Source organism: Sciurus carolinensis, chromosome 15 (assembly GCF_902686445.1).
Source record: "Sciurus carolinensis chromosome 15, mSciCar1.2, whole genome shotgun sequence".
Classification (NCBI taxonomy): Eukaryota; Metazoa; Chordata; class Mammalia; order Rodentia; family Sciuridae; genus Sciurus; species Sciurus carolinensis.
Window position 1 is genome coordinate 17,321,135 of NC_062227.1, and position 72,089 is coordinate 17,393,223.

Sequence of the window (72,089 nt, forward strand, 5' to 3'; positions counted from 1 at the left end):
TACACTGTCACACACTGGCCCAGGAGGTCCCCAAGACTAACTCGCCAGCCACACAGTCACCTACGGACTTAGGATAAGCCAGGACTGTTAGGCAGCCGATGGACCCTAGGCCAGGGCTGGGCCCACAGGGAGAAAAACACTGATAAAAATTATCCCAAAATAAACAGATAAATAAACATGGCCCAACCACATGGCACTCAGTCATTGGGTCAAGAAAGTTTAGCAGAACCAGATCTGGAGCCTGAAAGTCCCCAATCTGCCTGCTGTTATCACCCAGGAGATGAGAACAAAGACCCGAGCCAGGCCTATGTCCCCAGAGCCCGTCAGGTGGCCCTGGAGAGGGGCCAGGCACGGCTGTTCTGTGAGTCTCCCTGGTGATTTTCTCAGAGTCCCAGCATCCTCAGTGCCCACTGGAATCTGGAGGTGCAGAGGGGGTGCCAGGTTTGAAGACCACTGAGGGCCGCCTTTCAGACCCTCAGTGATGTCAGCTGGTTCTGGCCACAGGGCCTTTACACAAGCTGCTCCCTTGGCCTTTGTGTTTTGCAACTTCTGGTGCTCCCTGGGGTCTCCTTGGAAACGCTGCCTTCCTCCCCTCCCACTGCCTGCTCCTCTGTGCCTCCCCAGGTCTCTTAAGGAATTACCCCACTCCATGTCCATGGTGTCCTCTTTGTTTACTGCAGATCCCCCCGCCACTCAACCACCAGCCAGCAGGGTCCAAGCCGGTACTGGTGCCTTTCATGAAAAAGCATGGGGCTCAGCACACAGGTGCTCAATAAAATAACTGGCGGATTAATTTAATGATCAGAAGGCTCGGTTCTCTGGGTCTCACTGTGCTTGGAGGCTTAGCTGAGGGAATGGCTGTAAAGTGTTTGGGAAGCTCAGTCTCACATTCGTTAAATGAGCTGGTCCTAATCTCGTGACGAGCACAGGCCTGACCCCAACAAACTTTCAAGGTCAGCAGTTACTATTATTGAGTGGTCGTCATTGTTCATCCTTTGTAGATAGCACAGAGTAGGCACTCTGTAAAACTGTGAACTACCAGCAGATACAGTCCTGGAACAGCCACAGGGACAGAGGATGTGACTGCACAGAAGCATCCAGGGTGGTCTGATGTGGTGAGAAACGTGAGGCTCAGAGAGACCAAATCACTGCCCCAAGGTCACCCAGCACTCGGGCCATCCAGCACAGGGACTCTGCTCTTTATTCTCTGGTCATGGCCATGTGTCCCTGAGTAGATTTCGTCCCTTGTGGCCCTTGCTGCCTTGGGGTAGGAGAAGTCAGGCACAGCCCTGTCCCTAACCCCAGACCCCAAGGCTGCCCTGTGGTGATCTGGGGTGGCCACTTGGTGGCACTGTGGAGTCACCACTGACTGGTGGCAGCCCTGGGAACCCCAGTCCATTCTGGCTTGACCAAGAGACCTCAGGGGGTGCTCTGTGCTGATCTTATTCCAGAGGAGAAAACAGGCACAGGGTGGAGCAGCCATGCGAGGAGGAAGGAAAGTGGTTTATTAAGCACCTACTACAAACTGAGTCCATGTGTTAGTCAGCTCTTCACCACCGAGACCAAAAAAGCTGGCATGAACAAAATCAGGGAGGAAAGATTCATCTGGGCTCAGGGTTTTGGGATGGCTCCATCACCTCAGGATGATCATGGTGGAGGTGTGGTCAAGGAAAGGTGCTGCCTGCTGCAGGCCAGGGGATGGAGCCCTCCCGGGCCTGTGCCCAGTGACCACTTCCTCCAGCCAGATCCACCCCCCACATCCATTCAAATCATGAAGCCATGCTTTGGATTCACCCAGGACGAGGTCCGAGCCCTGGAGATCCTGTCCCTCCTCAAAGTCCCACCCCAAATATCACTGCCCTGGGGACCAGGCCCCAACCCACAGGCTCCTGGGAACCTTCCAGACTGGACCAGAACACAGTTCACCTGGCAGCGCAAGCAATGTTCTGCCTCTTTACCAGGTGAGGAAATCCAGAACCAAAGTCTACGTGGATACAGGGGAGAGGTGACAAGAATCTACCTGGGAGATGATGCTCACCAGCCATGGTCCCCAAGCGACACCAGTACACCATCTGGGCAGCACAGGCCGTGACCATGGCCAGCCAAGGCTCAGACACCGGGAGAGACCCATTCCCAGAGGTGGAAATCGAGGCTGGCCGTGGGCCCGGCCTGTGCCACCACAGCTCCACATCCCAGGCTAGACCACCCGAGCTGGCGGGGCAGCCTGGGTGCGGTGCAGGGAAGGCCGGTGCGTCCTCAGCACCCACTGCCATTCAGATGGGCTCTTCCAGGGCTGTGCTCGGGAGACTGGGTGCCCCAGGGAGCATGCAGGGAGAGGGGTGTCCATGGGTCCCCCTGAGCCCGACAGCCCCTGTGCTCACAGGACAGAGGGAGACTGTGAGCCGGGACAGTCTCCAGGGAGGGAGGATGACTAGAAAGAGGGACATGGACACAGCAGGAAGGCCGGGCAGCAGAGAACAAGAGGCCCAGGAGCAGAGGGAAAGCAGATCCTGAAAGACAGACAGGAAGGGGCAGGAGATGGCAGAGAGCAGGACAAAGGACCCTGGCGGCCACAGAGGCAGGCAGAGAGCTGCAGAGGAAACTCAGCAGGAAGAGGCAGCACCATAGACCAGGAGGGCCAGCATCTCAGGGCCAGGAGGGGGAGGGAGGGTCAGAGGATGGAGGCCAGGGCTGGGCAGGGTCCCCGTGGGGGAATTGTCCTACCCCCTGGGGGCCCTCTCTGCCAACCAGGAGCCTCTGTCCACTCCAAGTCCCCCATGGAGTCCTCTTCCCTGCAGGGACTTGGCCAAGGACCCATGGACTCACGGAGCAGAGGCCGGGAGGCTGGCCTTGCTGGAGCCCTGGAGGCTGCCTTCCTTCCCACCCACTCAGTCAGCCCAGCAGGGCGTTTGCATAAAACAATATTCCCGTGGGGATGCTAATGCATCTGCTATTTTTGACTCTCCTGCATTGTGGTTTGCATACATTTACATACCCCCAGAGAATTAGCTGGGATCATGTAAATTAGCCCTCTGACTTGGGGGCCAAGGGGGCTCCTGGCTTCCCAGGTCCCAGCAGGCTATGCTGGCTGCAGCCATTCCCTGGGGGTGCCCTGAAAGGCAGGTTGACCTAGAGGGAGCCACTATGTGTGTCCCCCATCCTGAATCCACTGTCCACCCCAGGACTGGAGGAGTTAGGGGGAGTTCTCAAAAACCTAGGTCTCATCCTTCCATGGCTTCTGGAATCCTAGAACACAGGTCAGCATTCTCCTGAAATCCCAAGACCAACCCTACCCGTCCCCTTGCAGCCATTCTGTCCCCACCTCCACCCTCCACCCACTGTGGAACTTCCTCTGGGGGCTCTGGCAGCAGGTGCTGCTCACCACAGGACACTTGCACATGGATGGATGGATGATGGGTGGGTGGGTGAGTGGGTGGGTGGATGGAGAAATGGGTGCACAGGGATTTTTAAAAATCTATTAATGAGAGCTAATTCTCTACATTAACGTGCACTGAGCATTATCTTGATGACTTCCTGATTCAGGAGGTGCGCACAGAGGAAGAAACAGCCTCAGAGAGGGACACCAGAGTCCAGGTCGCACAGTATGTGAGAGAATCCAAAAAAACCACTCCAGACACGGGAACTCAGGCAAGAGATTTTATTAAGTGGACAGGCAGAGTGTCTGCCCCAGGGTAAGGGGGGAGGATGGCGGCGGAGCTGTTCTTAAATCTGGGAATGTCACGGGCTACTAACAAGGGACCCTGGCTGGTGAGGAGGTTCAGGAGGTTTGCGGGCTAATCTGGGTTGCAAAGTGGTGTGTGGGAGAATAACGACAGCAGCAAAATAGCAGGTTCAATGCCGATAGTGAGTACCTGGCTGAACTGGGAATCCAGCCCAGAACCACATGGCCCCATGTCCCCCAGCCCCGCCACTGGCCATTGAGCAGCCTGGTGACACTCTCAGTGTCCCTGGGGGCCACACCCCTTCCCCAAGGAGACAGCACACCAGCTCCTTCCTCTTTTCCAAGGGGCCACTTTCAGGGCTGCCCCCACTGGGTGCAAAGGTGGAGATGAGCAGGAGGGACATGGCCGGACCCCTGCACTCCGATGCTTTCCTTGGGTCGTCCTTTAGGACGCTGAGGAGGAGAAGGACAGAAGAAGCAAAGTGACCTATGATTTGCCATAAATAATAAATCAATAACCCTCTGCGGCTCCCCCCAACTCCCCTGGACTGCGTTGAAAACAAAAAATTAAATATAGAAGAAAAGAAGCTGTAAAGGAAATCCAAGAAGCAGCAGGAGAGACATTTTCCTATTTTCCTGCTGTTTCTTGTCTTAAAAAAACAAACAAACAAACAAAAAGCCCTCTAAGGGAATCATCCTGGCTGAGGAGGAGGCCTGGGTGGCTCCGTGGGGGGCCGTCACACAGGCGCTGTCCCTGGGGACACTCTGTCTGCCCCAACCTCAGATTTAAGCTTCACAACAAGGAACAGCTGCCCAGGGTGTGGCCGGCCGCATGGGAAGAGCCGTCCCAGCTGGACTTGGCCTGGGCCCCCAGTCATGCCTCTCACCAGCCAGGCGCAGACCCTGGGTTTGTGGCACCTCCAAGCTCTGTGCAAAACCAGGACCATCCCTTCCTCCTCCTGCACTGTGGGAGGAGGGAAAGCAGTACCAGAAGGCTCCAGAACACTGTTCTGGAATGAAAACATGACACCATTTTGTTTTGGTGGAAGCAGAGGGGCTGTGCCAGGCCCCATAGTCACCCATGGTCACCCTGGGGCCAGGTCTGTGTGCTGGCCCACAAGGGGCTAACCTCCAGTTGTGTTCCCAAAACCATATTTAGCTGAGCATCTACTATGTACATGCTAGGCAGGGATCCACCAGCCAGAGGAGCCCAGAGTTTTCTCTCCCGTAGCAGAGGATGATTGGGAGTAAGGGAGGGACAGGGTCTCCCAGGTGTCCAGGTCCCAGTAGCCAGAGCCCTGCCCTGGTGGTCTGTGACCTCCCATCCAAGGCTTCAGGGAGGTCCATGGTCCACAGCCCTAAATCTGCAATGCTACTTATGGCTCCTGAAACTCTCATGGGCCCTGCTTCCCACATCCACAGCATTGACCAGGTGCCCACAGTGTCCCTGACCCTGACCCTGGCTTTGACCATTGTCATACTAGCAAATGTGACACAAACAGGATTTAAAAGGGATTTTCTGATCAGCTTGCTCTGGCTTTGGGCACCTGCTATGGCCCCAAGGACACACAAGTGTTAGATGGTTGGAGGATGAGATAATATGGAACCCAATCAAATGGTCCCAGTCATGCCAGGTAAAGCCAGCCTGGATCAGCCCAGCCCAGTCCATAGCAGTCAAACCCATGGACATGAGCTAAACAGATAATCACCAGAATCCATTGTGGCTTTCCTGGACTGTTTTGTTACATAGCATTACTGTGGTCATCGGTAACTGATACAATTGCCATTCCTCAATCCTGACTTGTGCCCAGTTAAACCCACTTCATTTGCCCCTGATGTTCCCATTGAAATGCCATCTCCCTGAGTGTCCCTAAGCTAGAAGTCTGGCCCTTGCACTCAGTGTCTCTCTGTCTATCACCCTTCCCACGGGTCACCAGATGCCGTGCTGTAAATTCCATTCCTATACATCTCTGAACTTGGACACCTCTTCCCTGCCCACCAGGCTCTCAGGTGTGGATTATTGCCATGGGCACCAGTTTCTGAACCAGTCTACTCCATTCCAGACTAGTTGAAAACTCACCAGTGGCCACCAGTGACTTACCCAACCAGATCCTAGGACAAACACAATTTCTAAAAGTGAATCTGTTTAAAATGTATCACCACCAGCCAGAAACACAGTATAGCCGCGATTCCTTCCCCAAATGCACGATCCTACTGACTCCCTTAAAGATCCCTCACTCCAGCCCAGGGAACTACCACTGGGTCAACACCAGCCTGTTTCATGACTCTGCACCTCCACATATTCTGTTCCCACTGCCAAAGATGCCCTTCCCTGCCTCTTCCCTCTTGGTGGTTTCTGTAATCCTCCTTCGTGAGTGACTGCAAGGGACACCATCTTCAGGAAGTTGCCGGCTGCCCTTGGACAGGGTTCAGCAGCCAGGGAATATGGTCTTATCTGCAGAACATAATTCACCTTTCCCTAGAACCGAGAGAATGTTTGGCTTGGAATTTTGAGCTTTGACCTCCACGGGAAGCCTGTGGATTCCTGGGGACACATAGGACTGGTTCAAAATCCCAGGTCCTTGTCTCCAGGGTCGGGACGTGGGAGTTCCCAGCAGGATGCAAACACTGAGTCTGCCTGTCCCCACTGTGCAGGGGACATTGAGGGACCAAGAGGTCACCTGAGCCTGAGGACCCGGGTGCAGACAGGAGATGCCCTGGGGCGGGCAAACTCAGACCTTCAGCCCTCATATTCCCTCCCCCATCCCCACCGTCCTCCACTGCCAAGACCCTCAGTCTCTGGTTCATCCCTGTGTTTGCCCTGACCAGTGTCCCAGGGCCAGGCCGTGACCACAGAGGAAGCTCAGCCCTGCGGCCAGGCAGGCCCCTCCCCACCATGACTTCTGCCACAGTGAGTGGGGGAGAGGCAGGGCCACTGCTGAGGCCAGCGAGGACATGACCTGCTCCTGTGGCTAAGTGAGGGTCGAAGGGAGCCCAACATGGACAGGAACTGGGCTCCCCGGGTCAGCGGCGGGAAGCCTGAGGCCGCCCCACCTGCTGTTGACTCAGTGGACTGTTCATGCTCAGGGCTCTGGGCCCAGTGCTCCCGAGTGGCTGGAAGAAGCCCTGCTGACCCCTGCGGGGTCCTCCTCCTGGGCCACCATGCTGGTGGGGTTACGGGTCCTCTGTAGCAGAGCCACATGTGCTCTCCGAATCCCCTAAAGTTGGAGTCACTGAGACCCACGGCTGGAGAAGACAGGGTCCTCCCTCTGCAGGGCCACAGACATCCTGGATGCTCAGGGGAGAGAGGAGTGGACGGCAGGAAGGCACTGTCTGTTGTCACCCGCTGTGTACTGGGCACTGGTGACAAGATGAGCCATCAGGTGTGACCCTGCTCTTTCAGAGCTCACAGCCAGAGGCAGTCCCAGCAGGACCCCGCGGAGGGACAGCAGGGGTGGGGCCAAGGCCTCCCTCTCAGTCCAGGGTCCTGACAGCTGTGGGGCAGCCTGGGCTGTGGCCATGCCCAGGTCAGGGCCCAGAAGAAACCGGTGTGACCAAAGGGCTCTGACCCTTCCATCTCTGCCCACCGCCTCACTGTCCCCTGATCCACGGGCATCAACCAGAGTCACCGGTGACCTGAAACCCTGGAGGAACTCTCCAGGAGGGATGGCCAACCAGACTCTTGGACAGTCTCCCGGGACAGGGGTGTCCCACAGGCTGGTGTAGACACACACACCATCCCGTGGTCCTCAGAGGTGGCCAGTCCCCAGCTGCTAGACACAATGACCACCAGCACAGGAAGCCCAGCCCCTGCCCAGAGCACTAGTGAGGCCCTTGCAGGGCCAGGACACCAGAGCTTCCAGATCCACGGAGACCAGCCATGCACCTATATCCCCAGGTGCAGGGTCCTCGCCAGCTGCCCGGCTCCCACTCCCAGTATTCCCTGAAGAGGACCCCCAGGGGCCACCCTGCAGCAGGCTCCTGACAGACAGGGAAACTGACCTGGGCTGGCAGGGCCAGGACTTGCTCAAGGTCACAAGGCCAGGAAGGGAGGCAACAGGTTTCCAGCCACTCACCAGAGAGCGGATCCCAGCTGCCTCCATCAGACTTCCAGAAAATCGTCTCAGGATGCGTCCAGGTGTCTCCTTCTCCCTAACTTTCTCTTCTCTGCTTCTCTCTCCATTAAAAAAACTTTCCTTCATTCCCCCTCCCCTACTCCTCCCTTTCTGCGTTTCTTCATTTCTCACCCACTTCTCCACATATTAGTCTTCTGCCCTTTGCCCCCAAGTGCCCCTGGTGTCCCCCCTGTACCTTTCCTGCACCCTCCCGGCACCCCACATTCCCACCTCAGGGGCCCTCTCTTTCCATGCCCCCCAGGGCACCTTGGCCACCCTGCCTCACACCTGCCAGTCCCCAAGGGCGTGGTCTGCAGGAAGCTCCTGGCCGCACCGCCCAGACCCGCTCTGCCTGAGCCCCAGGAGCCCCACCCAGGGCAGCAGGCCATGCCCTGGCCACAGAGCTGGCGAGGGCACCCCAAGGCAGCGGCCCTCCTCCCAGAGGCCTGGTTTGCATTATGTCTGGCCTGGATCCGGGCTAACAGCTGGACACACTTTCGCAGGCGGGCGTGGAGAGGGAGCCAGCCGAGGTGTGCATGCCAGCCAGCACTGCCATGGCCCCTAATGGCTTCCGCATGGAGAGTGAAAGGGACTTCTCCAACCTCAGGCAGGCACTGAGTTTCCTGTCAAGAGATTTTTGGATTCCAAAGCAGAAAAAGCAATCAGATCACAAAGAAAGGGGCTTTTCAGTTTGCACAAAAGGCCCGCTTGGTCCCATTCTGGAACAGAACCAGAGTCCAGAGACAACAGGGACAGGAAGAAAGAGCCAAGCATCTGTCCTTGGAGGTGCAGCCAGGGCTGAGGGCACTCACACAGGCCCAAAGGGCCCAGTTGGCTGGCTCTTGGCTCTCACTTCATCCCAAGTCCAACTTGCATGCCGGTGGGCCAGCCCAACACCCTGCCCTGAGTTCATGTCTGGCTCCTTGCCTCCAGCCGCAAATGAACCCACCAGTCTCAACTTCTTCCATGTCACCAGACCTCACTGTGGCACCGTAGAGGAACCCTCTGAGCCAAGACACACCTGCCACTCAGCTCTGGCTGCACCATCTCCCACTAGGGAGACCCTGGACTAGAAGGCAGCAACTCCAGCTCCACCCTGGCTCTGCTTGTAGGCTTATCTCTGGGCTCAGTTTGCTCGTCTGCAAAATGGGACCCCAAGCACTTCCTCTCATATCTCCCTAGTGTCCTGACCTGCCCTAGTGCCTGAGGCCACATGGGGGCTCCAGGACCCACCCTCAATTTCCCCTTCTGCTTCAGTGCCTCTGCCCTCCCAGATTCCCTCGGCCTAAACAACCTCTGCTCCCCTGGGGGAGGACCCTGCCTCAGGGAGGTCCTCTTTGAAGCAGGAAGACCAGATTTCACTCATGTAGCCTCGAATCCCCCCTATACAGTCCTTTTTTGACACCTGCTATTTCTGTGAAGCCCCATTCACTATTTTCCTGAGGCTTTTGAGACAATAGATTCTGGGAAAGACCTAGACCACCCAGGTTAGTACCCAGAGCACCTAGCACGACAGTCACACATCTGATTATAGGAAATTAAATATAGAGTTACTGATCCTGTGCCAGACCTGTGGTCACAGCAGCAAATGCATGGATAGGTGGATGGATGGACAGATGGATGGAGAGATGATTGGAAATGTGGCTGCATGAATGGATGAATGGATGAATGGGATGGGTGGGTGGATGGGTGGATGGATGGATGGATGGATGGGTGGGTGGATGGGTGGATGGGTGGATGGATGGTTGGAAAATGGATGTACAGATGGAAGGAAGGAAGGGAGGGAGGGAGATTGGTTTGCCAGGAAGAAAGGGCAGCCTACATTCTATGAGCCCAATGTGTCCTGTGTCCTCAACATAAATCATTTTCTTTGATTCTCACGTTGACACTAGGAGGCAGGTGTTCTTTTTATTTCCATTCTGTAGGTGAGGAAGCTGAAGGCCAGCGAAGACAGGTAATTCACCCAAGGTCACACAGTCAGTGTGGTAGAAACAAGTGGATCCCAGGCAGTCTGGTTCAAGTTCAAGAGCTCAGCATTCAGCTGGCTTTGGGCTGATATGACAGGCTCCCAAGGGTTGTCTACAGACATGTCTCCTCTCATCCATGGCCTGTGGAAATCTGGAAAGAGGTGCCAAGTTGGCTAATTTCTTTGAGGAGTGGCCTAGGAAGAAGAACAGAGAGACGGGGCCTGGTCACACTGAGAAGTGGCTCCAGGCCCTGTGTGGCATGGTTTGAACCCCTTTTGGAGCTCTGAGACATGGAATCAGACCTGACTGAATTCCCTTCCCTGTCTGCTCATACAAAGAGACCATGTCCCTGCTGTGCAACCTTGGGTGGAGCACTTAACACCTCTGAACCTTGTTTTGCCCAACTGGGGAGCAAAAATGAAAAAAACCCTGCTGTGGCATCTATGGCCCCATGTCACAAACTCACACCCATCAAGTCCAGACTAGGAATGCCCCAGAGCTCAACCTGGGACCATTTCAAGAACAGCCAGGGCTGCAGCTGGGGAAGGACCTGCGTCTCCTGGGCCCAGCTGGCTTCAGGCCTGGTCCAGCCTGACCACAACCACTGGTCCTCTGGGCTTAATATCCTTGTCGCAAGGCTGGAATGAGCTGCCTTTCAAGAGGGGAACTTTATTTATATGCCAGTGCCAGCTGCACACCCACTATGAGAAATTTCATTGGCTCCTTTGATTTAGGGCTGCTATGAGCTGCCAATCACCATAGCTGCCCACCCAGCCTGCACTCTGCCAGGCTTGTTCCTTTGTGCCTCACAGTGGCAGAAAGGAGCATAATTTAATTTCCCACCAATGGGCAGGGAAGGTGGGCTCCCCCTCCAGCTGTACATATTTATTTAATCCCTTTTGGGATTTATTTAATCCCTTTTGGGAGTGGATTCGAAGGCCAGTGCTGGGGACCCTGCTCTTCTCCCTAGCCTGAGGACATAGGGTCCAGGGATCACTGGGGGCTTGGGGAGGGGACTGGTGGAATCTCAGGGAACCAAATTGGGGGATCCAGGGAGATCTGCCACTTGCTAACCCACTGGGCCAGCAGCTGAGCCCCAGATAAGCACCCTGCACCCGCTGATCTGGGATGGGGTCCAGAAAGCAGGAGCAGGGACCAAGAAAGTGCTCTCAAAAGAGTCAGCAGTGAAGTTTGGTTGCACTAAATGGCAGGTTTGGGCTCAGGCAAGCAGGGGACCCTGCAGAATGTGCCTTTCAAAGTCATCACCCAGGGGGCTGCAAGGGAGCCGGGCACTGATATCTGGCACTGGTCGGTCATTGGCTGAGGACTTATTTCTGTCGGGGCAGAGATGTCCATTCCCAGTGCTCCTCCTGTCCCACTTCAGAACACGCCCCCTGCAGCCCCCCAGTGGACTCGTGGGATGGTGATGGACAGGTGGCAAGGGACGGGGCACCGACCTGGGCGGGGTCAGCCTCCTCCTCGCTGAGGTCCCTCTGTCCTGTGTTCATGTCCCTGCTCCTAAGGCACCTCCTCGGGAAGCCCCTCTTCACCACCATAGGAAAGCACCCACCCATCACCACCCTGTCGACCAGATTCTTCTTTCCTAATAGGAAGCAAAAGCCAGGATCCTCCATCTTCCTGTGGGTCTATCACCATCAGCTTCATTAGAGTGGAAGCCTGCGGAAGCAGGATCAGCACCCATCTTACAGTATACAGTAGGTGCTCAACAACTATTTCTGCAATGGTAGGAAGTGCCTAATTTATGGACTATTCCAGGTGCTGTGTCATTTACCACAGGACCCTGCACGAGCTTGGTGCCTTGGAACGTGAGGATGGACAAGCCATCACTAAAGAAGTCACATGGTTATTTGACAGATGGAAAGATAGTTGTGCAGCAGAGACTCAGGTGCAGGTTTGCATGACACCCAAATTTTATTTCATCCTCAGCAGCTCCAAAGAGCAGAGCAGGTTTAAAAAAAAAATCTCTGGAACTTTTCTCTCATCTATAAGGGCTGGGTGCCAACAAGCCCCTCCTGGAGCCAATCCACAGAGAAAAGCATTAGAACAGACTGGAGCAATCCGGGGGTGCTTCCCAGAAGAGGTGACTTTTCATTCATTTATGAGCATTAAAACAAGAAATCTGAGAAGAATCAAGAAATTTAAAATGTTTCATGACCCAGCAGCCCCAGCCGCACAGAGCTTAGAGAGTTCTTTTGTGCAAAACACCACCAAAACCAAAATGATTTTACATCATCTGATGTATAATACTGTGTTTTATGTATAAAAATTTTCCCAAGCAAGGATGCCAAATTGCCAGATTAAATAGAGAAGAGATACTGGGGATTAAATATAGCAAAGGCAGAAAAGGAGAAAGAAGCCCCAGGCAAAGAGGTGGGTGGCAGACAGGCTGTGGGTGGGGGCGTTTTCCAGGGGCAGTCGGCTCTGTGCAGAAACGATTCCAAGCCTGTGCCAATGGGACATGGTGGCGACCCTGGAGTATTAATTGTTCGCAAGTTCTAATAGGTGTAATATTCTCGAGTGTTACATGTGCATTAATTAAGTAACACTGCATTTAGTTCCAAATCCTGCAGAAGGCATGTGTGATATTTATAGGTGCATAAATATCAGTGCAGTTACCAAGTAGCAGGCTCGATTTTCTCCCTGCCCACTGCTGTCCAAGAAGGCATCTTGGGAGAAATGGGTAGCGGGTGGAGAGAGCCACTAGGGCACGGGGTGTGGAAGTCTACCCTTTCCCTGAGGGCAGCGGAAAAGAGGGATTAAAAAGCTACATGTATAGTATAGCCAGTGAGCTTCGAAGACAGACAGATGCAGGTCTACATCTCAGCACAGCAACAGACTTGCTGTGTGACCTTGGCCAAGTGGATTAGCCTCCCTGAGTCTCCATTTCCTCATCTCAAAGGGCAGAGATTAGAATAGGACCCAACTCATAGAGTGGTTGTAAAAGGTCAGTAGGTTGGAAATTTCATGGAAAGCTCTCAGTACTGAGAGTTCCATAACAGGTAGGGGTGATGGTGGCCGTGGCAGCAGAGGTCATTTTAGCTTCCTTTTGTGGTAGATCTGGGATTCTCTAAGTTGGGGTGAGTCCCCACCAGTGAATTCCCTGCATTCAGGGTGCTCCAGGACCATGAGAGGCAAGAACCACACCCTGTTCCACGGGGTTCTGAGCTGCCTGCCAGGTGAGGCATGGTACTAAGCCTCACCTGATCAGGAAAGGTATCTGCCAGGGGAGGGGTTGTCCCTGCACAAGAGTAGAACCTAACTTTTCCTGTCTCCCAAATATCAGGATTGTCCCTTGGTCCTCAGGGCTCTGAGCTGCAGCCTGTAGAATGAATAATCATCTCCCTGAGCCTCCCCGACCAGCCTCCCTGGGCCTCCCCCGATAACCATAGAGGGACACCCCACAGAAGACCACAGGAGGAAGGTCTGCAGGGTGAGAGGAAGCCCCAGGGCCCTAAAGTCCTGGGGGGACCCTGCTGTGCTGCTCTGGTCAGCCTTGAGCTCAGAGCACCCCGCACCACCATGCCCCGCCGGCATTTCAAAGGACGTCACGCCTGTCCCTGCCCTTCCCTCTGCAGACCCGGGAAATGACTTGCCAAGGGACATCTGGACAAGGGTGGCAGCCCAGAGCTGTGAAGTCCTGCCTTCTGCTTTGTGTCCTGCACTCCACCCCCAGGTTTCCTCCTGTTTTGTCCTCAGTTGCCCAGGGATGGGGGTGACCAGAGCTCGCTTGACTCTTTCCTGCCCTGGTTTTTCACTGTGTCTTTTAAGGGCTAGGACTCAGGAAAACCCACTCTACGTGCATAATTTGGTAATTATCTCCCGTGTTCCTCCGTGGCGTGCCTGCATGCAGATATTGGAATTTGCATAAACAATCTCGCAACTTCCTGGGAAGAAGACGCCCAGGTGGGGGTGGGGGGAGGTCTCAGGTTGGGTCCACCTGTTCCTCTCTGTCCTGGGCCCCTAATGGCAAACCAAGGTAGTAGGCAAATGGTTGGGGGGGGGGGGCTCAGCCCTGGGCACCCCCAGCCAGGGGGAGATAGAGAGCAGGGACCTGGTGACAGGAAAATCACTGGCGGCAGCCCAGAACCCTCCCCATTAGTATTCTGTAAGCATCTCGCTCAGAAAGGATGAATGGACTCTGATGCATAATATCCTGGAGAACAATTAATTTGCCCACAGTTTTGTCATGGTTGAAAGTCAAGTGCTGGAACAGATGGATGCTCGTACGGCAAGCTCGGGCCCAGAAACCTATAGGAACAAAGTCTTAATGTTCCCACCCCAGTCCCCCTGCCCCAGTTCCCAGCACACCCACTTGCTAAGGGTTCTAACAGCCCCGTTGTTCCCCATGCATGTCTGGAAGCCACCATTCCCCCCACCCCCCAGGGATTCCATTATGGGATTAAAGTCAGCTGGTCCCACTGGGGGTCTGACCTCTGTTTCATTCTGATTGTCCTCCCCAGGGCCCCAGCAAGACCCTCCTCCCCTGCAGGAGCCCCTGACATCTGGACACCGGGAGGCCCAGGCAGACAGGGGCCGCTGATGGGGAGCCCTGGCTGACTGCGTACCTACCTGCTGGTTGGGGTCTGGCCTCTGCTTCTTTCCCAGCACTGGCTGGGAAATGGCAGCGTGGTGGACTTGGGAACTCAGGAAATCAATCAGCTCTCAAGGAATGTGGGCTTTGTTTAAAACTCATTTCCAGCTGGGCTGGACACGGGAGGTCACCTCGGTAATCTGATCCCAGCTGGAGGTTTGGAGAAGGCAGGTCACAGGGGGCTTCGTGGGGAGCAGGGTGCCAGCGGGCAGGTGGCTTAGAGGACATTGCAGCTGACCTTCTTGCCTTCCCACTGGGGCGACTGAGTCTTGGGGAGGCCAAGGTCACTGTCCAAGCTCACGTGGCGTGCTGGGGTCTGGGTCCCTTGACTGCTGCCTCCGTGAAGCATGGCCGGGGCCCAGCAGCATCATGCAGAACCTCAGGTCAGCCTCCAGGGCCTGTGACCTGTGCAGATGCGCTGGGCCCGGACTCAGCAGGGCCTCATGGGAGAGTCCCTGACTTCAGGCTTGAGACCCACCTAAAGGATGTTTGAACAGGGGCTTGGGTGGCCTTTTTGCACAGGGCCCTGTGACATAGGCAGCCAGCAGGCTGATTCCCATGCTGTGCCTGAACACCAGCTCCAGGTGTCTCCTGGACATGCGCCTGTTCAGGAAATGATGGACTTAAAACCCCACAGACAAATCCCCTATGAGAAGACTTGGCCAGGACCACCCTGGCCTGGAACTCATGGGGAGCCCAGGAGCTGGCTAGAGAGCCCCACAGGTGACTGGGTAGGGACAGGGCTGAACTGGACTTTGGGTACCAGGGAGCTCATGGCTTGGGGACATTTCAAGTTCACCTTCAAGTTCACCTGCATGTCAGAGCGGTCAGGGCAAGGCTTAGAGGGGCCCTGTCCGAGCCACCACTTGCCACCTCACCCTCCCCCCAACTCAGATGCCACCCTCCTGTGCTAACAGACCCCCTGAACCCCTCCTCGAGGCCCAGAATCCCTGGGGACCCCAGAGAAGATAGTCACAAGGCACATCCAGTCTCCCCATTCCACAGGCCTGGGAACAGAGGCCTAGGGAGAGGACAGGCCCGTACCAAGGTTGGACTTGGGGCTCGGGTTTCCCAAGGTGAGCCTGACGTGGCAGGTGAAGCACGGCCATGGCGAGAGGTCTTGACCTGGTGACCCTCTGTCCCGACCCAGAAGCTTGCAGGGAGGTCACTCAGTCCTGTCCTCAGAAGGCCCCTGGGGTCAGCCCAGCCCTGGAGGGGGATGCAACTGGTATCCGTGTCCCTCTTCCTAGGTGTCTGGGCACTGCTGGGGGGTGGAGTGGGTAGTGGAGGGGGAGGAAGGGATGGGGTAGGGCCGTGGACCACCACAGATTGCTATCCTGGTCCTCCCCCTTCTCCCAGAATCCCACAGGATTTGCTACAGAGGAGGAAGCTGAGGTCACAGCAGTTGGGACTTGCTGTCCCACCTGTCGGCTCCCATCTGCTGAGTCTGTGGCATGCCCTGGGCAGGCAGGGCCCTGTGACGCTGGGAATGCACACTGACAACAGCAGCTACCTGTCCAGTGGGGACCCTGGGCAAGCTGCCTGCCAAGAGGCAGCGTGACCCCTGAAGGGCCTGTAGTGAGACCTGTTTTACAGACAGGGACCCGCAGCGTGTCGGCAGGGGAGGAGCCGCCTCGTGAAAGGTGGTGGCAGGGAGGGCAAGTGGTCTTCCTGGACTGACATCCTGGCTCCTCAGAGCCCCTCCAACCGTGGGAGATGACCCAACTGACATAAGCTCTTTATAGGTCAGGCAGTGAGGTCCAGAGAGGGTAAGCAACCTGCCCCAGTCACACAGCCAATGAGCTGAACTCTCCTCTTAGTCTAGGAAAGCCAGTCCAAGGTGATCCCAACATGGGTGAGTACAGGGGTGCTTCAGAGCAGGGTTGGTGGTGTGGCCCCTTCCCAAGAGGATGGACACAGAATGTTTCTGCAAGCTCTTGATCCTGACAGGTGACTTCCCACCATATGCTCAACCCCAGGCTGAACCTGCTACCCCCCAGACATGGGGAGTCAGCCAAGGAGGCCTTCAGCCTTCAGGACCACAGCTGAGGCCTGCTGTGTGGACACTGAACATCTGGCTACTGGCTTGTAGAGCTGCAGAGCTGTTGTGGCCACAGGGAGCACGGCCAGGGAGCACTGGGGTCTAGTCCCCAGGAGGCTCCACGCCGGGGTGGCCCAGCACCCGGCAGAGCATGTGAGGTACAGGCTGAGGCCTGGGGTGCCCGACCTCTCCAGTGGGGGGTCTGGACTGGGGGCAGGGCAGGGGTCTCCTCATCTAGGAAGCTTTTGTTTCCTGTCTGCAACCTGGGGACCCTCAGGCCCACCCTCAGACCATGCTGGTGGTACCAGGTAGAGAGTCCGGCTCGTTCTAAGTGATGGCTCTCGCCCCATGTCCTCTGCCTGCCCTGCCGAGCGCGGCTTTCACACAGAGTCCAAGGTCAAGGAAGGGCCCTCAGCAGGAGACCAAGCCACCACCAGAGTGGAAGCCCAGTGCCAGAAAGGGAAGCACCATGGCTCCTGGCCCAGTTCCCATCCCAGCCCCGCCTGGGCCTTGACTCCTGGGACTGAGGCTCCATTGCTTATGCTCAGAAGTGCAGACCACAGAGATCCCGACGGCTGGCCGAGCGCTCCAGGCTCACCGTCCAGGTTGCCCTTGTTACTAGGATTTCTTGGTCACGATGGCTTTATTTAAACGCCAGGCCCTGGTCTGACTGGCAGGACAGGCAGTGGCTCCAAGCTGGCACCTGCTGTCCACTGAGCCTGCTGTCCACTGAGTTCCCACGGGCAAAGGGGAGAAAGCCTGAGCGGGGTCAGCATGCCCCAGTCCAGATGTGGCACCAGAAGCAAGGGTAGCCTCTGAGGGGATCCGGCTGCCCCAGGCCCCTCGAGGACAGGCCTGGGTATGGCAGGGGAGGTGGAAAGCGCCATCCATCTCCCAGGGCTGCTCCACGCCTGCACGGTGATCAGCACTTTGAAGGGGCAATAATGGCGCTCATCAGTCTGGAAGACACAGCCCTCTCCAGCTGTCTTCCATGGTGACCCACCCAGAGGCCGACCAGGGACGAGCCAGGAGCAGGGTGTGCACCATTCTTTACTGGCCCTGAGGGCCTGGTAGCGGCCCAGGCTTGTCCTCACCGAGGTCTTGTCCTTACCTAGGCCTTGTCCCCAACGAGGTGAACCAGGAAGAACACCAGTGTGGGAGGGAGGCTGAGTCCCACCTTGGCCCTCTCCTTGCTCTGTGGCCCCCGCTTTCTGAACCTCAGTTTTCCCATCTGTAAAATGATTGTCTCCATGAGAATCAGGTCAGTAATGTGGCTGTGCTCAGGACACAGCAGAGAGCGGGGATGTCAGGCAGGCTCATGAATTGCCATGTCTGTCCCCAGCCCCTGACGCGCTCCTTCTTCTGTGTCCTACGTATTTATAAGGCATCTCATCTGGAGACTCAGCAGGCTTTGGGAAAAGGCTAAATGGGAGCAGGTCCCGCTGAGCAGCTCCAGGAAGCTGCAGGTGATGGGACACAGTCCCGCCCCTGGCCAGGACCAGGTTTACACCCTGCTGCCCCGGCCTGCTGCAGGAACTCTGGTGCCCTCTGAGTATGTTTGCCCATCTGTGCAATGGGCAGAGGTCCTGCCTTGTAGGAGCTGGGGAATATAAGAAGCAGTTTGTGCCAGGTGCAATGGCACAAGCCTGTCATCCCAGTTTTTCCGGAGGCTGAGGCAGGAGGATTGCAAGTTCAAAGCCAGCCTTAACAAAAGCGAGACCCCAAGCAACTGTGAGACCTGTCTCTGAATAAACTACAAAACAGGGCTGGAGAGGTGGCTCAGTGGTCGAGTGCCCCTGCATTCCATCCCTGGTACTAAATGAGGCATTTGTATTAAGTCAGTGTAGAACCACCCTGGCATACAGTAGGAGATGAATAAATGTTCATTTTGGTTCCTTCATGCTAGGATTGGGTTTGAGTCTTTATTCCAGCCCCTTAGCACCTTCTTTTTTTTTTTTTTTTCTGGTTAACATCTGCTCTTTATTATTACATAAGCTAATGTATGGAATTAGTGAGAACTAGGTTTACCTGCTGGTTAGCCATTGTTTTATACTTGCAATATTTATTTATTTTAATTTTTTTGCATATGTATACTATTTATTTATTTATTTTTATATTCATATTCCCAGTTGTTTTTTTTTATTGTAAACAAATGGGATACATGTTGTTTCTCTGTACATGGCGTAAGGCATACCATTTGTGTAATCATAAATTTACATAGGGTAATGTTGTTTGATTCATTCTGTTATTTTGTCCCTTTCCCCCACCCCTCCCACCCCTCTTTTCCCTCTATACAGTCCTTCCTTCCTCCATTCTTGCCCCCCTCCCTAACCCTAACTCTAACCCTAACACTAACCCCTCACACCCCCCATTATGTGTCATCATCCACTTATTAGCGATATCATTTGTCCTTTGGTTTTTTGAGATTGGCTTATCTCACTTAGCATGATATTCTCCAATTTCATCCATTTGCCTTCAAATGCCATAATTTTATCATTCTTTATGGCTGAGTAATATTTCATTGTATATGTGTACCACATTTTCTTTATCCATTCATCAATTGAAGGACATCTAGGTTGTTTCCACAATCTGGCTATTGTGAACTGAGCAGCTATGAACATTGATGTGGCTGTATCTCCGTAATATGCTGATTTTAAGTCCTTTGGGTATAGGCCAAGGAGTGGGATAGCTGGGTCAAATGGTCGTTCTATTCCAAGTTTTCTAAGGAATCCCCACACTGCTTTCCAGCATGGTTGCACTAATTTGCAGCCCCACCAGCAATGAATGAGTGAGTGAACCTTTCTCCCCAAATCCTCACCAACACCTGTTGTTGCTTGCATTCTTGATAATCACCATTCTAATTGGGGTGAGATGGAATCTTAGAGTGGCTTTGATTTGCATTTCTCTTATTACTAGAGATGTTGAACATTTTTCGATATGTTTGTTGATTGCTTGTAGATCTTCTTCTGTGAAGTGTCTATTCATTTACTTAGCCCATTTGTCGATTGGATTATTTGCATTCTTGGTGTAGTTTTTTTAGTTCTTTATAGATTCTGGAGATTAGCGCTCTATCTGAAGTATGATTGGCAAAGATTTTCTCCCACTCCGTAGGCTCTTTCTTTGCATTGCTGATAGTTTCCTTTGCTGAGAGAAAGCTTTTTAGTTTGAATCTATCCCAGTTATTGATTCTTGCTTTTATTTCTTGTGCTATGGGAGTCCTGTTAAGGAAGTCTGATCCTAAGCCGACATGTTGAAGCTCTGGACCTACTTTTTCTTCTATAAGATGCAAGGTCTCTGGTCTGATTCCGAGGTCCTTAATCCATTTTGAGTTTAGTTTCATGCATGGTGAGAGATATGGGTTTAGTTTCATTCTGTTGCATATGGATTTCCAATTCTCCCAGCACCATTTGTTGAAGAGGCTATCTTTTCTCCATTGCATATTTTTGGCCCCTTTGTCTAGTATGAGAAAATTGTATTTATTTGGGTTTGTGTCCGTGTCCTCTATTCTGTACCATTGATCCACCTTTCTATTTTGGTACCAATACCATGCCGTTTTTGTTACTACTGCTTTGTAGTAGAGTTGAAGATCTGGTATTGTGATACCCCCTGCTTCACTCTTTCTGCCAAGGATTGCTTTAGCTATTCTGGGTTTTTTATTCTTTCAGATGAATTTCATAATTGCTCTTGCTCTATTTCTGTAAGGTACATCATTGGGATTTTAATTGGAATTGCATTGAATCTGTATAGCACTTTTGGTAGTATGGCCATTTTGACAATATTAATTCTTCCTCTCCAAGAACATGGGAGATCTTTCTGTCTTCTAGGGTTTTCTTGAATTTCTTTCTTTAGTGTTCTGTAGTTCTCATTGTAGAGGTCTTTCACCTCTTTTGTGAGATTGATTCCCAAGTATTTTATTTTTTTCGATGCTATTGTGAATGGGGTAGTTTTCCTAATTTCTCTTTCTGAAGATTCATCACTTATGTATAAAAATGCCTTAGATTTATGTGCATTGATCTTATATCCCGTTACTTTACTGAATTCACTTATGAGATCTAAAAGTTTTCTGGTGGAATTTCATGGTTCCTCAAAGTATATAATCATATCATCAGCAAATAGGGATAGTTTGAGTTCTTCTTTTCCTATTTGTATCCCTTTAATTTCTTTGGTCTGTCTAATTGCTCTGGCTAGAGTTTCAAGGACGATATTGAAAAGACGTGGTGAAAGAGGGCATCCCTGCCTTGTTCCAGTTTTTAGGGGGAATGCTTTCAGTTTTTCACCATTTAGAATGATATCAGCCATGGGCTTAGCATAGATGGCCTTTACAATGTTAAGGAATGTTCCCACTGTCCCTATTTTTTCTAGTGTTTTGAGCATGAAGGGGTGCTGTATTTTATCAAATGCTTTTTCTGCATCTATTGAAATAATCATGTGATTCTTGACTTTAAGTCTATTGATATGGTGAATGACACTTATTGATTTCCTGATGTTGAACCAACCTTGCATCCCTGGAATGAAACCCACTTGATCATGGTGCACTATCTTTTTAATATGTTTTTGTATGCGATTTGCTAAAATTTTGTTGAGAATTTTTGCGTCAATGTTCATTAAGGATATTGGTCTGAAATTTTCTTTCCTCGATGTGTCTCTGTCTGGTTTAGGTATCAGGGTAATATTGGCTTCATAGAATGAGTTTGGGAGGGTTCCCTCCTCTTCTATTTTATGGAATACTTTGAGGAGTATTGGAATGAGCTCTTCTTTAAAGGTTTTGTAGAACTCGGCTGAGAACCCATCTGGTCCTGGACTTTCTTTGTTGATAGGCTTTTGATGACTTCTTCTATTTCATTACTTGAAATTGATCTATTTAAAATGTGTATGTCCTCTTCATTCAGTTTAGGCAATTCATATGTCTCTAGAAATCTGTTGATGTCTTCGAAATTTTCTATTTTGTTGGAGTATAGATTTTCAAAATAGCTTCTAATTATGTTTTGTATTTCAGTCGTGTCTGTTGTGATATTTCCTTGTTTATTCCGAATTTTAGTGATTTGGGTTTTCTCACGTCTTCTCTTTGTTAGTGTGGCTAAAGGTTTATCAATTTTGTTTATTATTTTGAAGAACCAACTATTTATTTTGTCAATTTTTTGTATTGTTTCTTTTGTTTCAATTTCATTGATTTCAGCTCTGAGTTTAACTATTTCCTGTCTTCTACTACTTTTGGTGTTGGTCTGTTCTTCTTTTTCTAGGGCTTTGAGCTGTAGGGTTAGGTTGTTTATTTGTTGAGTTTTACTTCTTTTATTAAATGCGCTCGATGAAATAAATTTTCCTCTAAGTACTGCTTTCATAGTGTCCCAGAGATTTTGATATGATATTTCTTTGTTCTCATTTACCTCTAAGAATTTTTTAATTTCCTTCCTAATATCTTCTGTTATCCATTCATCATATAATAGCATATTGTTTAATCTCCAGGTGTTGAAGTAGTTTCTGTTTTTCATTCTTTCATTTATTTCTAACTTCAATCAATTATGATCTGATAGAACACAAGGTAGGTAGTGTCTCTATTTTCTTGTATTTGCTAACATTAACTTTGTGGCATAATATATGGTCTATTTTAGAGAAGGATCCATGTGCTGCTGAGAAAAAAGTGTATTCGCTCTTGGTTGGATGGTATATTCTATAAATGTCTGTTAAGTCTAAATTATTGATTATGTTATTGAGATCTATGTTTTCTTTGTTCAATTTTTGTTTTGAAAATCTGTCCAGTGGTGAGAGAGACGTGTTAAAATCAGCTAGTATTATTGTGTTATGGTCTATTTGGTTTCTAAAATTGAGAAGGATTTGTTTGATATACATGGATGAGCCACTGTTTGGGGCATAGATGTTTATGATTGTTATATTTTGCTGATTTATGCTTCCTAGGTCCTGGGACCCTGCTCTGCACCTAATCGCCTGGCTATGCGGCCCCTCCTCTGAGCCAACACCTGGAGCCCCATACAATAGCTCTGAGACCCAGAGACCTGCCACACACCTCCTCCTCCGGACAGCCGCCCGGTGTCCGACGCAGTCACTAGGAGTACAAGCAACTCACTTCGCGTCTCCTCCTCCCGCCAACCGTCCGTAGCCCTAGGCAGTCACTCCGAGTCCAAGTGACCCACCCTGTTCCTCCTCCTCCTCCTCGGGGTAGCCACCAGGTGTTCAGGAGTGGTCGCTCGGAGACCAAGCGACCCACCACGCTCCTCCTCCAGGCAGGCCACCGCTGTTCAAGAGCAGTCGCTTTGAGTCCAAACAACTCACCACTCGCCTCCTCCTCTGGCAACCGCCTGTGGCTCTGATGCAGTCACTCCTAGACCAAGTGACCCACCGTGCTTCTCCTCTTCTTCCGGGCAACCCCCGGAGTTCAGGAGCCGTTGCTTTGAGTCCAAACAACTCACCACTTGCCTCCTCCTCTGGCAACTGCCTGTGGCTCTGATGCAGTCACTCCTAGACCATGTGACCCGCTGCGCTTCTCCTCTTCCTCCAGGTAACCCCCTGGGTGTTCAGAAGCGGTTGCTCTGAATCTAAACTGCTCACCACCCAGCTCCTCCTCTGGCAACTGCCTGTGGCTCTGATGCAGTCACTCCTAGACCAAGCGACCCACCATGCTTCTCCTCTTCTTCCGGGCAACTCCCCAGTGTTCAGAACCAGTCGCTCTGAGTCTAAACAGCTTGCCACGCAGCTCCTCCTCAGGCAGCTGCCCTGAGCCCCAGTGGTTGCTCCGAGTCCAAGCGCTGTGCTGAGCCGCCTCCTCTACGATAATCCCAGTGGTCCGTGTTTACCGCTCCAGCGGGGGGGAGTTGCATCTCGCCGGGCGACTCTACTTCACAAAGTTCCCTACGTTCCGGGGCTACCGCCCCATCTGGGACACCTCCCCAATGGGAGAGACTCACCCGGCGGCTTTGAGTTGGTCCCAAATCTGACACTATCTCCTCTTTTGAATCCTGCGTCCTGGAGCAACATGAAATGCAGTCGCCCTCTAGTCCGCAATCTTGAAAACCCCCCCTTAGCACCTTCTACCAGACACAGAAAGCTATCTTGACTCAGAAAACCAGTCTTCTTTGTACCCATTTCCCAGATGGTTCAGATAGGGCTAAAGAGAAGAAGGAGGCAGGAGCCCAGAGTTCAGGGCTCAAGTTGGTCCAGTGACCTCCAGCAAGGAGCAGCCCTCTGAGTCTCGGTTTGTCCAGCTGTGGACTGAGGAGGTGGAGACTGCCCACCAAGGTCACTTCCACGCAATGAAAGTCTGTTGCTCCCCCTTCATTGTGACCTGTGGACATCCCCGGGAATCCTCAGATGAGAGGGACAAGGGTGGGGGAGCCCCGCAGTCCCCAACTCCCTGTAACCACAACGACCGCAACAAGGTCAGAACATGAGACCAAACTCAGGACCCCTGCCACCCTGAGTGAGATCCCTTCTGGAAATCACTCCACCACAGCTCATCCCCCATGGCATGGTGAGGAGTTCCTGCCTGTCCTTCAAGGGACCAGCAAGGACTTCCAATGTCAGGGTTCAGGGACAGAGGTGTGCACAGTCCCCTCCTGAGGATGTCCTGTGAGACACAAGGCCCACAGACCTCCTCAGGAAACGTCCATCACAGAGCCTCAGGATGCAAAACCAAGAGTAGGTCACTCCCTGCAGGGCTGGGTGGCCCCCACACTCCTCTGGGCAATTCCAGCAGAACTCCATCCCGGAAAGAAGAGGTGGCCTGAGCCACATGTCCTTAGAGGGCACATCGTTCCTCACAGTCACACCCAGCCACACCTGGGAGGCAAATCCTGCGGCTCTCGTATGCTCATCTGTGGGCGATTGGTAATGGCCTGTAACACGGGGTGGAGTAGATGTTGATGTGGAATGTCCAGGCAGCTGGTCCTCTCAGTCATCTCTGTTTATAACTGATTCGACATACTTATTAGCCACGTCCCTTGGCATTCTTGAAGGTGTCCCACTGTTCATTGTCAATGATACGATCACCCTATGTTGGGATAAGGTCCAGCCCACCGGACGTTGTCCTGTGATCAATTAGCAATGTCTGCAAAGAGTAACAGTGTAGAGTAAGGGCATGGCTGCCTGCCTTATTCTCAGATTCAGAGATCATTCCGGAACATATGTGTGCAGATATTTGTCCTTACAGGTGGACATCCTATTAGTTTGACTTTGTGTCTTTGAAGGATATCCATATCCTGGGGATAATGTAACAAGAATGAAAAAGAGAGAGAGAATCCTATATCATCCAGCCCAGGTTTAGAAAGGAAAATTCTAATTGAGACCATTTTACGAGACTGCAGGGGTAAGAAGTTTTCTTCACAAATGACCGCTAAGTAAGTGGCAGAGGATGTGGACCCCAACATATATTTCTTTACATTGAGAATGAGCTGGGGAGCTTCCCTCACAGACAGAAGAAATCCTGAGGTGCCCTTGGTGCTTCCTTGGGTGGGAGGTTCCCTACTTCCAGGGGCTCGAGGCTGGACCTCCCCATGGGACCACAGCCACTCTCCTGCCTAGCTTCCCCGGGACCCAGCGCCACCATCATCCTATGGCATCTCAGGCCAGAGCCTGTGCTAGGAACCTCTGCCATGAGCACCCCGCCCCCAGGCTCCTGCCATAGGAGTATGACTAGCTGCTGGTCCCAGCTGCTCTGCTCTGTGCCACTGCCATGTCAGCGCAGAGTCCAGCCCCTTGAGAGCCAGTTCCAGCCTGAACTGGACCCTCCTGGGTTGAAGGAAGACTCAGTAGGAAGCTGCTGCTCCACTGGACATTGGCTCAGGGGTCCCCACTGGCCTGGCTGCATCTCCTGTAAACTCTCATGCCCACCTGAGGCCCTCCTCCCCTCCCCTCTCCAGTGTGGAGGTCAGAACAGTGTCCATGCCCACAGTCCGTGGCCCCCTGGCTCCTGCCTCTCAGCCTCATCTTGACATCTTCTCAGAGGACATGGTTGGAAAATGACGCTCCCCAGAAGGTCCTTTCCCACCCCCAGCACCCATGACGGCGTCGTCTTCCAGGGCAGAAGGGGCTTTGCAGATGTGATGGTGCAGGGTCTCGAGAGGAGATGGGTCTGGGTCATCCGGGGTTCTGCCCATTATCATAAGGGGCCAAGAAGAGGGCGAGTGAGGCTGGGTGAGAGAGGAGAGGTGAAAGAGGAGAGGAGAGAGGAGAGATCCATGTCGGAAAAGGGGCTGGGAACTGAAGGTGGAGGAAGGGCCCTGAGCCAAGGGACACTGGTGGTCTCCAGAAGTGGGAAAAGACAGGAGGGGCTCTTTCTTAAGAAGGATCTGAGGGAATGCAGCTGCTGGGTATGGCTTACGTGTCCCTCAAGGTCCTGGTGCTGGAAGCTTGGCCCTTGGGGTGGCATGTTAAAGGCAGTGGCACCTTTAAGGGTTGGAGCCTCACGGGAGATCACTGGGGCCCTGCCCTTGCAAGGCATTGACGGGTTCTCCTGGGACTCTGGTCATGTTCTTGCAGCAGTGTGTTTTAAATACCAGCTTGGCCTTCCCTGGCAGCTCTGACTTCCTTCCTCACCATGTGGTTTCTGCTTCTTTCACTTTGTCCCATCAGGATGCCATTTGGGATGTCCTCAAAGAGCTGAGCAGAGCTGGTGCCATGCTGTTTGGGTTTTCCACCTCCAAAACTATGAGTTAAATGAACCCTTTTTAAAAAATTAAAAGTATCCAGGTATTTTGTTACTGTAACAGAAAACAGACAAACACAACAGATCTGCTGAAAGCTCAGTTTCAGCCTGCAAGACCCACAAAAAGTCTCTGACCTCCAGAACTGTAAGAGAATAAGTCCACGTTGTTTTGAGCAGCAGTGTTGCAGGATTTGTTACAGAAACAAACTCCTGCCGAGGACATGAACTAATGCACTTTCTAATATTGCACAAAACTTTCGAGGGTAGACACAGTTCTCTATACTCCACAGGGGAAGACACTGACCTCTGGGGGCAGGGCCTTCTGAGCTCACTTGGCTCTGTGGTGGGGTTGGGGTCTGGATGTGCCTGGTCTCAGGCTCTCATGGTCATTCCTGCCTGGTGGCATAGGCCCCATTCTTGACTTGGCCCTGCCTGGCTGTCCCTGCCACCCTCATATATATCCTTTCTGTTCCTCCCTCTTTCTTAGTCTGGTCACCTGCATTATCTGATGCTCAAACATTGGCAGTGCACCTACTACAGGCCAGGCCAGGACCGAATAAGACACAGAGCAAGGACCACTGTGTAGGTAGGTGGTTAGGTAAACAGGAACATGGGTATGTGAGAAGGATGGATGGAGAGATTGACAGATGGATGGATGAGGGATAGTTGATGGATGGATGGATGTAGGGATGGATGGATAGATGATCGATGGGTGGATGGATGGGTGGATGAATGGATGATGGGTGGGTGGATGGATGGATGGAGGGTGGACATGTTGATGGATGGGTGGATAAATAATGGATAGAGGGTGGGTGGGTGGGTAGATGGATGACTGCTTGAGCAAGAGGGAATGCAGAAGTGAGCAGGTGTGCCAGGGCATCACCATCACACTCTGGTCAAACTTTTTGGGGTTGGTATAGAACATTCTAGAACCAGTGTGTTTAACACCTGTTTTTTGAGAGGACTCCTAGTTCCAGTTTTGATTCTGAAGTGTTTGGGGGACCTTCTAGCCAGATGGTTCTCTGTCCCCGATCCCTGAGTAAAAGTGGTTGTGACATCTATGTTAGGGTCCAGGGTCCTCAGATGCAGGGAGCATGACAGGAGCTGATGGGCAGTGGCGTGGGAGGGGTTGGCAGAAAAGGGGGCAGAGCCCAGGCTCATTCCCTCTTTGTTCTTTTGTGGAAGCTGTCAGGGTTTTGCCAGGATCTGGAGATGTTTCTTTGACTTGGTTTGGAGAGAAGATGCATGAGTTCTCTCCCATTAGCAAATCCTCAGCCGTTTCATTCATTTACTTCTTTATATGATGTCCCTTTTAACCATTCACCTCTCGCCTATTTATTGTTTTAACCTGCCCATTATCTACCCATTGTTCTAAGTACCCCACGTCTAACATCCCATGCACTCATCCATCCATCCCTTCATCCCACTGGCCCAGCCTGTAGTCCATCCCCTCCCCATGCACCAACCTAACCACGCATTGTCCACACACACACACCCTAGCTATCCACCAACCTAACCACGCACTGTACACACACACACACACACACACACACACACACACACACCTATCCACCCACTCATCTGTTTGCCTGTCCATCCATCATCCATCCATCAGTTCACTTATCCATTAATCTCTCCATCCACCCATCCTCCACCCACTCATCCCTCCATCCACCCATCCTTCCATCCACACATCCACCCACCCATCTATCCACCCATCCATCCATCCACCCACCATCAATCCACCCATTCATCCACCCATCCATCCACCCACCCATCCATCAGCCATCATCCATCCACCCACCAATCCATCCATCCTTCCATCCCTCTATCTATCCCTCCATCCATCCATCATCCATCCCTCCATCCCTCCATGGCCCCCTCCTTTCCTCTATCCCTCCCTCCCTCTCCATCCCTCCATTCACTGGTTGGCAGTTGTTTGGTGCCTGCTATGTACCAGGTGCTGTGCTAGGTGCTGGGTGCCACAGAAATTTCATTTTGTATTACCAACTCCCAGTGGCCAAGTCCTCTCTGGCAGCTCTGGCTGGATTTCAGTCTCAGGACCTAATGAAGGAAGAACTTGAGACAAGGTCTCAATGGGGGTCTCATGACAGGAGGGGCAGTGCTGGAGCATCCTCTTTGCATCACAGCTGGCACCGGAGAGGAAAGGCCTTGACAGAGTCTGGTGCTCACTGCTGTGGAGCACCGATGTCTGCAGCGCGTCCCGTGCACAGTGCTCACCAGTTTGCGGTGTGGCTGGGCAGGTACTCATGTCCCAGCCTGCAGAAAGGGGCCTATTCCAGAAGGCCAGGTGGCCATTCTTCTCCCACTGCCATCAATCAATAATGCATACACAGGCCATTTCCTCCCAAGATGTACTTGGCCTTGGCTAGACAGGACTCCAAAGTCAAAAGGCAGGAACAGAGCAGGAGGAGGAAGAAAGGAAGCGTTCGGGGGCACCTGCCATGCAGAAGGCTCTGTGCCACCCAGTGTTGCAAAGATGACCTTCTCTCTTCCTCTTCACAGCCCTGGAGGGTATGGCCCTGGACTCTATGGGGTTGCAAGGAGACCTGGGTCTAGAGAGGGACGTCATTTGTTCCTGCAGATGCAGAGAGTAATGGGGACAGTCCAGCATCCTCTACTGCTTGGAAAACTTCAGCAGTAAGTTCCTCTCCCTCTCCCTCTAGAGAAACGGGTCCTTGGAAGGAGGCCACCATGCTGTGAGGAAGCCCATGCCTCGTGAGGAGGTTGTCCAGCCAATAGCCCAGAGGTGTCCCCAGCTGGCAGCCGGTACAGACTGCCAGACGTGGGCCGATGACCTTCCCATGATTCCAGCCTCTGGTGCCCAGTGAGCAGACAGGCTGTGCGACTGGCCCTGCCCAAGTCACGGTGCGAGAAGAACAACATGGGGTTGTTTTAAGCTTCTCCTGGGGGTGTTTCCAGTCAGAAGACTCAGAGAGGTCGCCACGCTGGGCACACTCAGGGGATCCTCTGGGTCTACCTATCGGCCTATGGTGGGAAACAGACGGGCAGAGGGAGGCTGTGGCAGAGCTGGGGCCCTGGGCTCTTCTGTGCTTCCCTGGGTCCACCCAGAGCCCTCCATGCGCCGGGCAAGCAGGAGCAGCTCCGTGTCCAGCCAGGGCCTTCTAGACAGTTCTACCATCCTCCAGCTGAGGCAGGCTGTGAGCAGGCCCGTTTCCACCAGGACTTGTTAGGCCCTGGCCTCACAGTGCCATGCGCCTTGGGGAGGGTTCTGGAAGGAAGGAGCTTGTCCCAGGTAGGGGCTGAGAGGGCAGCTCACAGAAACCAGCACCAGAGAGCACGGGCCACAGAGTGCCCGCCATGGGACTTGAAGCCCAGGGACCTTGGGAGCTCAGGAGCCCAGGGCTGGCTGAAGACTGGACGGGCATCCTGGAGGGCATTATGGAGGGGCTGCTGGGGGCCAGAGGGACTCCGTGTGAGAGGCATCGGGCAGGGGACCAAGATAACCAGGGCAGGGAGGAAAAGGAGGGACAGACAGGGACAGGTGGCAGGACTCCAGGAAAGCCCTGGAGGGCCAGGAGGAGGTCAGCACCAGGTGGAGGCCAAGGCCAGGTGGAGGCCAGGTACTGCAGGGTGGCCTCCCACACCTATCCCAGGTGGCCTGGAGACTCCAACAGGGGCTGAGCTGCAGGAGGGATGGACACACCCAGGAGGATGTTCTGGTCATGGTGTCCACGGGGTGCAGACGTGGACAGTGCCCCTCCTCGTGGACCTCTGCCCCGATACCAGGCCCCCCAATGTCATCCAGAACAAGCCCCTGGGGCCCCTCCCAGGGTTTCTGCTCTAGCAAAGCGTGCCTGGTGTGGGCTGGATGTGGTGGAGTGGGCGCCCCAGGAGCAGCTGGTGAGGGAAAGGAGCGGGAAGACTCATTCCCCAGCCCCCGCCCTGCTCCGCCACCACCCAAAACGCTGGGTCAGGGCCAGCTGCCCAGGGCACTGGGACTCCTCCGGCCTGTCTTCCTGCTTTCTGGTCATGGTGTCCCTGTACACTGTGGCTTCCCTCCCCAGGGCACCTACATTGGCACAAGCCACACTTTGGAGGCAGGACTGGCCCTGGATGGCACCCAGGGATTCCAGGGAAGCATAGACCCCATGCAAACGGTGTCTCTGAAATCCCTGCCTGCCACCCTGTCACGGGGACTGGGGTTGGTCGGGGAAGACCCATTGGCTGCGCTCCCGCGCACTAGACTGGGGCATCTCCCACAAGGTATCTGGCATCCTGGGGCTCCCTGTGCACATGGGGAGAGCTCTGTCTGTTTGGTGGGGACCACCTCTTGATCCAGTGGCAAAGGTGACTAGATTCCGGTGTCAGCCCTGGTGGGAACAGACATCCCCCAACATGGCAGGGAGCTGCAGATCTGGAGGCGTCCACGCACGGCCAGCGGTTCACAGTGCTGGTGATCCAGGCCATGTAACAAACCGCTGGGGCAGCTCAGTGGCTGGCAGCAGCTGCGTGGATCTCACGGCTTCTGCAGGTTGGGATCCAAGCTCCCTGTCTCCCCTGCCACAGGGTCTCCCAATGGCCCCTTTGTGGCCTCCACTGGGGCTGCAGGTTCATCTAAAGTTTTAGTGAAACGTGGCTGCCAAGCAGAAGCCCCCTCTGTCCCTTGCCACCGTCCTCCAGGAAGCAGCCTGCCTCCTCGGAGGCTGGGAGCTGAGACAGTGGAGACCAAGAACAAGGAGCCCTTCCCAGCCACACCTCAGAATCCATGTTGTGAACCTTCAACCACCTTCTGCTCCTTAGAAGCAAGTCCCCAGGTCTGAGCCACACTCAGGGGCAAAGACGCCTGGCCCAACGTGGGGTCGGGGGGCCCAGGGAGCCACTGGGCATCCGCCTGCTGCTGGTCTCAGGCAGCATCCAGACCCAGGTGCTGTGATGTCTCTGATGCCACAGACTCTCTCCGATGGTAAGGCGAGTAGCGCCCAGAGGGCAGGCAGAGGGAAAGCCGTTCCCACCATTCCTGCTGCACAGGGAGAGTGAGAAGAGAGCAAGAGAGTCAGCCACTGACTGATCCCAGCAGCACAAGCTTGCGTGGCTTTGCAGCCGCCCGGGCTAGCAAGGGGCCGAGGCTCTGGGTCTGCAGACGCCTAAACAGCAGTCAGCTGGTGCAGGAACATTCTCCTCATTTCTTCCAGCATCTGCACACGGCTCGGGCCAGGAACGCTGCAGCCGGAGAGCGGGCTCCCAGGCCTGGCTGCTCCCATCACACCAGGTCTCTCCAAGCCCCGGGCGTTGGCAGTGCCGTGCCTGTGCTCTCTCACGGGTTAGGAAACAGAAACAGATGGGACGGAAGTGAGAGAAGCAGGAAAAGCTGCGTTTGCATGAAGCTCGAGCCGTCCCAGCTCAGGACTGGAGTGATTATACACCAACCTGTAGTCCAGCCACGCTGTCTGCTCTGGGGTTTATCATTTTTACCAAGGTTGACCTCCCCTCTTTGGAATTCTGCATCCTCATCCATGAAAGGACGTTGACTCATGCTGGTACTCATGGTGGTACTCATGTACCACCAGCCTGGAGGATTCGCTGTCAGCTTAGTGCACCCCTACACCTACCTCAAGACCCCAACTAAAATACCCTTTTCCTCTGACCCAAGGTGATTCTCCCATAATAATAAAAAAAGTCATTGGGCATGTCTGGCTAGGATGTGCCAGGCTGCATCACAAACGCATTTCCTAGTTTGAGCACTCTGAACTCCACATGGACCCCATGGCAGCTGCTGTCATTATCTCCATTTGCAGATGAGGGAACCAAGATTCCAAGATGTTGAATGACTTTCTCAGGGTCACCAGCTAGGAAGTGGCGCCATCAGAATTTGAAACATTGTTTGTCTCAAGCCTGACTTTTATTTTGGTGGGGGGAGGGGTACCAGGGTTTGAACTCAGGAGCACTCAAGCATGAAGCCACACCCCAGCCTTGTTTGTATTTTGAGACGGGCTCTCACTGATTTGCTTAGGGCCTCACTGTTGCTGAGGCTGGCTTTGAACACATGATCCTCCTGCCTCAGCCTCCCGAGCTGCTGGGGTGACAGGCGTGCATTCCCACACCCAGCTCAAGCGTGACTCTTAAGTAGAGTCCTGGCCTCCTTGCCTGAGTGACTGGCATGTGGGATGAGTGTGCCATGCAGGACTCTGAGCTCATGGACAATGAGTGAGGCTGGTCAGATTCAACTTGAAGTCTCCACTCCCAGCCTCCCCTCCCAGCCTCCCAGCCTCTAGAGCCACCTTCACTCCCAGGGACTCTTGGTCCCACTTGCCATGTGTTGGAGGTGAGGTGTGGGATGAGCTGCCTGGAGACTGAGCCATCCTCAGACCCTCTGGCACAAGCCAGGACCAAGGGCTTCGAGGAAAGAGCGCACCCTGCGGCCCTGGGGTCCAGGCACTTGGTGTGGGGAGCAGGAGGTTCCAGGGCTGAGGATGGTCCTTCCCACTCCCTGGGAGGTTGGAAGGGGTCAGAGCAACATGGAGGGGGACAGGCATGGAACAGACATCGGGCTGGAAAAAACTACCAAGCGGCAGATGCAGGGGAGCAGAGTGTCTGGGGAGGTACAGGGAGAAGGGAGGGGAGGGAGAGATGCAGGCGGGGAACCCCTACCCCCCAGGGAGGACAGGTGTGGGGGGGGGAATGACTGCCAGAGGCAGCAGGCGGGAGATGGAGACAGAGGGATGGAGACCAGGAGCTGAGGCTTGGACAGGGAGGCCTGCGAGGCTGGTGGGGGGCACTAGTGCACCACCCTCCCCAACGACCCCTGGACAAGCTGGGCTTTGTGGAACCCGAGGCCATGTGCAGAGAGCCCACCTGGCCGGCCCCAGGCACCTCCTCCTGGCACCTGGGCTGGGGTTGGGTGAGGCTGCAGGACTCCCACCCCTCCCACGTCCCAGGATCTTCTTCTCGGTCTCTTTTTCTTTCTTTCTTTTCTTTTTCTTTTTCTTTTCCTTTTTCTTTTTCTTTTTCTTTTTTTTTTTTTTTTTTTTTTTTTTTTTTTTTTTAATCACAACCAACCTCCTGGCACATCCCAGACAATTTTTTTTTAAGGGAAATGGTCCTTGGAGACGGTGGTGACCAGGTGGTGATAAGCCGCAGTTTCACCTGCGGGAGCATTATCAACTCTCCGAGCTGCAGGGCCTCAGATTTCTCTTTTTGATGAGGAGGAGGTGGAATTGAATATGGCCCGAGGGGATGGCAGAGGAGCCACGGGGGCGGGGGCAGGCCAGGCCTCCACCGTGAAGGCCAAACGGAGGCTGCAGAGCTGTGGGAGTCTATGGGGCTGCACCGCCCCTTGGGAATCCAGAGCCCTGGCTGCAGGTCCAGGCCGAGGCAGGCTGGACGGGTTTTCCAGAGTGACTCTCCTCTCATTTCCCTCTGTCTTTGGCTCCTTGTTCCGGCTGCCTGCCCAGTTTTGCTTTGTTTGTTCGTTTGTTTTGGTACCAGGTACCAACCCAGGGCGCTTGACCACTGAGCCACATCCCCAGCCCTCTGCGCTTTTTATTTTGACCCAGAGTCTTGCTAATTTGCTGAGGCTGGCCTCGAACTTGCAATCCTCCTGCCTCAGCCTCCTCAGTGGCTGCGATGGCAGGTGTGCACCACAGGGCCAGGCTTCCCCACCCAGTCTGAGTGGAGGCACTTCCCTGGGTACAGAGGGGGCGACCTCAGAGCAAGCTCCACACCTGCAGAGCTGGATTCAGGACTTCCTCTGGGCCAAGTGGCTTCAAACCCGCTGCCTCTTCCTCCCTCCACATCCCTCCAGGGGTTGCCAAGTGGCTGCTCTCAGGGGCTGTGGTGAATATTTTCAGCTTTACAGGTCACAAGTCCCTGTCGCAACCCCCGGGCCCTGATCACAGCACAAAAGCACATTAGAGGTGAGCGGACTGCAGGCCAAATGGGGTCACAGGCTCTGGTCCCCAGCCCTGATGTGGGCCACGCCTTCGCTCCTGGAGGGGTGCAACCAGGACACGGGTGGGCATGGGACAGCGGGGAAGTGCTGGTCCACGTAAATGGACAGGCTGCTCCTTTTGGGTGGGAGACTGTCCATCTGGCACAAAAGGAAACCAGTGCTCAGAGGGAGGGCAGGTGCCCAAGCTCATGGGACTCCAAAGCTGGGGCCAATCCTAGCCCTGCTCCTGACTTCCCTGTGTGGCCACCTCCTACCAGAGGTAGACTTCCCTGCGTGTCCACCATCTGACCAGCTCAGATGCCCTTATTCTACAAGGGAAAAACCAGATAAGAGAGATTCCTTCCCCTGTGCTATGCATTAAGAGTACGACTGACTGAAAGAAAAGTCAAATGCCAGTGACTTCAGTAAAATAGAAGGTCATTTCTCACTCACGCAACCGGATTCCAGAGGCAATAGGCAGTCTACACTGTAGATGGAGCATTTTCCTCACAGTGCACTACAGCTGCTTGAGTGTCAGCCATCACGTTCACATTCCAGCCAGAAGAAAGGGGGATCAGGAGGAAGAAGAGGCAGGGCGGCATTCACCAACCATGTTTTTAAAAGTTTTCCTTGAAGCTGCTAGTGTCTCCTTGATTGAAATGTAGTCACCAGGCCACACTTAGATATAAGGGAGGCTGAGAAATAGAGGTTTTCTTTGGAGAGGTTGTGTGTCCAGGCAAATACTGGGAAGGAGTAAACAAATTTGGGGCAGCAGCTCGTGATCAGGATGGTCTCCTGAGGCAGCTGGAGGGTGGTGGGAGGACCCCGGACCTGTGGGAGGATCTCACTACCCTCAGAACACCCTGGGGAGCAGGAGAGGGCAAGGGGCTTCCTGAGGCCAGCAGGGCGGGACAGGGCCAGCGTGGCCACCATCTGTTTCTCAGACCTTATGACAATTTCAACACTAGGAACCATAGGACCAGGGCAGAGCTGAGGGTGCCAGCCAGGCCTGGCCACTTGGCCCTGTATGAGTCACAGGTCAGTGAGGCTGGGGAAGGCTGAAGGACGGAAGGGATCAGTGAGTGAAATCATAACTGTCTCCCTGAGAGGAAGCCTTTCTGGCCTGAGGACACTCAGGGGACCCTCACCTCCCCCGCACGTGACAGGTGATCCTGGCAGCAGCCCTTACCCTGGGGCTCAGCGGGGGCAGGAAAGCCTGGGGCTGTAACTGGAGAGGACGGTCCTGCCAGGCAGGAGCACAGAAGGCCCTTTGTCCTGCCCATTGTCTGGACATACAGCTGGCCTTGCTCAGCCCCTCAGACCAGCAGTGGGCAGGGGTCTGCAGAGCAGCTGCCCTGTCTCAGGTTCTCTGGGGGCCCCGGGGACAGAGCAGACCCACATGGAGGCTCAGAACCACTGGAGGCTTGGGGGGATTTGGCATCTGGAAAAGTGCCCGGGTTCTTTCTAAACAGAGTGCACAGTGACACGAGGGTGTGTCCTGGTCCTCCTCCCTGAGCTCGGCAGCCCAGCCAGGCCTCTTACCAAAATTTCCAGAAAGTTCTCTACACTTACAAAGCTGTACCTGAGTGCATGTCTGTCTCTCCATAAACAAATGGCATTTCCTGCAGCCACTTCTTCCCACCCTGCATGTCCCCAGGAATGTGCCCATGCGAGAGGCCCAGGTGGTCCTTCCCTGTGACAGGTGCGCCCGTCGCTGACATGCCATGTGGAGCTGCTCCAGGGCCTCCGCAGCTCCAGAGCATTCTGCAGGCAGCGTTCTGCATACGTCTCTGCACTGGGCCGGCCTCTCACTCTGGCTGTTTCCTTATCAGGGGGAAAAATTATGAGCTGGGCCCCTGTTTGTGCAGGCAGCCAACATGCACAAGTCCCTTCTGCTAGGGGGCGCCCCAGGCCTGGACACCAGAGTCTCACCCACACAGTGCGCCACCAGCAACTTCCTGCCCCTGTCCCAGCATGCAGCTCAGTCACCTGTCACCAAGTCCACAGCACCCAGATCAAGCCAGGGAAGGCTTGATCACCCACCTTCGTCAACCTGTCTATCCATCCTTGTAGGCACTGACCACGTCGGTGCCACCCAGAGCACAGGGTGGAACACTTTAAAACTGACATACCCAAATCCATTTAAAGGGAAGGCAAGCCAGGAGGAAGCAAGGTCTACTGTCCTCAGGGTGGGATGCGGTTTGTACACGCTGAAAACGGCAACCATTTTTCAAAGAGTCAAACAAAATCAAAAAGAACGTGGCATAGGAGCAGCCTGGCGAATTCAAATTCTCCTTTCCATAATAAAGTTTCCTGGGGACACGGGTGAGCCCTCCACATGCGTGGCACTGTGGTTGGGTCCTTGCTGAAAGCCCAGAGTTGAGCTGCCATGGGGCTCCTGTCGCCCTTGAGGGTGGAAATAGTCACCACCAGGTCTTTTCCAGGAACTGTGCAGGAAAGGGACATCCTGGCTGTGCCTTCTGAGGGCTGGAGCCCCCACGGGACACCACATCCTCTGGACCCAGGCGCAGCTGCAAGGACAGAGGAGGGCTTCAACTTGGCCTCCCTCGGGTCGCGCCTTCTGCTGAGCGGAGGATGCAGGAGCCCCAGCGCCTTCTGCCTCCTCGGCCCCGGGGACCATCCCTTCTGTGGTCCAAGCAGAAGTCTGAGGTCCGTGGGGCCCAGTGAGAAGGGACACCATTGTCCGGTGCGGGCGCTGAGGATGAGGGGAGAGAAGACCCATGAGGTCACAGGCTGCATTGCAGGGCAGAGGCCGTGCCCAGGAAACTCGAGGACCCCTGACCCGGGCTCCTGGGAAGGGCACTGTGAAGAGTCCGGAGCAGGTGAACCTCAATGGCAATGTTTCCAGAACCTTCCGTGGTGAGGCTTCTGGCTTTGAGATGGAGAAGGCACCCAAGGGTTCCAGGCTCAGACCTGCTGGGGGACCACCAGGCCCCCAGAGTCCTCCTGGAGTGACGGCTGCAGGGCTGCCAGGGTGTCAATCTGGAGAGGCCCCCAGGGAACCAGAGGCTCTCAGGAGGCCTGGGGAGCCCTCAAACCCAGACCAAGGAAGCGACTGGGGCACAATCACTTGGGGCCGTGTGACTTCTTCCCATCGTGATCCAGCACAGAGAGGACAGGCCAGAGGATGTTTGTTGCTGTTCTGAGCTAATATTTGTTAATGTGATTGATATGTTTTTTGAATATCCATGACAGGCGTGGCAGGTCCCATTCATCTCCTCCAGAGCCTGGTGTGGGAGGGGCAGGGTCACTGTGAGGGGTGCCAGGTAGCCCTCAGTCTCTGGGGACCCTGTTCTCTGTGACCCTCCCCCCAGGCCTAGTGCCCCCATCTTCCCTGCCTCCTCTGCTCCATGTCTCCCTCTTCTGACCCTTAGACATCACCCACCAGAGGTGAGGACGCCCACCCAGACCCTAGGATGTGCTGTCCTGCCACCTTCCTCTCCCCCCACAGCCAGACTCTGGAGAGCCCCTTAACACCCATCTCCTCTTCCTCCTCTGCTGTTCTCAAGTTTCTGCCTTTTAAACAGCATTGTGAAAACAGAAAGCCTTCAGAAACTTCTAGAATGGCAGCGTCCTAGAGAACATTCCAGCATCGAAGCCATGGTCTAGACCTGATGTCCAAACCAGCAGCCGCCAGCTGCAGGTGGCCACCAAATCCTGGAAATGTGGCTGGTCCATAAAAAGGAGGGAATTCTTTCACAGGCACCCACCCGGAGGGAGCAGGAGAACATTGTGTTGAGCCAGAGGAGTCCGGGTGGGAGTGTCCACCTCAGGGAAGGAGCAGCAACTGTTGGAGTTGGGAAGACTGGGGGAGGGAGACCTGGGAAGGAGAAGGGAAAGGGGGTCAGGGATGGATGGGTGGGTGGGTGAGTGGGAGGAGCCCCCCATGATAGTGTATTATTAGGGGCTCCATCTTACTATTAGTTATTGCTCTCAGTCTCTCACTGTGCTAGCTTCACAGACTAACCCTTATCATAGGTGGGTCTGCATAGGAAGGAAGAGCCTCATTGTTTTGGAATTCACTGGGGGTCTTCTTGACAATGGGCCATTGAGTTTTCTCTTTGGAGAACTTTCTGGTCATGCTCATGGCCTAGTTGTCGACTGAGTGGTTGGTGTTTTCTTTATTGAATTGTAAGAGCTCTTTACATATTATGGGTTCCATCACTCTCTGTTGTGTGTGTTTACCTATCTCGGTCTAGACCTGCCTTTTCTTTTAGTTTATTTATGATGACATCGGTTGGTTGAAAAGAAGTTTTTATTTCAAGGTAGTCAGTTCTATGTACTATTTTCACAAATTCCTGTGAGGTTATAACATGATTCCAAAATAAAACATTTGAAGAAAAAGTTCAGAAAGGGTGATGCATGGATCCCAGGTCACTCAGCAAATTGAGAATGAAGCTAGTGAGTCCCCAGGTATCCTGACAGCTGGGTTCCTTCCATTCTACCATAGAGAGACAGCAGGACAGGCATTCAGAAAAGTGAAAGGGATGAGTGACAGTGATTGCATAAGTGTAGCAATGGTGGAAGAAGTAATAGCAGAGGGTGTAATAATTACTGGAGTTAGTGAAGGAGACATAACAGGAGCAACACTAATGACAAATTCTTTATTGAGGACCAACCTCAGGCCAGCCACCTTGGAGACAGTTTTATGCATATTATATCCACTCCTCACCATGTCCCTGCAAGGTTGCCCCCATGGTACAAATGAGAAACTGAGGCAAGACCCCAAGATTGCAGAGGAGAAAAAGGAAACGTTTGGATCTAAACCTTCCACCCCATCTTTCCATCCAACTCCACCCTAGGCCTTTGTACTCAGCCAGTGTTCCCATCGCCAGCAGGCTGAAACTCACACCCAGTGACCCTGGGGCACATCTGCTCCCCGAGAGTGGTCCTGGCTGATGTGAAGGAGCTATTCAGGGCAGGTGGACTGATGGCTCTGCTTTGGCATCCTGGGTGAGTGGCCAGGATGACTTTGGCACTGAGTGGATGGTCCCATTTCACGTCCACCCAGAAGCCACCTTATGGAGACCAAAGGCCAGGTCAAGGCCAGGGAAGGTTCTGTTCCAAGCCAAAGTGGAGAGTCAGAGGGTCTGACTGTCTTTCCAGAGCTCTTCCACCATTGTGAGAATGTTTGGAAGGCTCCAGAGTGGAAGCTGGAGGCCAGAGACAAAGCTGATGTGATAACAGGGTGACACATGGAGGTGTCTGGGATTTCAGGGACAGGATAGCAGGGGCCTCTGGCAGGAAGGGCATTGGGTGGTGCTCCAGGAATGAGACACCCAGGGCTTGATAATGGTCCGAAGCAACGCTCATTTGCTGCTCACCATTGTCTCTGTTCTACCTGCGGTGGCATGGCCCCTTTCACAGAGCCACCATTGGGGACTGGGTTGGACATTCCAGACACATACCCTCACATGCCATGGCCGTGGGCTGACTATCAGCTGGCCAGGGCCCCTCAGTTCGTGTGGGGTGCTTCTGTCTCCCACAGGTTAGCAGGACAGCGCCCAAGTGAAGCTCCTGGGCTTCTTGTGGTCCAAGACCAGAAGGGACACAGTCCCCTCCACATCCAATTGGCTACAGCGAGTCACATGGCTGAGATCAGCATCAAGGGCAAAGAAAACAGTGCCCCCTGTTGGTGGGAGGACTGAATGCAGGAAACAAGTAATCCATGACGCCATATTTGTCAAGACCCCCACCTCCCACCCAGCACAGATGGTAGGTGGCTGGGTGGGGAGGGGGTCTCAGGACAGCTCAGGGGTTTGGTGGAACCACTGGGTAGATTATGGTGACATTAATTGAGGTGTGAAAGGCTGAGGAAGGAGAGGCTGGTGGTGGGGCAGGGGAGTTTTTCTTGAGCTACCAGGTGACTGATGGAGCGTGACCTTCACAAAGAGGGCCACCTGGGAAGGGGAGGGCACTCTCTTCACAGGCAGTGGCCCCCAAGAACAAGGGATCATCAACCCTTCTAGAAACGGAGGGGCCTCAGGCTCAGAGGAGAAGGGCTCTGCCTGCAGGTACCAGAAATCTCATCACAGAGTTGGGATTCCACCCTGCCGGGACACAGGGGGATTTATTGTCCCTTTTTGTTCACCAAGGACCTAAAGGGACCTTCAGGAAGTACTCCATTCCAATCAGGGATGAAACCAGTGCCTGGCATGAGTCCAGGGTTTACTGGGCACTAGAGGTCACCGCTAAGTTGTCACTTCAATGACTCTGTGAGCTGGTGTTAGTGTCACTTTCATTTTTACAGTGGAGGGAACCAGGACTCGGAAGGGAAGCCAGTGGCCAACATCACGCACTCTTCAGAGCTAGGAATGGAGCCTAGGCCTGCCTGGCCCCAAGCTTTCCCCCATCCCTGTGGCCCCTTCACCACCTTCAACATCATCATACTGTGATCAGGGACCCATTACATGACAGCCCCCAGAATCTCTGCCTAAGACGCCAAGAACAAGAGGTGGGTGTGGGTGAGCCGTCACCCATCATGGGCCAAAACGGGCCCTTTGATTGTTTTTTCAAATAAAGTGTTGTTGCCGCTACTTCAATGACACATTGTCCATAACACCTTCCATATTATAATGGCAGAGGTGAGAAACTGCAAGGGAGACAACACCCCCTAAAATATTTGGTCCTTTAGAGAAAAAAAAGTGTGCCGAGCCTGGTCTATGATGCCAGCAGCCAGCCTGGGCTTTGGGTGGAGCTCAGTGGCAGAGAGCTGGCCAGGCATACAGGAGGCTCTGGGTCCTAACCAGCCCCAAGAAGGAGAAAGGAAGGAAGAAAGGAGACAAAAGGAGGGGTAACGGGAAGGAAGGATGGAAAGAAGAGCCATCTGGTCATCCTGGCTTTTGTGGAGGAAAGTGGGAGAGGTCTCTTGCTGGAAGCCACGCCGGGCAGAGCAGGGTAAGAGCCTGGTCCCCTCCCCGCTCAGCTGGGGGAACCCAGAGTCACCCAGCGCTGCCAGTGTGGCACTCAGCTCAGATGCTCCCTGAGGAAGAAGTGAGGTGGGAGAACGTTCCGGGCCAGCGACTTGACTTCCGGATGGTGCAGCTGCCAGACAGCCCCCTGCCCTTCCTTCCTCCCCTCCTCTCAAGGGCTCCTTCCAGGGGCTTCTAGAAAACAGAGCCCTGCCCTCTAGTTGCCAGGGTCCCCGGTCCCCTAAGGAGCCCCTGAGGCCCTGGGGCCACCGCTGTACGGAAAAGCCAGCCAGAACCCCACACAGGGCAGGCACCTCTCCCGCCCCAGTCGGTCCCTTTCTGTCCCCAGCAGCACTTTCTCAGCACCTGCTGACCCTCCCAGTGCAAAATAAAAGTCTCGGACTGCAGGGAGCTTTAGGAAACAACAAAAAAGAGAGAGAAGCAGCCTCCCATTGCCCGAGCCATACACAGACCCAATGAGGCCCCATTTGTTTCCTGAAGGCCGAGGGGCAGGACCTCCAAAACACAGAGCCTTCAGAGCTGGAGGGGAGGCGGAGGCAGGGTCAGAGGGCACATTCCAATTGCTAAGATGCATTGACATGCTCCCGCCCCCCTGGGCCCTGCCAGGAGACCTGGGGACCCGGAGGGCCCGGGGCCACAGGGGGCAGTGGGCCTCCAAAGCTCTGGCTTCAGAAACGCGCCCCCACCCCCGGGTTGGCCACAAAGTGATAGAGGCAACCGTCCTCCCTGGCTGGGCCCCCACCTCCTGCAGATCTGCCAAAAAAGAATTCCCAGGTCTTCTGGAAGGAACAGGGAACGAGGAGCTTTGGCCAAGGGAGCACATTGTTTTTTGGGGACTGATTTGGTTGGTTGGGATTTTGCCTTGAAAGTGGAAATTGGGCAGGGGGTTGACCATAATGGAGGAACAGAGGGGATTTTTTTTGACCATTTGCAGGGGGCCTGGACTTGGGTGTCCCATTGCAAGTCCTGCTGTCAGTCCTGGCTTCTCCTCGTCTATCCAGGGCCGGCTGACCTGAGGCAGATCACTGTCCTCCCTTCCCTGAGCCTCTGCTTTGACAGGCCTCTCCGTCCTGCCTCCTAGGGTTGGGACTATTCACCAAGGTGACAGATGCAGAGAAGTTCCTCAGAAATGCCAAAGATGGCAGAAGCTAGAGGATCCCCAGGGAGAAAGGTGGGCACAGGGGCAGTGAGATGAGGCCCCGTGGGGGATGGGGAGGGGTCCCTGGAAGGAGGGGTCCCTGGCGAGCAAATGTGACCATGCAGCAGCTTACATGGAAACTGCATCCCAAAGCATCTGCCGGAATTACCTCCTCAGAGGTAAACTGAGGCACAGGGGACCATGGTGCTGGTCAGAGAGTGGACTCCTGGCACCCCCAGTGCCCCAGCTTTCTTGGGGACATATCAGTGATGCACCTCAGTGCACCCCTGCCAGACAGGTCCCAGATGTTCCTCCTCTTCAGAGCAGTGGGGGAAGGGCTCTCCAAAACAGTTCAGAAATGGGGAAAGAGGACTGGCCGTCCTTGAGGCAGGAGAACTGGCCCCAGTGTTTTGGGCCCAGCTGAGACGCCTCAGAGGAAAGGGTCACCTGTCAAGCACAGTAACTCCTGGGGCCTGGAGGTGGAGCCATTCTGGGCGGGGTGATGCCTGGAAACCCCCCAGAACCCACTCCTGGGGTGCAGTGAGTCAGGTCTTGATACTCTGGGTGCCTTCATGGCCTGGATCAAGCCTCCAGGTGGGACGAACACCTTCAGCTTCTGCAAACACAGGGCCCGTGGTTCTCTTTCATCCTGCTCCTTCAGGTTCTCCATGTGCTGTGATGGCGAGTGGGCCTCTCTGACCTCAGTCTCCTCTTCTGTTGGGCCCATTTATCTGCACCAACCTGGCAGGATAGCTCTGAACTGGTCTAATACTTTTCTCTGTATTTGGAGATGGCTGTTCTGTATAAAACCAGGGGATCTGAGATTGATTCAGTCCTTGGAAGTTTTGAACTCATTTCTGAGGACAAATAATCAGGACACAAGTTCCAAGTGCTTGGGGGAGGGTACACAGAAGGGGGATCCCCGTTGGACTTGAGACCCACAGGATGAATGACGATCTTCCTTTCTCCAGCAAAATTCTTAAGACTATGAGTGATGCAAAGACCCTGGGGTTCTGACAAGCATTCCTCAATCTCCTGGGAAGTCTTTAGGTCATTGGGGGTGTGCTCTGGATTGTGAGACCCCAGTCTCTTCCTCTTTCTCTCTTTTGCTCCTCAGTCATGAGGTGGGCAGTTCCACCCCACCATGCATATCTTCCCATGATGTGCCACCACAGACCCAAAACCATGGGGACAACAGATCATGGACGGAAGCCTCCAAAACTGTGAGTCAAAATAAACTTTTTCTCTTTCTAAGTTGATGTCTCAGGTATTTTGTTACAGTAACAGAAAGCTGCCTAGCACAGGAAGATGACTCCCAGCCTATGGTTGCTCCCTGGTCATTCACCCTGGGTCACCATGCCCAAGGACTGACCTACCTGCCCCCAGCACACATCTGGCACACATGGCTGACTCCCAATGGCCACAGGGTAAAGCTCTCCTCCGGGTCCTTAAACTCACTACTTACACTGCCTGCTACAAACCCGCAGTCCAGCTGGACCCCCGCCCAGGGGAACAGCTCCATCCCCAGGTCCTCCCTGTGCTGTGCCTCCCATCTCAACAGCTACTCCCAGGGTGGCGCCCTCCTCTGGGACTCCTCCACAGCCTCCCTGGGCCTCTGCTTCAGGTGCAATCCCTGTCCACACATGGGGCACAAGGGATACTTGTGGCAGTAAAGTGGACCCGGCTCCTGGGTGGCTCTGCAGATCAGTCCCCCAGGAGATGCTAAGGGCACCAGAAGTGTGAAGAGAACTCCCCAACCCAAAACTAAACCACCTCTCCACACGTGCAAGGGGCAGAGCCCTCTGGCCTGGCACCCTGCACTGCATACGATGCAGGAGACTCTCTCTCTACCAGAGATCCCCCAATGACAGAGGGAAGATGAGGATTCTGAGGTCAGAGAGGACCAGGAGGACAAAATGGGAAGGGCAGCAGGGAGACCCTGACTCAGCAAATCCTGGATCTGCTTATAAGGATTAGCTGTGTGACCTCCTGCAAGTGGCTTAACTTTTCTGTGCCTCAGTGTCCTCATCTGTTGATCAGGGATACAAAGAGCTCAAGAGTTGTTGACTGTTATGGTGACAGTACCGTTCTCCTGGCTCCATAGTGGGACCTCAGGGAAGCTCCTCATCCACTTGTGGCCTCAGTTTTCCCATCGGCAGAATGGTTGGATGCTGTAAAATAGCTGGGTGTGTCCAGAATCCCTGCTTCCATGCCCACACAGGCCCCCCAGGGCTGCAGGCTGAGTGTTCCCAGGACCCTTCCCTTTCCTGGATCTCAGCTTTCCCATCCTCAGGTGAGGGAGCTGGACAAGCAGGTCACAGAGCCCAGGGTTGGCAGCATGACCTCTCATGGCCCGGCAGACCTGTGCAGCTCTGGGGGTCACCCGGTCCCCAAGGCCGGCATGGAGCACATGGCAAAGGCCCTCTGGCTGGGCAAAGGCCCTCTGGCCAGGTCGGGCAGGGAGGCCCTGTTTGCCTTGGCAGCCGGGCCAGATGGTGGGTGAACTGGACGCTCAGCAGGCCTGGAAAAGCCTGGTCATCCCGCGGCCTAGCCAGGTGGCCTCCAGGGGTCCCTACTCCACCCCACAGCCCATTACCTACGGCCCACACAGGACATGACCGCACGGCCCGGGTGAGGGGCCACAGGCCCGCAGACAGGGCACCATTCACAGAGCTGCCCAGGCAGCCCTGAGCCAGGCCTGGGTGGCAGCCCAAAGGACGCCTGGGCAGCGGGCAGGAGCTGGACATGACCAGGAGGATGCGTGCTACCAAGGGACCACCAGGCCTGGGGGTCTCAGGACCCTGCAGCAGGCTGCACCCAGGGGTGACCAGGAGGAGCAGGAGCAGTGGGCTTCCCTGCAGTGATGGCCACGCCACCGTCCCCTGCTCAGGGAAACCTGGGGGTGGGGTCACTGCCATCTGAACAGCAGCCTCAGGGGCCGAGTCTTCTGGGGGCCATTCCCACCTCTCATCCACAGTCTGTAAAATGGGTGCAGTGAGTGGGCTGCAGGTCAGCTGGACTGTGCCTGACTTCTGTCAGGGCCTCCTTCCTCCTGGGAGGCCAGAGCACAGACCCGGCTCTCTCCCACCTCCCTGGCTGCTGGGGGGCTTAGCTCTGAAATGGGGCCCCGGGCAGGAAGCTCAGGAGGGCACCCAACCTGGGAAGCCAGCAGCTCCTCCACCAGAGGAAGTCACGTTACCTCCAGGACCCAAGTGGGGCTCTGGGCTGAGGTCAGCAGCCTGAGTCCCAGGCCTCATGGCAGGAGGGTCTTCACCCCTGGGGCTCCTGGGGCAAACGGCTGCCCTCCCACAGCTGTCATGCAGAGGTTGCATCTCCAGCAAGCTTCCAGGGGACATGGATGCCAGGGGCCACGGGCTAATGCACGGAAAGGGCTCAAGACCAGGCCTGGCCTCCAGGAAGCCTCCAGAACCATCAATGTGGGCACCAGGAAAAGCCACATTCGACTCCCGTGCCAGCCAGCACTCGGGACCTGTGGACCCTGGAAGCTGACCAGGGCTCTCCTGCCCAGTTGCATGCCCGCCCCAGACGCCCAGGCTGCTACCCAGTCCTGGGTCAGCAGCTGACCCCCCAACCCCACCTCCTAGGGCTCCCTGGGCCTCTGGTGGTCTCAGGTCATCCCCCACCCTGACTTCAGCCCCCACCCTGGCTCCCCACTGCCCCCCACAGCCTAGACACCTCCAGGAGGAAATCTCCCCTTCTTTGTCCTGCCGAGGGCAGGCTGTCATGGAAGCCACCTCCTGTGCCCAGACAGCCTGAGAGAGACCTCCCTGCAGCCACCCCGGATGCCCTCCTTCTGCTGTGTGTGCAGACCTGCCTCCTCCCTCACCTGCAGGGCACAGCTCCACTGTTGGGGCTGCTGGTGACACTCTGGGTCACTGGTGACAACTCAGAAAGTGGAGGCCCAGACCAGGAAGGAAGGTGCTTTGTTCTAAAGAGAACACAGTGGGAGACATTAGGGAGTGGTGGGGACTGTGTCAAATGGTAGAGTCAAGGCCTTGCCTGTGGACTCTGTTCCAGTGGGTTAGTGGCTGTGGGACTCTGTTCCAGTGGGTTAGTGGCTGTGGGACTCTGTGCCAGTGGGTTAGTGGCTGTGGGACTCTGTTCCAGTGGGTTAGTGGCTGTGGGACTCTGTTCCAGTGGGTTAGTGGCTGTGGGACTCTGTTCCAGCGGGTCGGGGGGACCCATGGTGCCCGCTTATTTCTTTGACAAAAGCTAGAAATTCAGAGCTTTTTAAACATTGTTATCATTAAATAAATGTTCTTGACTTTTAAAACTCTACAAAGGCCTAATGAAACTCTCAGAGGGCTACAGGGGACCTGAAATAGAACTTTGTAACTCTCTCCAGGTCAATGTGTCCTTGTGACCAGTAATTCCACAAAATGGTGCCTGATTGAAGGGTCCCCTGGGCCCAACTGCTGGGCAAGCCCTTCTTAATCCTCTCTGGAATCCCAGCCCACATTAGCATATTAAAGGCTCTGAAAAGGTCTGCAGGGAAGAGATCTGACCAATTGTGAGAAGCTCAGAGGGTTCTGTCCCCTGCCACAGCCCAGAGCTGTCACCTCAGCTGTGGGCTCATCATTTCAAAGATCCAGCCCCATCCCAGGTCTGCTCAGAGCTGCTCTTTCCCCTGCTCATCCAACAAGAGGGAGATTCTTCTGGGCTGGGCAGGGTGTGGGCACCAGGGCCATGTGGTGACATGGGTGGTGACATCGCAGGCCTCCTGCCCTGCCTGTGGAGCTCCACCCAGGCTCTCACCATCCAGCTCTGCTCCCACCAGCCCTCCAGCCTTCCATCCTGTAGCCTCATCAGACCAAAGCAGAAGGCCATGTGGGAAGCCAGGGAGACCTGGGCGCTGTCCTGGTGTCTGTCCTGAACACTCACAGACACCCACCAACCCTGAGTCAGCTCAGGGATGGGGACAGAGGTGTGAGTCAGAGACAACCTGAGACTGGCCCCGCATCATGGAGCCTATGGTGGAAGAAGACGGAGAGAGCAGACAAGGAGAGGGGTGGCAAGGACAGAAAAATCAGGTCATTCCAACGGTCGGATCCTTTCAAGTTTCATGCAGGACATAAGTGAGACTAAACGGGAGCACCGGACTGGGAAGCTTGCTTTGGATGGATCTCTCTAAGGAGACCACATTTATTCTGGGATCTAAAGGACAGGAGGAGGGTGCCCATGACAAGTCTTTCCAGGTAAAGGGAGCCACACGCACAAAGGCCCTGAGGCAGGGAAGAGCAATAATTATAGTGGAGAAATAAATGGATGTGATTGGAGAGGTTGTAAGGGCCTGAATCATGTAAGGGCTTGTGTGTATCAGTCTGCTCTTGCTGCATAACAAGCATCACCAAACTGGGAAGCATATGGGAGCTATCACAACACCAGGGGGTCTGCGGGGGAGTTGGGAGCTCTGCTGTGTGTGGGCTTGGCTTACCCATTTCCTCATGTCTCCACTTCCTCCTGGGACCACAGGGCTCGCCTAGGCCCATCCTAGTGAGTGATGGCAGAAATGCAATGAATAGCGTAGGCCCCCGGGGCTCAGACAGGAGCTGATAGACTTCCCTGACTCCATCACATTGACAAAGCCTGGTGGTTACTTTCAGGGACTGAGTTTCACCCCATCCATACATGGGGAAGAATAGCTAGAGAGACAGGGAGGTGGCAGCCTGGATGGGGGTGGCGACATGAGATGGAGAACAGCAGATGAATTCCAGAACCAACTAGAAGGTTGTTGTGGGGCTGGTTGGAAGGAGTGAGGGAAAAGGACAGAATCGAGTTTGGCTTCTGGATTTCTTACAAAGCCTGGGGGCTGACTCCTCCGTCTGGGGTCCCAGCTCCTCAGTGCACCAGGAGCAGTTGGGAGAGGCCCCTGGGACCAGCCCAGGGCCTGTGCCCCATTCCCACAGGGTCCCAGCTTGCTGCCTCCGCCCGTGGCCTCCACCAAGCACAGTGAAGCCTGGCCAGGCCAGCGGTGATATACGACCCCCATACCTCATGGTGGCCTGCGTGGGATGATGTGTTGTCGCCATCCATCACCAGCCTGATGGGCACCCAGCGCCAGGATTCAGCAGCTGCCCTTCACCGGGACACTTAATTATAAAGGCCTGAAATGTTCCCCATCAGCCTGGGAAATAGAGCCTTTGTTGACCGAGGGTGAGTTGGGGCTCCCCGGGGACAGGCAGAAGCTCAGAGCAGCCTGGCAGGAGCAGTGCCAGTCCTGCTGCCCAGAGGGGTGTGGACAGAGGCTTCTGGACACCTGCCACCTCCAACCCACCTCCGGCCACAGCCCCGCCTGTCAGTTCCACCCGGGAATATTGACCTCCAAAGCTCTGAGTCCTCTTCCCACCTGAGCAGAACTTACTCTCCGGGCCCCTCTTCTGAGTTTGCCAGATAATTCAAGGACATGGTCACTGCAGGGCCAGGTTGACAGAGCCCTCAGCGCAGGCTGACTTGCAAGAAACTTTTCAGTGATTTCTGGGTACATCTGGCCCAGGGGTTCTCAATGTGTGGTCCACAGACCAGCAGCAGCCATGCCATCTTGGACCTTGTCAGACAGGCTGCTCTTGGGCACCACCCCTGAGCTCAGGGCCAGCACTTCATCACTGGGGATGGGTCCTCCTGTGGATGCTGATATGCGCACAAGTTTCAGAACCATAGACTCCCTCCCTCCTGGCCTCCATTTTGCCTCTGGGCCACCAGGGCTCTGAGGACTGGGGTAGGGCTTGCTCCAGGTCACCTAGAAGCAGAGACAGCAGAAACGCTGAACACAGGCTTGCACAGGTGACTATGCGCCCCAGGTCCCCAGGTGAGCTCTGGGCTGAGGAGTATCCCTGAGCCTGTTTCATCTATATGATGGGGTTGAGGATGCCAAGCTGGTCACCGCTGACCAAGGCTACCTGAGGAAAAATGCTGGGCAGAGAGGACCAGATGGTGTGACCCTGCAAGTGCCCTGTGACCCCAAGGCTCTGCAACCATGGGTCCTTATATAGGGAGAGAACATCCATCTACAGGGCCCACACACACAGCAAGTACCCAATGAGTGCAGAAGGGCTCAGGAAGTGACCACCCCAAGGCATAAGGCAGGGCAGGGGCAGAGCCCAGGTTTCCAGGGGTCTGCTCTCCCTCCTTCCCCTGTCAGTTCCAGCTGGAGGCTGCCTCTTGACCTTGGCCATGGCCGCCACTTGTCAGGGAAGCTGCTGCTTAGCTGCAACTGGTTTATGGATCTGGAAAAGGTCAGTGCCCACACTGTCCCATGGAGGAAGTGGCTTCAACACTCCAGCTTCTCAGCTAATGCAGAATCCTCATGACCCCGCTGTGGCCACTCCCTGTTCTGAGACTCAGGAGACCGCCAGCCTCGCAGAAGCTCCTGGGCAGGTGCAGAGAGGGGTGGAATTCCTGCTGACAGTCCAACCAGCAGGCCTGGCTGCTGGAAGGGTGAGGGTCTCCTCCAAACCCAGGGGACAAGCCGGTGGCCAACACAGTGTCTGGGGTCCGGGAACATGGAACTAATTTTTGCAAAAAGGGCATGAGGAAGAAGAGGAGGAGGCAGCTGTCATGGAGGATTATCAGTAAAGGTTCTGGGTAAGTACATTATAGAAAACCCAATCAGATTAGCCTCAACCAAAATTGTAGGAAAAAAATCAGAACAGAGAGAGAATGCAAGCAATTGTAGAGTTAGGGTTTGGAATGGTTTCCTATCCTGATTGTGGTCATGGTTATGTGACTGCATGTATTTATTAAAATAAATAGAACTCTAAAGAATGTTAATTTTGGCATTGGCAAATTACACATACATGAACCCAACTAATCCTACACCAAAGTAATGAATTTCATTTCTTCATGTACTGAGGTGTCCAGAGCTATCCTGCTTTCAGGCAAAGCTTGATCCAGCAACTCAAACAACATCTCTAAGGCCCTGGTTTCTCTGTCTCTCCACTTTCTCTTCTCTGGAACTTGCATCTCTCTTACTTTCCGTGTTAGATGACTTTCCATCACTCTAGCAAATACCTCAGATAGTCAACTTATAAAGCAAAAAGGTTTATTTGGGCTCACAGTTTTGGTGATTCTAATCCAGGACCAGTTGGCCCTGTGGCTTTGGGCCTGTGATGAGGCAGCACATCACAGTAGGGAATGCACAGCAGAGCAAAGCCCTTCACCTCATGGCCAGGGGCAAAAGAAAAAGAGAAGAGACCAGGGTCCCACAGGCCCCAGTGACCTAACTTCATTCCTCTAGGCTCCACCTCCTTAAGATCCCACCCTCTCCCCAGAGCACCTACCCCACAGTCACCACCCAGGCCAACCCAGTGCCTCAGCCAGACCATGGCGGGAGCCTCCAGCACACAACCTCCCAGCTCTGACCACCAGCCAGAGGGAAGGAGGTGGTTTGTGGCTGAGGGACAGAAGAGGCTCAGCCCCTTGCTGGTAAAGGGGGCGTGGCCAGGCCAAAAGGAGGGGGCATGGCCAACATGATGACTTCAAGTCTGCCCACAGATGGTCCCCCGCTGCTTTTCAGGAGGACACCGTGTTATCCGGCTATGCTTCTCTTCTTCAAAAGAACAGCGTAGCTATCCCAGTGCCTTGATCCGGATTGCCCAGAAGCCGACCCCAAGCACTTTATGGGGATCCACAAGAAGCCCTTTGGGTGACAGGGTGTAGACAACTGAGGTGAGACAGAACTCAGTCTAAAGTATGAATCGTCAAAGGCAAAGGGTGCTGGACCCCGCTGGGAACACTGGTATTCTGCAGAAGTCACACCTCTGGTGTCTCCCCTCAGGGGCGGGAGCTGGAGATGGACAAATGGAATCCCACTGCTGGGGGTTGGCGGCTTCCCGGGGGTCCTAATTCCCAGCCCCTTTCTGCCTGACTTTCTCCAGGGAGGAGCAAGCTCTGGTGGCCATACAAACTCTCAAAGAGCATGCCTGTCATCCTAGCGGCTGGGGAGGCTGAGGTGGGAGGCTGAGGTGGGAGGATCGCCAGTTCAAAGCCAAGCGCAGCAACAGCGAGACCCTGAACAACTCAGAGACCCTGTCTCTAAATAAAATACAGAATTGGGCTGGGGAGGTGGCTCAGTGGTCGAGTGCCCCTGAGTTCAATCTGCAGTAACCTCCCTCCCCACCCCCCCAAAATAGCACTTATTTTGTGCTGGGCTTTGGAACAGGCTGGCATGCAAATTTTTGAGGACATGGCTGGGACACTAAGTGTCTGTCCTTGGCTTGCTGGGAGCACTAGGCCCTGATTTCTCTGCAGCAGACTCTGTCAGATTCTCTGCACTCCCAACACCTGTGCATAGTACCTGCTCAATAGTGTTGGCTGATTGATCCTTCAAAATAAAAGTCTGTCTAATTACATGAAGAACACTTGGCTTGGTAAAGACCTGCCAAAATAAAGCCCTAAAGAAGTAATAGTTGACACTGGGTGGGTTCGAGCTGTACCAGGGACATATTCCAGAGGACATTTATGCAAAATTCAATGCATTTCTGTTAATGTATATATGTACAAGTGAAAATGCCAGATCATTTAGTATGCAAATATTTAGTTTCCTAGACAATGGCAAACCAATATCTCCACTTCGCCAAAGTGATTCTACCATACTGTACCTCTACCAGCAGTATATGAGATTTCCAGATGCTTCACATCCTCACCAACACATGGTATACTTGTTTTTTTTTTAATTTTTTTTATTTTTTGGTGTTTCCTGGTGGGTGTGCTATGGTATCACTATTATTTTGATTTCTTTTTTTGATGAATAATGAGGTTGAGAAGATTTTCATATGTTTATTGACCATTTGGTTATCCTGTTGTATGAAGTACCTGTCCAAATCTTTTGGAGTAATATATTTTTCTTATTGATTGGTATAGATTTGGAAATGAGGTACTCCCCAAAAGTTCACTGCAATAAGGTTTAGAGTGAAATGATTGGGTTATGAGACCCTTAACCTAATCAATTCATTAATCCATGGATAATCATTAATCCATGGATACAGATTAACTGATATAGATTAAATGCAGGCAGGTGGGAGATGGTTGGAAGAAGTTGGTCACTGGGAGTGCACCTCTGGAGTTTATAATTTGCCTCTGCCTCTTTCTGCTTCCTGTTTGCCATATTCTGAGCTGCTTTCTTTTCCCATGATGCTCTGCCTCACTGTGGGTCCAGAGTTGTGGAATTGGCCACCTATGGACTGAGTCCTCTGAAACCAGGAACCCCAAATAAACTTTTCATCTTCTAATTGTTTTTGTCTGGTCTTTTGGTCACAGCAATGAAAAATCTGACTAAAATAATTGGTAAGAATATATTATTTATATATATATATAAATATATATATATATATATATATATATATATATAAAATCTCCTGGATGCGATTTTTTTTCAGATAAATGTATTCCACTTATTTTTCTCTTAAACATTGCTTTTTAGGTTTTTCTTTCTTAATAGTGCCTTTTGAAGAACAGAAGTTAATTATTTTACCTCTCTAAATCAAGGTATTCTCATCTACAAAATGGGAATAGAAATATCTTCTTTTTTGAGGTCCTGCTATGAAATTTAAATAGGATCATTTGTGTGAAGCCATCAGAACTCTATGAGGTGCTGAAAATGATACACTACTCTATAGCATCATTGAAGTATTTCTCATTGTTTTATTCCCATGTTAAAATATGTGTGTGATAAAATTACAGTTTTAACAGGTTCACCAAGTGGGGTAAAAATAATCTGTTCATATTAAGTTTACTATAGAAACATGCTTTTCTAACTCTATTTGACATCATGTTGAATACCTGGATCAGGGAGTACAGTTGAAGGTAATTTCTTCTTTGACCAGAATCTAAATGACTGGCAAGTATTTGATTTGTCAGCACTATTGATTTTGATCTTCAGTGGTCTGAAAACATTTTTACACTTAGTTATAGCAGCTATGCACTAACATAGTGAAATTCCACTGTGCTAAGTAGATGAAGTCTTTGTAAAAGGAAACACACTACATTTTTATCCCTTTCATCTCACTGGGAAATCATTCTTATGATCACATTTGAATACTTGTCCATGTAGACTTACCTGAAGCCTTATTAAACAATCCCCTGGAAGTAAGGCATGAATTTCTGATAAATTTTGAAAATATTTTGCTATTATTCAGCGTACTATATTCCTAATTTTCTAGATGACATTATGGTTCCCCAGGTTACTAGAATGAACTGAGTTAACCTGTGCCTGTTGGATCTGAAATAATGGTGCAGAGAACATGAAGACAGCAACAGAAACACAAAGGGGAATGGTTGATTTAACATAGCAAGAGAGACTTCAAATTATAAACTTGCTTATTTCTTTTGACATTGTCTTACACATACTCCCTTTTTATGAAGGTCATGCAGAAATTGGCCACCTAGAATGAAACTGGAGCAGTGGATCACAAGATGGATACTGCATAAGTCATTATCTATTGAGCAGTTTCCGTGGCCACAGATCTGCTCAATACTTCTTGTAGATTATTTATTTTACTCTTCCCAACAGTCCCCAAGATGTGGTAAGATTTTGTACACACATTTTACAGTTAAAGAAACTGACCCTTGGGAAAGGGGAGATACTGTGGGAATGAAATCAACCCAATTATGTGGTTATCTTGTGTAAGCATACAGACATGTAATAGTGAATTCCACTATTATATATAATTATAATGCACCAATAAAAAATTTAAAAAGGAAACTGACCTTTGGGAAGAATAAGTATCTTGACCAATGTGTCACAACTAAAAAAGTGGTATACTACAATTTAAACCCAAGCAGCCATACACAAGATTGGCATTCTTTATCTACAATGTACTCTGCTTCTATTTGCATCCTATCAGCAGACACTTAACTTTTGTGAGGAGACTGGAGTGAGATTTATCAAGGTGGACTCCAGGGAAATATTAGTGCTATAACCCCCATCATAGAAGCTTTACCAGCTTAATCAGCAACCATGTTGCAGTCAATTCAGAAAGTTTCTCAATTTCCACAGTATCCAGCAAGACACTTGCTGCAAAGCATAGAAAGTAAAATTAAGAACCTAAACCATACAGATATTTTTGTTCAGAAGAGATGTCACTGAAAATTCCTTTGATTAGGATTATCCTTGAAACAGTCCTTTAAGGTGCCTCTTTATCAATAACAAAATTATGAACCTTAACCTTGCACCACAAAGATCAGAGGAGACAATTTAGTACATTTAAGTAGCTGAAGAGTGAGAAATAAAGACAGGAAATAACAGCCTGAAAAAGAAGGGATTGAGCAGAAGTAGCAAATAGAGTTATGATTTAAACTAGCTGAAAGGCATAAATCTTTTATATTAATCAGATTTATTGGTAATTTTTGATGCACTGTTTTGAAGGTTACTTTCTCTCTAACTACTGAAATGGTTGATTAAAGAACTATTTGAGAGTTAACAAATATTCAATCTGATACAGTGATTTTGACAATCTGATCTGGATCTTTTGTCATTTAGGGTTTAATCTTTCCCTATATGTTCTAATTCCCTCTTGTTATATAACAAACCACTCCCAAAACTTCATGGCTTAAAACAACAGTAATAACTTATTTGGGGACCGGGCTTCACTGAGATGGCTCATCTACTAGCTAAAGTGACTCAGTTGAGGTCTGGAAGAGCTGCTTTTAAGATGACTCAAAGACATTGAGGCAAGGTGGTGCTGCTATTAGCTGGGAGTTGAAAAGGACTATGGAATGGGCTTCTCTACAGGCCAGTTGGACATCCCCCATGACATAGTGGCTGAGCTCTGAGAGCCATGATCTCAAAAGAACCACAGTCCCATATGACTCAGTCCCATAGTCACATAACATCACTGTATTCACAAGCCCACCTACACTCAAGGGAAGTAAATAAAGTCCCCACCTCCCAAAAGGAGTGTCACTAAAGTCACACATTAAGAAAAGCATGCTGAGCAGGAAGTAGTGGCAGTTTTGGAAAATTCAGTCTTCCATACCATATGTGTTCATTCATCTGTTCATCCAACAGATATTTGGCACTTAATTAGTATCAAATTTTCATTGGTGAGAAACTATATATACTTACTGGTATATATGAAGAGAAACAGGCATGATACAAATAGTCATATAAATAGATAAATGATTATAGTAGTGGCAAGTGTTGCAAATGAGAGATCCACAGTACTATGAGGGAGCATAGGAGGTCTAAAAGGTCAAAAAGGTTAATTTTCAGGTAAAAAAAAAAAAGCAAAATTAAATTGAGATTTAAATCTAAAGATGAAAGCATTAGTAAGGGTTTTCAGAAAAACAGAACCAGTAGAATCTATATAAAAGGGAATTTATTAATCAGACTCATGTTTGGAGGTTGAAAAGTCCCACTATAGTCAATTACAAGAGGGCAAATACCAAACTGTTCCAATCACATGAGCTATCAGAAGCTGTCAACCTCATAGAAACAGGAAGTAGAATGATGGTTGGCAAGGCCAAAGAGAAGGAAAAGGGAGATGAGTGTGCAGTGGGTGTAGAGTTTCCATTTTGCCACTTAAAAATGCTCCAGAGATTGGTTTCACAACACTGTGACTGTGCTTAACATACTGCACTATTCACGTATAACTGGTTAAAATGATAAATGAAACATTATATGTTTTAAAATACAAAGAAAAGAAGGAAAAATAGATATCTTCCATTTTTTAGCTCTTTCCTGATACAATGAATTTTGCTTTCTCTAGAGTAACAGTGGTCAAATCTTAAACTTTGAATTCATATCACTTAGACAAACATCTGACATTGAATAGATAAATAATGAGTGTCTGATAATGGATGAGCAGGGCACATGAATGAGAATAGACACACTTCCTATCTCAGTTCCAAGTTCTCTAGTTCTCTCTTACCTCAGTGACTTTGGTAGCATTGCTCCCTCTTCTTGAAACATCTTTGTTCCTTTCACCTCTGTCCACACCCTCACCAATCTGTACCTCATCAGGGGAAATTTTCTGATCACAGGAGTTATATGCTCCCTAGCCTGTGCTCCCAAAGCACATCTCAATTGAATGTAAGCACCTAACCACACTGCATCACAACACTTGATTCATCTGTCTCTTTTACCTGCCTTCAAGCTTCTTGAGGCAGCGACTTCATCTCATTCACATCTGCTGACTCCAGCAATTAGCACATTATACAGTCTACACACAGTAGGTTCTAGTTCATAATAATTTATTTATGTAATTGAATGAAGGGAATGAATTTCCTAAACCTTGAAAAATGTGGATAATCTGTCTTTTTTATTCTCTATCAAATACCATATTTTTTTTAATTAGTACTGGGGATTGAATCTAGGGGCGCTCCATCACTAAGTTACATTCCTAGCCCTATTTAAATTTTCGAGGTAGGGTCTTTCCAAGTTGCCCAGATTGGCTTTGAACTTGAGATTCTTCTGTCTTGATATAGCAGATTTTTAAAGTGAGACTTTTGGAAATAAAATCTTTTCAGAATTCCTTAGAAATTTTTCAATGACAATGTAACACTATTCCATATTCTTGATTAATCTGAATACTATGGATGTAAATCCCCAGATTCAAAGCCAACATTCTGAGGAGGAAATTTAGGAGTGTAGCTAGTCTTCCTTCTCTAAAGGGCTGCCATCAACTCTGCCTGAGGTGGGCCAGAAGGTTACCAGTGAGCTGTTTTCATTTTCCTTTCTCTCCCCACAGTGTGCAGTATCCCCCAAAATAAGAATCAACTATAGCATTTAAAGAAGTACCTAGATGAAATTTCAGTTTTCTATCATGAGAGTCAGTAGGAATGAATTGGATCTGAAAACTACTTAAAAGCAGGTTTTTAAACAAAAAAATTAATAAATAGAATAATCTTCCTAGTTGAATAATTAGTTGAAGCACTATGGCATTGTTTTAATAAGAATAGTAATGAAAAATAATTACTCAAGAAACTGAGAAATATTACCAGGTGAAATGCATAAGGATTTTTTAGGCCAATGCTTCTTAAACTGGGATTGATGTTATGTATTTTTCAACCTTTATGAGTTCTCTAGAAGAATTCAAAATTTTAGTTTTTAATTAAATGCTAATTTAAAATTTAAGTATATTTCAAATTATCAGATACGCTTATATCTGTTGGGAAAATAGACTGGGAAACAGTACTGACAAAGAGTTTTAGAGCACAGGGGGGGGTGCCATATTTATATTTGCATTAACACTAATGATCCACCAGAGTTTAGTTCTTAATATGTAATTAATAAGAACATCCAGCTCCACTACATATCCTAATGACAAAATGATAACACTCCTCCCGCAACTACTTTCATGCAAATCTTAGTAATTTCAAAGACAAAGCAAACAAACAAAAACTCTTGCTTTTGCAATAATGATTTGAAATTGAAAATTACTTTTTATGAAATAAGTTGTTAATTTCTCATTCAGTGACTATGATACCATAATTTAGTGAGTCGGAGTAATATTGTGAAGCAATAATGCATGTGGTCTTTATATAGAAATTCATTCATTCTTCTAAGGTGTCATGCAGTGTTCTATGCTTTGGGTTATAGACTGAATCAGAAACAGTTCTATTGCTTTGGAGCTTACATCTTTCTAAAAGCCAAAGTAAAAGTAAAAGCCAAAACTTATCATGGTTCAACTGTGTAAAGTTTTCTAGTATTTTGAAGGGAGAGAAATGGTGAAGAATTAAGTTGCCAAGAAGTACATTGTGGTCTAGACATTGCAGCCTCTAACAAATTATGTGCCAGATTCTTCATGGCCAAATTCATGGTAAGAGAAGATGTATTTAGTTGGTCTTGTCTTTATGATATTAACTTGCACCATTAGTATAAGTAAATAAGTAATAGGCAATAAAAATATTTTTTCTTTTTCTTTTTCTTTTGTTTTCACAGACTGCATTTTGAATCATTGTACACAAATTGGGTGCAAATATTTGTTTCTATGGTTGTTTATGATGTAGATTTACACCATTCACATAGTCATACATGAACATGGAGTAATGATGTCTGTCTCATTCCACTATTCTTCATACTCCCAACCCCTTCCCCCTGTCATTTTCTTCTATATAATCTAAAGTTCCTCCATTCTTCTCTTACCCCCCACCCCCAACCCCAATTATGTATCATTATCCACTTATCAGGGAAAACATTTGGCCTTTGGGTTTTGGGAATTGACTTATTTCACTTAGCATGATATTTTCCAATTCCATCCATTTATTTACAAAAGCCATAATTTTATTCTTTATGGCTAAATAATATTCCATTGTGTATATATACCACAGTTTCTTTATCCATTCATCTGTTGAAGGGCATCTAAGTTTGTTCCACAATCTAGCTATTGTGAATTGAGCTGCTATAAACATTGATGTCGCTGTGTTACTGTAGTATGCTAACTGCACCAAATAGAAAAAAAGTAGGTTCAAATCTTCATCATGTAGGTTTAGGACCCGACCTCCTTAACTGGATTCCCAAAGTGCAAGAAAACAAAGCAGGAACCAATAAATAGGATGAATTCAAACTAAAAGGCTTTTGCTCAGCAAAGGATACAATCAATAATGTGAAAAGAGAGACTACAGAGTGGGAGAAAATCTTTTCCACATGCACTTCAGATAGAGTACTTTCTCCAAAATTTATAAAGAACTTATAAAACTTTACACCAAAAATACAAAGAACCCAATCAATAAATGGGCCAAACAACTGGACAGACACTTTACAGAAGGTGATTAACAATATATGAAAAAGTGTTCAACATCTCTAGTAATTAGAGAAATGCAAGTTAAAACAACTCTAAGATTCATTTTACTCCAATTAGAATGACTATTATTAAGAACATAAGCAATAATATGTATTGGTGTGGTTGTGGAGAAAAAGGCACACTGTACATTGCTGGTGGAGTTGCAAATTCGTGCAACCACTCTGGAAAGCAGTGTGGAGATTTCTCAGAAAACTTGGAATGGACCCACCTTTTGACCCAGTTATCCCACTCCTCGGTTTATACCCAAAGATTTTTAATTAGTTGGTATCTTTAACTTTATCAGTTGTACTCTGGAAATGTTAACTTGAATCTTATTAGTTTGGTAGTTCAATGTGTACTTAATTTTGAAATTTCTTTTGGTTGATAATTTTATAAATAAATTTATAAGAGGTGGAAACAGTAGTTTAATTTTATAAATAGTTTCATTGATGTATAACTTATATGGCATAAAATTCAACCTTTATAAGTTCAGCTCAATGATTTCTTAGCATATATACACAACTGTGCAAGCAACATCACAGACCAATTTTAGAACATTTCCATTTTCCCTAAAAATTCTGTTGTGCCCACCGGAAGTTAATCTGTGCTCCAACTTTCAGCTTCAGGCATACATTGATCCACTGTCTCTAGAAATTTTCCTCTTTTTAGAAATTTCTTGTAAATGGAAAGTCTGGTGTCTTTCACTTAGCATAATGCTTTGTATCAGTTTTTCATTATTGTTACTAGAGAAATTTCATTGCACAAATTAAACACATTTTAATCTATTACCACTTGATGGATATTTAGATTATTTTAATGCCAGTCTTTGTATTCTCTAACAATCTGTATTTTAATTGGTGTGTTTAGTCCATTCACACTCTTATAATGATACGATGCTTATTTTTACACATAATTCTAGAACTAAGCTTTCTATCTTGAGATAATTGTAGTTTTGCATAAAATTATGTATGGAGGGATTCCTTTGTCTTATTTACCCAACTTCCTGTGTATTATTTATCCAGTTTCACCCAACTGTTAACACTTTGCAGAACTATAACATCATAGTATCAATACATAGAATACTGATGTTGATAAAGTCAAGATACCAAGGACAAGGACATCTTCCATCTTGTCCTTTTCTAGTCATAATCACTACCCTCCTATCCTCACCCACTTCTTAACTCCTGATAGCTGTTAATTCACTTCCCATTTCTATAATTCTGTCATTTAAACAGTTATATAAAAATATTCTACAATATATAACCTTCCAGGAATTTTTATCTCACTTAGCATAATTATCTAGAGATCTGTCCAGGTTCTTCCTTGTAAACATAGATTGTTCCATTTAAAAATTTGCTGAGTGATATTCACTCACAGTTTTGAAGGATAATTTTCTTGGTTACAGAATTTTGGGTGTATATGAATGTGACAATGCCTTATGGCCTATACTGTTTCTAGTAAGAGATTAGCTGCTAATCATGTTGGTGTTCTGTAATTCTATAAATTGTTTTTTTTTCAAGATTTTCCTCCTTGTCTTTGGCTTTAGGGGCTTAACTATGTTATATCTAAGTGTGAATCTCTTTTTCATATTCTACTTGGGATTCATTGACCTTCTTGTGTTTATAGACTAATATTTTTCATCAAATGCGGAATATTTCAGTCATTATTTCTTGAGATAAACTTTATGGGACTCTCATTATATGTTTATTGATTGTTGATATTCTCCATTGGTCTATAAGGCTGTTTTTTTTTCCAATTTCAGATTGGATAATTACTATTATTTATCTTCAAATTCACTGGTGCTTTCTTTTATCATATCAAATTTTCTATTAGGTCCATCTGGTGAATTTTTCATTTCAGTTATTGTACTCTTCAACTCCATAGTTTCCATTTGGTTCTATTTTGTAATTCCTCTATTGAGATTCTCTATTTGTGGAGTAGCATTTTTCATGCTTTCTTTCAAGTCTTTAACATAGTTTTCTTTTTTTCTTTCTTTTTTTATACTTGGTTTTGAACTCAGGGGTTCTCAACCACTGAGCCACATCCTCAGGTATATTTTGTATTTTATTTAGAGACAGGGTCTCACTGAGTTGCTTAGGGTCTTGCTTTTGCTGAGGCTGACTTTGAACTCACGATCCTCTGGCCTTAGCCTCCCAAGCTGCTGGGATTACAGGTGTGCACCAGGGCACCTGTTTTTTTTTTTTTTCATTTTTTAAAATATATTTTAAATAATTGCTTCAAAGTTTTGTCTGCTAAGATGAATGGCTGGGTCAACAGAGAATCAATTTCCACTGAATGATACTTTTTTTCCCCTAAGGGTGACACTTTCCTGTTCTAAATTTGTTTGGTTTAACCAAACCTCATATTTGTATTTGTTTTTTGCATGTCTCATAATTTGTTGTTGAAAACCAAACATTTTGGATAATAAATGATAGCTGATTTTCTCCTCTGAAGAATTTTTTAGTAATTTGAATGGACTTTACCTATAGATTGTATCTCCCTTATGATATATGGCTGCAAATGTCTGTTACCAAGTTTATTTTTAAAGTTATTACTATTACATATATATGTATATTCTGATTTCCTAACAGTTTCCCCTGAGTCTGCATAGAGGTCAGGTAATGATTTAGACAGAGATTGTGCTAAATAAATCCAACCTGTAAGGTTTCCCTTCTTTGAAAATGGATACAGGTATTTCTCATCTTCCTCAGGATTTACTTTGCACTGCCAAATCCTCCTTTGTGTCCCCTGAACATGCATGTCATTTCTCAGTTGTTCAGAGATATGTGGAAAGCTTATCTAGTATTTTTATGGTTTTATAATTTCTAGTGCATTCCCATTAAATTTCTGTATAATTACTACTTATCCCGTATGAGACCTCAGGCTAGCAGAACTTTGGATTTTCCATGCCAATTTCCCATGAGCTTGTTACTTTCATTGAGAATGTTTTGGGCATGAACTTTGTCCTGCGCTCCAATCTAAATTCTCCCTTTCTGAAAGAAGCTTTGGGATTTCACTGCTGCCCAACTAAAACTAATATGCTGATGGAGCTTATGATAGATAAGAAGGAAGTCACTGAAGGCAAAAGACCACAGATTCCTACTTTTCTTATCTAAACTCCAATACCTCTTCATGAATAAACACCTCTCAAGTTGTTATTTTCAGTTGTTCTTTAGAACCTGGATATGACAGTTTTGACAATTTTATTCATTTTTACTTGTTTTGGAGGAGATGATTCACTGAGTTCTTCATGCTGCTATGACTGAAAGTTGATTTAATTAAGTTTATGTTTTTAATTTTTAGCCCATACATTTAAGTAAAATTACAGTAATAATTTTGTAGGTCATTACTATAGGTCCACTAGAGTTTTTTTTTTTTTTCTTTCAAATTGTTCATACTCATGTTTGGAACACACTGCAGGTTAGTGCTAAGAATTCATAAGGTAACACTTTTTTTCTCCATTTTGAAACTAAATGACATTTGAAAAAAATAATTTATATTTTAACAGGAAGAATCATACATCAAGTCTGAATATTGTAAAGTGAAGAAGTGCATTATGAATTTAGCTTCTCTTTGGCTTTTTTTCCCCATCTTGTGAATTTTTCCATTAAAATCAGTGACATGTAATAGTTATTCAAAACTTAGCCTTAAACAAAAATAACATATGCATATAGTGTTTTAGGAAATATTTGTAAAGTAAGTTTGTATTATAAGTTTATCAAAGAGGAAGGTGAATATAGTAGATTTTAAAAAATAAGTTCTTAATTTTTCATTCAATTCTTTCCTGTAAGAGGATTATACATCCCTATCACATTGCCTTTTAGTTTATTCATGTGATATGCTTTGGTCAATGTAATATGATACTATATACTATATACTATATTTCAACCAAAGTTTAGATCATTTTATAAATTGTCTGAACCTTTTACACATCTTTTCTCTGCCATTAAACAACATGACCCAAACAGGTACTTCTTCAACTTGGACCTCAGAATGAGAAGATAAGATCTACAGTAAGGTCTATTACCTAGAGCAGGAGCATAACCAACCAGCAAACATCATATGGTTTAGATAAAAGTGAATGTTTACGGTTATAAGCCAAGGAGAGTTTGAGTTGATTCTGCAGTAAGAGCTGACTAATATAGTTATCAAAATATTCTTCCACAACAAAAGCAGCTGAATGATCAATATTTTTGTTAGTATGGCAATAAGGTAAAACATCTGGTTGACTTTCTATATTTAAAGGGATGTTTGGGATTATAAAACTTAAAACATAGTTATGTGATTGTGTATATTCTCAAAAAGGCTGAACCTGAGGTTTAAGAGACATAAATGATTACCAAGTAGGAGAGACAAGTTTTGTAGATAAAGTTGTCCTTAACAAAGAATCCAAGTAGTGCCTTCAAATATGAACCCCAAATTGAAGGTGTAAGGGTAGAGGTTCCAAATTGAAGATACAGATTTTCCATCAAGTTGCACCTTCAGTGGGAAACTCCATGAAGCATTTTCAGACTAAGTTATAGATTTTTTTAAGATCAGAAAGATCAAGTGGTTCTAGATTAAAAGAAAATAGAAAATTCAAACAGAAATTTTAAACTGTAATGCAATATTGCTCCATGACAGACTTTGTTTTAAAAAATCACATTTCAAGAGAGTCTATATTATTTTATTTAACAGAAGTCACTACCTATCTTCAGAATTATTCTGAAATCAAGGGCTTAAAAACATTAAACTAAAATGTTTCATTTAGCATAGGCTGTGGAGGTGTTCAGCCTTATGAGAAAACAACTTTTGCTCTTAAGCGGGTTATAGAAAAATGAAAAACACTTATAAAATGTATTGCTCACACAGTTGGATTCTTTGTTAAGGGCAACTTTATCTACAAAACTTGTCTCTCCTACTTGGTAATCATTTATGTCTCTTAAACCTCAGGTTCAGCCTTTTTGAGAATATACACAATCACATAACTATGTGCTTTTGTTGTGGAAGAATATTTTGATAACTATATTAGTCAGCTCCAATTCAAAGGAGGTGAAAAGAGGAGAATGACTGATATTCCTATTTTCCATATCTGTCTCTGGAGTTTTATATCTCATTGCAAAGTGGTATAGACCAAAGGGTGATGGATTCAAAGTCCTGTGATCAATTTGATGTAGATTTCCATGGAGTGGTGAAACACTCAAGCCATCTGATTACCTCTGCTAATTCACTGATTGATTAACTAAGAGGTGGTTTCTTAGTTCTGAAAAGCCCTGAAAGAAAGCTAAAGGGGTAAGGGGAGCAAAGGGAAACCCTTAATGAGTGAAAAAAGCTTCATTATTAGAAACTTTGTAATTGTTTTTTGTCATTGGAATAAAATGTGTTTATTAATATGACAATTACATTTAGCAGGTTAAATTCCAAAATTTTAATAGGTTAAATATTCTTAGGAACACATCCAAAGAAAGAACTTATAAAAATCAAAGATATATCTAACAAGGTATTGACCCTAAATACAGAACAGGGTAAAAGAGAGAACAAAAAGTCAATACTGAAGTGAGAATAGCTGAAAATTTCCTAAATCAAAGAAAGACATGGATAATCTTTGTATTCTTGAGTGAGATCTAATAGTGATGTTGGTACTAGCCGTAAACATCAGTTAATAACATATTTTAGAAATTCTCTTTCTGTTACCCAAGGTCACAGCAATGACTCATTTGAATTCTAAGCATCCACTGATTGCAAAATTATACCTATGTAATTTCAGAGAAGGTTTTCAATATTAAATATTTCTGTTTTGCTATGGTCTTATACATCTCCCTTAGGTATTGCCTAATTTTTTTCAACACTTGGCTGCATCTTTCTCTTTTAAAATTTATTTTCAAAGTTATCTTGGAATAGTTTTTGTAGAATAGAATAGAATTTTATGACAGAAAAGGACCTTATAATTCATCTTCTTTCCCTTCTCTCTCAAAAAATTCTAGAGAAGAGAAATGCAGCCCCCAAAACCTTGGACTTTCAGGTAAAGATAGTGCTGGGTCTGGATCCCAAGTCTCTTGCTCTCCAAGGCTTTTGCACCCTCTCATACTGTCTCAAATTAGCTTGGTATTAAACATTAAGCATTTTTGCCTCACCCAGCATCTTTCTTTTCTTTTCTTTTTTTAAAGTAAGTTACATAGTCCAACTTTTCTGTTTCTCTTTTATAGTCCTAACTTAATAATCAGTGAGACACAGTTTGTGAAAGAGTGGATCTCACTACTGACCCATTGTAGCAGTAAGAAAAAAACATTTTCAACAGTGAAGCTTAAGATTTGAGTATTCAGTGTTTCTAATTCCATGCTGTTGATGACACGGACTTCTATTAGCTATTTAGCACATATGACTCATGTTATAGTTTCAAAATCCTTTTCTATCAATAGCAACTTCTTAGCATGAATCAGTCTAATTTTATTATTTCCTCCTCCTCCAAACAGCTTTCCTGGTCACATACATTTGATGAATGTGATGAGTTACCCAGAAGCTCAGCGGTCTGAACTGCTAAAGTCTACAAGGAACAAGGCAAAAGTTTTAGATTTAAGGGTGGAAGCAGTCTTACCTCTGGGACTCATGGTTGTTAAGTACAAGGTTTTGGTGGTGATAGAGGAATTTGAAAGGTGTGGAGGAACAATCTGTACTCCTTGATGGCAAGTCAAGAGTTTGCAGGCATTGAAACTCACCTCTAGTTCCTCAGGTCACAAAGAACCCTCATTCAACCTGCAAATCTGTTGAGATGCAGGCAGGGTGGATGTGGAGAGAAGGGCCATTGGCAGAGTCCAGTTCATTCTTGACTGACTCTAACCTTAAGGAGCAATAACAAATTCCAAGGGGCATCCATATGAGCACTTTAGATCATCAATACACTGGACACTAAACTGTTCCTACTTACTATTGACAAGAGTGGACACCTTGAATATGGCCCTTGGTATAGTGATTCTGAGCATGACCACAGGCAATTGCAAACCTGGAATAAGAAGAGGACTCTTCTTTGGAATGACTCAAATAGAAAAGCTCTTCGAGTCTGAGTCACTCACCAGTCCTTCCTTTGTCCTGTGAAGGCAATTGAAGACTGAGGTCTAAACTAGGCATTTTGATTCTCAGTCTTCCCTTCCCAGCAACCTCCCATCTCAACCACCCCTCGTGGGAACAATAAGATTTTTTAAGACATTGGTTTTAAAGAAGGTCTACTTTGTACAAGCAGGTTTAGGGAATTTGAGGATTTGGGAGAGTCACTAGAAATTACTGCTAGTTCTCATCCTAAAGCCATCTCTATCCCTGGGACACATGGCCTGCCAAATGGACCCATAAATCTGGTTATTCTCACCTTTACTCTTCTTCTTTCTATGTTAGAAATTTTCTTATTATCCAACAGCCTTAGGGGAGTTAAAAAAATGAAACCTAACAGAAGTTCTGATCCTCCAATGCAACCAATGCACTGATGATGCAGCATCACAAATTATACTTTTAGAGACTTGCAAGTGTTGTATTGGGCTGGCCATATTTAGGTCATCTTCCTCACCTCCCCCCAATGCCTCTGGTATTTTAAAGTCGTTCTGAGCATTTACAATCACACTTGCTAGAGATTCTTCTTTGCTTTCACTTACATGTCCCATGCTAATTCTGTCCCCTATTGATTTTCAAAGCCCAGTCTGATGGACCTTGAAATGTGATACATGAATTCCTCACCCAGAAGAAAAGCTGAATGTAAGTTTTGCACACTTACACTTTCACATTTTTCCCAGTTGCAGCAACTGCCCTTTATTATCTTTCGTGTGTCCCATATCTCAAGTTCCACTCGCTGCCTCTGTCTCTCCAGGCAATCTCAAATCTTCAGGCTCTCGAATGAAGAGCAAGATGAAACCTCATCATCTTCTTCCATTGACTAGTCATTTATATAGCCAACTGAGTATAGAATTAGGGATCAGATTCTATCTGAGTTCTTCTCTTTTTACTTAGAGAATTCAGTGGTCATATAGTTCAAAATGGTTTGTTGCCAAAATCTATTCCTGCTATTGAGGAATCTTGTTTTACAGGGTGGTTACATGTTTCTTTATATCAGAGTCAGAAGAAGAAACCAAATCAGAAGAAACCAAAAAAAAAAAAAAAAAAAAAAACTCAACAAAAATAGAGAAGTGAAGTTTGCAAGAGAGGGACTGTTAAAAGAGCAACTGGAAACCTGGAAAAGGCAGGGGGCTCAAAAAAGGATTTTACAAAACTTATTTTTAGATACTTGCACATGTTTGCATATATTAGGTTGTAATGTGAAATGTATTACTTATTGACTGTAATCAAAATGTTTGAAAGATTCTTCCAGAGAAAAGATGATGGAGTATGAATTAAGAAAAGTAATTATCTCCTCTTTGGAAATTTTTGAAAGATTTACACTATTCATAAGTAATTTTGTATGAGAAGGTAGATTAGATAAAATATACTTGATCTAAGCAATTTGAAACATTTCCTTTGGTTTTCTTTTCTTACCTCCATATATGACTTTTATTGCCAATGTTTATCAATTAGATAGTGGTTTGACTGAAAATTAAAATTGTTTTTCCAGATATGATTTGATTGATCCTCTGTGCTATAAAAAATATAACATCATTCACTTCTGAGAAACAATAGCTAAAAACAAAACAATAACAAAATCCCAATTTGAACTAATGTACCTAACTTAATGTCATATAAGACTTATGGGCATTTGGAAGTTGAAGAGCTATTAAAAATTATTTAACACAATCTTCTATTTTTTTGATAAAGAAATAATAATGGTAGGTAACAACTAAGGAGCAACTACCAGTTGTGAAATCTTTATTTTATTTAGGTCTTATAATAACCTCTAAGGTATTATGCCTACTTTGCAGATGAAGAAATTAAAGCTTAAAAATTGTTCAAGATCACAGAGCTAATAAGTGGCATGAGGCAAATTCAGAACTCCCTTCCCGACAGTAAGAGAAGTTAAGAATCTTTCCAAAATAACACTTTGGTTAAACTAAGATTAACAGACATCTAATTATGAGTGCAGTTCCATGCCTACCACATTTTTTGCCTCCCAGCCCAGTGTACATTTTTGGTACAAGTTTTTAATAACCATTTTCCCTATTCTGTGTCATCATGAAGGGAAGGAACTATTATTTACAAGAAAATAATTATCTACCTGCTTACTAAAATTCCCTTTTCTCAGGTATGATGAGGTGTCCCTCATTGTGTCCTCTTCATTCCTCTAAATCATGACTTGTGCTGGTGGTTGTCCCATGGCGTCTCCTTGGCTACACTTCTGATATCATTGGCATTAATCTTAGGCTGCTAATTATATAGGACAGTGTTAATGTCCAGATTACTGACTCTGTGTCATCCGTATCTTCGCTGCATCAAATGCAGAAATGTTCCCAATAGAATTGTTTATTAAAGTTATTAAAGGGGTGGTAAAAGTGGAGATGGTTGACAGAATTGCTAAGTCACAAACACAATTCCTTCCAGAACTTGAGCACTTCTGGAGACATCGGGTGAGAAAGGGGAACTGAGAGTATATAATCAGTATGTTTGTATCTTGACTTGGCAACTTATTGACTGGTTGAATTTGGGCAAGTCATCTAACTATTCCTGACTTTTCTTTTTCTTTGACTTTATTTTCTAAAGCTTATAAAATTTTATGAGAGAGAGAGAGAGAGAGAGAGAGAGAGAGAGAGAGAGAGAAATAGAATGAATAAACCATGGAAAGTAAAATTTTATCATTTTATCATATAGCCAGGAGTGGTGGCACACACCCCTAGTCCCAGATACTGGGGAGGCTAAGGTTAGAGAATCACTTGAGCCCACAAGTTTAAGACCAACCTGAGCAACATAGTAAGACCCCATCTTAAAACAAAGCAAAACAAAACAAGGGGGAATAAAACCCTATATCATCTACTAACAAGTGTGGCTGTATGTTTATCAAGAAAGTTAAATATTAGGAAAATCATCAATGATAGTATGAAATTAAAGCAGAAAGAAAGTGGGGAACAATCCTAGACAGACAGATGTGTGTTCAGAGTTAGATTTTCTCAATCCAATGAGACTTTAAATAGAAATATCTATCTTCTGTGTTCTTAGGATTATTGAATTAATGGACATAAAACACTTAAAACTGAAGCTACCACATAGTTAGAACTCAAAATATGTTAATTACTGTTGTTGCAACTACACTGAAGAGATCATTGGAAGAGTGGCTAGTATTCACAACATTTTAAAAGGCAGAAAAATTAAACTCACAATGTGCAACCTAACGAAGGACCATTGAGCATAACTTTTATCTAATGGTCTACCTTGCTCTGAGGAAAAGGAAGAAAATGACTGTGGGTGCTTTTTATAAACTGCATAGTGTTATAAAGCTGCCATTGTAATTCCTACAATGGATTTTGTACTTTAATAACAAAATGCCATATTCAGTTAAGATTTTAATTTTGTGTTAACAGTTCTTGCTCTTTTCATTTTATTTGTGTGGAGTAATGACTCAATAGGAATGTATTTTGAATACATTTTTGAACTGCTTTATAACTTAATCTGAACCAACTTGAAAAAAGGAAGCCACATTTTGAAAAGTGCTTGGACCAATTCATTGATGGTGTCAAGACTCAGGCACTTAGGTATTCATAAGTTTTCCCTAATATAGAGAAAAATTATCAAGGTTTACCCAAAATTATTTCCTCCTCACAGTTATCAAAACAAAATTGAATATATTTTTGATCTCTAATTACATCATGTAACAATTTAGAAGAAGCATTTTTTTCTGTGCTATTTTGAACATAGCTAGAATAGATTAAAAAATGGGTTTCTTAGTATTTTAGTTGTAAATCTTTTCTTCCCTAGGCATGGGAGGAAATATGCTGAAATAAAGATTGTGTTGCTCAGTTTTTCATTAACATGTTGATTCTTTGCATTTCTTTCTTTTCTAAAATATTTTAAAAATATGTTTATTATTGTTTTCATTTCATGTTTAGAGTCATCAGGTTGTTATACATTACAGTTTCAGTTTGCAATGCCTGTATCTATGACTGTGACCCAAAGCACTGGATTGAACAATGAGCAAATGAACATTCTCTGCTTTACATATTATCAAGATCCATTTTGTGGTAAATATCAAGTGTAGATGTTGACAAGAGAATTTATTGGATAATCATGCCTGATCAGAACTCTGTTTCTGGAGACTCGGTGAGCATTGATGAGCAGTCCTGTAGATCATACTCATTAGCTTTGCTCTTCTAGAACTCTCTGTCATTTGGAAACTGCTCTCTAGTGAGATGAGCTGGACTGGGGAAAAGGCCAGACCAGGTTCATTTTACTGAAGACCCCTTCATTGATGGCAGGATGGGCTCTAGAGGGAGCTCCTTCATATCCCATAATGGAGACATCAATATCATTCCCAAATATTAGACTGTACAAGGAGCAAATTTACAGAAAAACTGTAAGAATGTGTTTATCCTCTACTGACTCATCAATTTTTCTCATTTTTACCACATTTTCTTTAAGTTTCTTAGATATAAAATTTAAAATACAAGTAACAAGAAGAAAGAAATCTAGACTTCATCAAAAGTGAACCATTTTTGGGGGACTTGGGTACCAAAGAACTCTATTCAGATAGTGAAAGAGAGAAAAACATTCACAACATTTTAAGAGAGAAAAAATTGCTAATCATATATCTGGTAAGTGTTTGTTATTCATAATATATAAAGTGCCCTTTCAACTCAATAAAAATAAACTACTAAAATGTGGGCAAAGATTTTGATAGACATTTCTCTAAAGGAGAGATACAAATAAAAAGATGCTCACTAGTAATTAGGGAAATGCAAATTATAACTACAGAAAGATACCACTTCACTAGATGGCACACCTTCCTTTGGAATTGCTATACTGAAAAATGAAAAATAACAATTATTGCCAAAAATTGTGGAGTAATTAGAGTACTGACACTTTGCTGTTAGGAATGTAAAATGGTGTAGTTACTGACCCAGCTCTCATGACCCAGAAATCCCACATTTGCATACATGTCCAAAAGAAGTTATAAAGATGTGTCTATGCAAAAATGTGTACATGAATATTTTCAAAATTATTTATAATTATCAAAAATGTTGAAAAAAATCCAAATGTCCACCAGCTGACGAATGGCTAGACAAATATAGCATATGCACAAAATGGAGTATTTTTGAACTATTAAAAGAAATGAAGTACTGATTCATGATTCATGAATGAACCTCAAAAACATGCTACATATAAGAAAGTGGTCATAAGGGATCACATATTATGATTCTGGTTTTTTTTTAAATTTCCAGTATAATAAAGAAGAATGAAATTATGGTATTTGCAGGTAAATGGATGAAGCTGGAGAATATCATGCTAAGTGAAATAAGCCAAATACAAGAAAACAAAGGTGGAATATTTTCTCTGATAAGCAGATGCTTATCCATAATGGGGGTTAGGAAAGAATGAAGGAACTATGGATTGTGCATAAAGGAGTGAGAGAAGGAGAGGGAGAGTAGGGATGGGAAGGACAGCGGAATGAGATGGATATTATTATCCTATATAAATGTATGGTTACGTTACAGTTGTGACTCTGCACCATGTACAGCCAGAGTGCATTCTACTGTCATGTATAACTAATTAGAACAAATTTTTTAAAAGGTCCAGGATAGAGAAATCCATAGACAGAAAGTAGACAGGTGCTTACCTCACACATTGAAGATAGTGGGCAATGGGAATGACTACCAAAGGGTATGGGGTTTCTTCTTGTTGTGAATGAAAATGTTCTAAATTGATGGTGGTGATGATTATACATCATGAGCCCACAAAAGTTCTCTGAATTGTGAACATTGTGACTTTTGTTAGAAGAATTGTATGCTAACTTTAAAATATTAAAAAAGAAGATCCCAATCCAAGAGTACTTATGTATGTCCTTCTCTGCTTGGTGGAACTACATACATGTTTTTAGTTTCTTCATAATCCAATGCATTATCTAAGTTATTTCCAATCAATAATTATAATTTAATTTTTTATTGTAGACGGGCACAATACCTTTGTTTTATTTATTTTTTTATGTGGTGTTGATGATCGAACCCCATGCCTCCCTCACAAGTACTATGCAAGAGGTTTACTATTGAGCACAATTCAAGTCCCAGCATTCATAATTTGTAAAGTAAGAAAAAATTTTAAAACTTTAATATAAAAATGGACAGTTTTAATATTCAGTTTATAAAAGAAAGGATATAAATAGCTGCACATTCTCCAGCTATG